At 46.2% G+C, this 52,718-nt stretch overlaps 3 protein-coding genes across 4 annotated transcripts; 1 reads left to right on the top strand and 2 right to left on the bottom strand.

The window, feature by feature from the left end:
• The first annotated feature begins 15,752 nt into the window (after positions 1 to 15,752).
• Positions 15,753 to 26,571, top strand: MKS1 (MKS transition zone complex subunit 1). 2 transcript variants are annotated; one of them, XM_039885740.1, is made up of 18 exons: positions 15,753 to 15,899; positions 16,303 to 16,412; positions 17,471 to 17,541; positions 17,985 to 18,140; positions 19,253 to 19,350; positions 19,542 to 19,670; positions 19,942 to 20,046; positions 20,679 to 20,787; positions 21,338 to 21,394; positions 22,384 to 22,426; positions 22,683 to 22,745; positions 23,562 to 23,632; positions 23,988 to 24,057; positions 24,162 to 24,269; positions 24,947 to 25,080; positions 25,594 to 25,676; positions 25,762 to 25,859; positions 25,969 to 26,571. In XM_039885740.1, exons 1-18 carry the CDS (start codon positions 15,820 to 15,822, stop codon positions 26,058 to 26,060), a joined length of 1,677 nt encoding a protein of 558 aa, XP_039741674.1. In that variant the 5' UTR covers positions 15,753 to 15,819; the 3' UTR covers positions 26,061 to 26,571. The 2 variants fall into 2 exon arrangements, with proteins under 2 accessions (XP_039741674.1, XP_039741675.1); XM_039885741.1 differs by having other exon boundaries at positions 15,801 to 15,902.
• Positions 26,572 to 26,614: 43 nt separating this feature from the next.
• EPX (eosinophil peroxidase) lies at positions 26,615 to 37,839 on the bottom strand. Its single transcript, XM_039885742.1, has 13 exons — positions 37,441 to 37,839; positions 37,264 to 37,357; positions 36,843 to 37,018; positions 36,524 to 36,641; positions 36,266 to 36,395; positions 35,219 to 35,425; positions 33,674 to 33,992; positions 32,016 to 32,176; positions 31,374 to 31,629; positions 30,733 to 30,903; positions 28,342 to 28,579; positions 27,584 to 27,796; positions 26,615 to 27,278 (listed from the first exon to the last, which is right to left on the bottom strand). The coding sequence occupies exons 1-12, from the start codon at positions 37,562 to 37,564 to the stop codon at positions 27,595 to 27,597; spliced, it is 2,196 nt and encodes a 731-aa protein (XP_039741676.1). The 5' UTR covers positions 37,565 to 37,839; the 3' UTR covers positions 26,615 to 27,278; positions 27,584 to 27,594.
• A 10,660-nt stretch (positions 37,840 to 48,499) lies between these two features.
• LOC120621135 (olfactory receptor 4D2) lies at positions 48,500 to 49,444 on the bottom strand. Its single transcript, XM_039886500.1, has one exon. The coding sequence runs from the start codon at positions 49,442 to 49,444 to the stop codon at positions 48,500 to 48,502; it is 945 nt and encodes a 314-aa protein (XP_039742434.1).
• Between the last annotated feature and the right edge of the window lie 3,274 nt (positions 49,445 to 52,718).

Raw genomic sequence — 52,718 nt, 5'->3', positions numbered from 1 at the left:
TCTGTCACTGTATGGCTCTAGGCAAGTCACTTCACCTTCTGGTGACTCCTATTCTCTTGCTGCCAAATTGATGGTTGGTTTAGATGATTTCTCAGATTCTATGACTTCATGCCTTCTATAGCATGGTCCATTCAAGAAACACCAATATCTGGGAACTTACTGATTTAAAGCCCAAGCATAATGGTATATACCACCCCTACCAACTTTGAAATTTCATGTTCATTAGATCCATTATGAAAGGAAACAGGAAGATTCAGAGAAAACAAAATTTCACTAAAGTGTATTGTATAGACAGACAATTTAAACATCAGCCTCTTTATGAAATTATACTTCAAGTTGAAAATTCTCTGAGGGAATGTCAGAAAGTCATCAACCAAAAAACCAAACCCTTGGGTTTACCTTCCAAGAAGCGATATCCTTTTTCTCCAGCTGATGGAATGTAGTTAAAAGCTGCTTCTCTTGTGATAAATCCAGGCAAATGAGCTGGGTGTTTCAGAAGAAGGCAGCTGGCCGAGAAGGGTAAGTGAAGGACTTTGGGCTCTTCTTGCTTTTTTTTGAAAGATATTTCTACTTCTTGGCCAAGCCTTGTTTGTCTTTGTCTGACCAAAATTCCCTGAATTTTGGAGCATGCTTCTCAAGGCTCTCCCTTCTGGGTTTCATGTTTTATGGGTTAATGATGGATCTTGACCTCGTTGCTTCTGAATGATTTTGAGGTGAACTTCCTTCTGGAAGACCTATGAGATAACATTGCTTTCCTATGTGCACTGTACAGTGAGTTACTAGAGTCAGGGTAACAGCAAAATGCAGATCTGACAGTCTCTGGATCTTGATCATGTTATGACAACATGTGGTGTGTCCCAGGTTTAACTTTTGTGAAGTGGGCAGGAATGAGACAGTGTCAGCTCCACATCAGTATGGTCTTTCTTTTGTTCTTGGCACAAAGTATATCTGGAAGCAGTCACACCGGACATGTAACTTTCCTTTATCTGTGTTTTTGGAGCTTTGCTGACATGTTTTTATGTCAGTTTAGTTAAACTTATTCAACACGGTTAGATGTCTCCTTATTAGGAAATGGCAAACTGGCCTAAGAAATGAAGACTGGGAGACAGACAGTCCAGTAGACAGCTAAAAAAGCCAACAGCTTCTCACATATCAGCACAGAGATTCTAAGATATTTTAGTAATAGCAGCAGCAGCAGCAGCAGCAGCAAGTACTCAATGAAGATAAAGTCCATCACTGGTTTGTAAGAAACACCTGTGGTTCAGAATTTTCCTAGCAAAATGTCTGGTGCTTGGAGCAACAAGGACATCAGAAGCAGATGTGGACTTGCACATAAGGACACATTGCAGGGAGGGCGCACACGCCCAACCGATTCTGAGACTTCTTGCTCTAGGGACTAGAAAAGGATACTTTAGAGGATAAGAAAAAGATACTTGAGAAGAAATAGCTGAGAACACGGTGGTGGCTTTGGTGGTGGCTTTGAGGCTGAATCTGGGAGTTGACTGTAGCTTGTATTTACTAACCCGATAGTAACTATTAATAAATTACAAAGCCAGCATTGTAGGGAAACTTAATAAATAGCTATGGAGACAGGGGTCGGGGATGCTAGCATGGCCAATCCTCCTCTCTCTTATCCATGTAAGTTAAACATTTCCAGACTCCGACTCTTCTTCCGAACCATCTCCACAACACACTGGCACATGGCAGTACACACACACACACACACACACACACACACACACACACACACACTTTCCAGAAACTCACAATTTATAACTGAGGCAGACCTTGTACATGGTTAGTTCCCTTCTACCTGCTTCTAGAAGTACAATTCTGCGTGTTGCATGCAAAACCTCTGGCTGATCAAAGGGACACTCATAGTCAGTGACAAAGTGACCACTCTGTATGACATGATTGTAGCTCTCACCCTGGGTCATAGCTTCCCAGCCATCCCCGCCATTTCAGGAGCCATCTTCCTTGGAAGCCTAGCCAGCCCCTTCCTCGGCTGCCTGTAGTCACCTATCTCCCATGGTTGTGGCTGTCATTCATAGCTGGACGGGTTAGTTTTTATTTTCCTGGCTTAAATGCATTTCCTCTTGTTGGTTTCCTAGAACACCAAACAAATAAACTTCTTGTCCTCACCATGGCTCCATATGCCAATATTTACCCTCTCTGAGATTCATCCATTCATTCTACCCAGATAAGTGAGGAAACAAGGTGCTCTGGCATAAGCCATCCAGGCCTCCAGATGGGTGTGGAGATGACAGAATTTCTCTGAATGATGTCCCTGTGCAGTTACAGGACCTTGGGAAGGATGGGAACATTGCCGGGCAATACCCTTCAAAGTGAGGAGGGATTTGTGGAAGAGAAAATTTTCTGGGATCCTCAGCAGATAGAAGGAGGCTTTGCTGTCTTCTCTAAGTATTTTGTAAGGGGGAAGGAGTCATTGGATGTTTGGTGGTTTCTGAGATTGTCATAACATCCGGTTTCTGAGCAGCAAACCTAGTGTCAATGAGTTTTTCCAATCGGCCACAGAATGCTGAGAACTGGAAGGTGGGTCTTGCTCAGCGCCTCCCTAGGAACCACCCTGATAAAATGAGCAGAGGAATTCCCAAGAACTATCCCTGCCTTCTCTTCATTAATTAAAAATCTTTTTTGGGGGTGGGGGGGCAAGGCCACTCTCCCGTTTTCCATCAGTGCCCCGTCTCTCCTTCCTTTCTTTTCTCTTCTCCTTAGATATTCACTGAGCACCTAGTATTAAGTGCTTCTTGTTTTCCCATTTTTCTACTCCCAATCCTCTTTCTTCCCAATTAGCTTATAAATGATGAATTTTGATAAGTTTGCTTCAAATGAAAAAAGGTGTCATATCTGTTGCCTGCCTTGGCAAGGTAATGTAGGGATAGGGCTGAGAAAGGTGACAGATCTCAGAGACCAGCCAAGGTAATTTGATCTGAAATAAAACCAGAGATGGTCAGGGTCGAGAGAGGGAGCTATGTCAATTATCGTATAATTCACAAATAAACTCGGGAGTTTAAATGAAAGTCAATCTCGAATTATTATTGCTATTATGTGAGGAGTCTGATGAGGTATGCTTTGTGGTAAATCCAAGGAGAAAATATTATTCCAAGAAAATGTTCCCTGTTGCTCAAGCGAGCACTGAGTGCACATGTACACACACAGATAAAGCACTAAGCAACAAGTTGGAAATGCAAGGAGCACTAGATTAAGACTCAGCAAGCCAGGTTATAGTCTTAGCTTGCTACTCACTGGCCATGCGACTTTGAGGAAGTCACTCTTCATTTGCAGGCCTCAGTTTCCTTATCTGTAAAGATAAGTGGGTCCACTAAATAATTGTGGGCTTCCCTTAGGCTCTGATGTTTAGGATTTTATTGCGAATCATCAGATCTAGAAGGTCCTAGGACCAGTCTGCTTCTGCCCCATTGTACATTCTTGTATAAGTCACATGTCTTCTTGTTTTCCTTATACACAAGGGAAATCAGAATCCTACTTTATTCACTTTAAGGACAGCTGAGATGGGGTTTTCTTTACTTTCAAGGACAACTGAAATTAAAAAATGAAAGGAATCTGGTTAAGAAAGAGGGAGAAAAATTCTACCGGGAATCCGATCGTTCTCTCGTTCTTTCAGTCAATCACGTTGGAACGAGGAAGTCGTCCTCGGTGCTTGTACTCTTCTTCTTTCTCTTCCTCTTCCTTCCTCCCATCTCACATGTTGGTCACCAATTCCTACCCATCTGTCCTTCATATATCTTGTGTCTCTGTCACTTCCTTGTCTTGCCCTAAATCATCTCAGTTTTGCTCCAATGCAACAGCCTTTTCGCTGGTCTCCCCGCCACCACCTCCCTCCACCCCATTCCTCCTTTACACTAAAGTTTTCACCATCGAGGTTCCTACTACTCACAGGACAAAATCTCAAGTTTTAGCCAAGGCGCTATCCTGCCTGCCCTCTGATGTCTGGCAGTCCATCGCACATCACTCCTCTACCCAAGCTCTCCATTCCAGCCACTAACCTACTCTTTTTTCCCAACATGATACATACGTTACTGCTTCTGCGCCTTTCTCTGTGCCATCCTCCATGCCTGGCTCATTCTCTCTCTTACTGTCCAAGTCCAGTGTTTAGCTCAAGCCCTAGCTTCTCCATGAAGCCCTTTCTATCTGTCAAGCCCCAGAGAGCGTTGCACATTGGTTATTTTCTCCTCCTTTTCTGTTTATTATCTCTCTCTCTCTCTCTTTTAAACATATTTGTTTGTTTGTTTATTTAACATTTTATTTATTTTCCTCCCACTCCCTCCTCCCCGCTCCCCTCTGGTATGTTTATTATCTCTTTATACATCTTTTCTGATGCCCAAATGAGACCCTAAACTCAAGAGCTCTAAATCATATGGGGCAGTTGATAATATTTGTTTTGATGATAAAGATGATGACACTGGTGTAAAATTTACCTTGGCTTAACTTAGTCATTCAAATGTTCAAACCGACAGTTCTTGACTGTCAGTTCTAAAGCTGTTTCTGAATACCATTTCCTAGGCTGATTAAAATACTGTGTTTAAAGTGTAGCTAGAAGATAGAATTTCTGGATTATTCTCTTCTCTCTTCTATTTCCCCCAGCTTGGAGGATCAGTGCCCATCCTAAGCTGACACAAACACAGAGAGCCAAGAGATCATGAGGAACATGTGGATATTGGTCCCGTTACAGCTGGAGAAATCGCAGCTTGAGCCCCTTTTTGAACCTCAAGGTGGAACTTCAACACCTATGTCCCAGATGGCTGAAGAATTTTCAGAAGCAACAGAACCCATGTGCCCCAGTCTTGTGCTGAATGGAGGCTGGAGTCTTAAATGGACTTCCTTGAGAAGGCACCCCGCTTCCCTGCTAACTAGCCCACCACTAATGGGTGGTGGCCACTGGGTGCCAGTGTGTGTGCCCTCTGGGACTTATTGTAAATGCCTGAGTTCTCACTACTTCCTCCAGGGGCTCCTCTAAGATGATTGGGGAGCGGGGTGCAAGAATAATATGCTCTGGAAGATAGTGATGGAGGCTGGAATAGGGCGAGGTATACTTTGTGGTGATAGAATCCCTTTTACTCGGGTGGGAACCTGGGGAGGGCAAGTTGGTTATTCGTCTGTCACTCTTCTCACAGCGTTAAGAAGAGGTCAGAAGCCAAGAGGGGGGAGTGAAAAAATCCTTACAGTCCTACTGTTTTGTTATTTTCCTAAGAAATACAGGCTTTTCAAGATGCTGTAGATCGCTGTAGAATGTCCTTCCACTGCAAACAACAGGGAACTGGCAATGCCGTTTAAATACTGCCTTTGGCGTACCTTTAACGAAAGAGGTATATGACCAGGTACCCCTGGAGGAAACTGAGATTTTACAATTTCTGTAATAGCTCACACTTTTTAAAATAAAATTTTTATTTCAGAAGAGTCTTAGGTTTACAGTATTGTTGGAAAGAGTATACCCACATATATTGGAAAGAGTTGCTGAATACTCACACCCAGTTTCCACTTCTGCATTCTACTCCAGAACTTTCTGTATTTGTTTTTATATAAAAATTTTAAATTTACTTAACTTCCGGCTAAAATGGACACCCCAAGGAATGTGAGCCACGTTTAGCCTGTGCCATGTTCTCTAGGCTACTCCTACGTCCCCCAGTAGGTGTCCAGCCAGCTTGGGCAGCTTTTCTTTGAGAGTGAGCTTGGAACAGGGTCAGAAGATCTCACTGGGTCCCGACAACCTTGCTCAGAGGCTGTATAACCCCAGACAGTCGCTCAGTCTCCTCTGGCAGATGGGAACAGTAGCACCAGCCTATATGGCAGGCTGCCCGGGGCCACTCGAGGTCATGCATGCAGATAAAGAGAGCATGGTTCACGTGTAAGAGATGATTATCTGGATGAGTTCTTATTCATGAGAGGTGAGCAGCTGCTTCAGCATGAACTTGTTCTTGAGACATTGCGTTTTGTGCTCTCTCAGTCTCATCTAAATCTCTAGTTAGAATCCTGAGGGGGTCAGAAGCAGAAACTAAGAAAGAAATCTGCTTAAATCCCATGTCCTCACTTTCTGGTTTGTTTCATAGACTGGAAGTGGGAGGATGAAGGGGGATAAATGGAAAGTGTTTTGTTTTGTTTCGTTTTTTCATTTTTGGCTTCTGCTGCTGGCCTTTTTTGTTTGTCTTGGTGACTGTGAGACCTGTCCCTCCTCCTTTAAAAGCTGCTTGCTGTCCGATGAGGAGAAAGAAAGAAGTAATGGGGAACACGGGGACCACAATATCCCCACAAGGAACCAGCTCTAGTTTTTCTATTTGGGGATGTGAATGTGAAAAAACATCATTACCAGCCTAAGGACAGCAGCTGGCCCAGACAGGATTTTTTCTTTTGAACTTAGCAACTCAGGCTAGCTGCTGCCACCTCTCAGAAGTCCCCGTGGGTCCAGCTACTACACGGATGGTGATGTCTGTCTCCAAGAATACAGCCTAGCAGGGTTTCCTAGCCTTACTTCTTAAAACCAGCCTGCACTGCTGAGAGTATCCCAGGTTTTCTCTTTTCCCTTCTGGCTGCAGACTTTAGGAGATTCACTTTAATCTAAGTACCCGGGCCCACTTGGTCAATGACCTCACTGTAGCTTCCCTGTCTGAACCCTGGAATTTCCCCTGAATCCTAGCCCAGAGCCCAGGGCACTGCTACTCCCGAATATTTAATTCAGTTAAGTACAATTCAAATAATTATACATTGAGCCATTGTTTTGAGTTACCCCAGGATACAAAGATAAATCAAGCCTAGTTCTTCCTCTTAGGAAGCTCACTTCCTCTTAGTAAGTGGGGCAGAAAGACATAAAAAAAGATACTTGTTCATTTATTGAGCAAGTGCCTACCATGTACTGGGCACTTAAGTTCTGAGGTGTCTCGAGACTCAAGACAGACATGATTTCTGAGTTGACAGTAATTTTTTTAAAAATCACACTTTTAATTGTATAACTATAAACTATAAGAATGCTAAGAAATGGGGTACATATGATCTGTGGGCATAAAGCAAGGGACTAACATGGTCAAGATGGAGGAGGCTGCCCTGAGCAAGCAGTGTTTGAGGTGAGTATGAAGGGGAGTGAGCCCAAGTACGGGAGTAGAAGAGGGAAGGAAGAATATCAGGCAGAAGGGACTCACTGTGCCTATGCTAATAGAGAACACTCTGTGTGTTGGGAGGACCCTGGAGGGGCACCTGACCCAGATTGATGAGAGTGTGGTCAAGATGCCCAGGTACAGGCTACCTATTTTCTTCCCCCCGGCCTGCAGGGCATATTTTACAGGTCTTCCTTAATACTTGCTCTTTTTCCATCTGTAGCCCATGATGGTCTTCAATGGATTTTACATCTTACCAATTCAATAGGCCCTTCTCCTAACCCCTGCCTCCCTCTCCAGCCCCAAGTTCTAGGATCAGGCTTTTGCCCATCTCCATTAATCTTTTCACTTGTGGCTATGTCACAAGAGAGGATACTGATGATGGGCGGATAGGAAAACAGGAATTGCCCAAGCCAGTCTGTGATTCTGCCCTCCTGGAACTTATAAAATCTATAATAATAAAAATCTACAGCTTCATATCAGGGATATGCAATTCTTGGCTCACAGATGCATCTGGAGCAAGAGAGCATGACTCTAACAAACTCAATTTGGATCATTCCTATTTGTGGGATAATTTCAGTTGTGTCACACAATCTTAGATTTCTTTGTCTTTTGAAAAATTCTCCAAGAAACCTAACGTGTAAGTTCCTCTTTTTAACATAATTAAGTTATATCACCATGGGTTGATAAAGCTCACGAACTCTCATTAATTGAGTTATTTTGAGAGTACAATGAAGTCTGCTCTGCAAAAGGATGGAAAATGCCAATTTCACAAGAAAAGGAGTGAGTGTACACCTACAACTTCTAAATAATAGGGAAGTGTTTGACCTTGTGGTATTTACAATGTAATTATAGTGGGAGAATCATGGCCAGCCTGGCTTTGCTCCATCCTGATTTATATTTCTCATTTTCTTGAGAAAAGGAAGCTTAGAATTTGAAATACATTTAAGAAGCCTCTGGTTGGTAGTTCCCAAATTCTGCCTAAATCGGTAGAGAGTTTGTTTAAAGTAAAGGTGTCCAGGCCTTGTTCCTCATCTACAGAATTTGAATCCTTGGCACAGGGGGTGAAGCTAAGATATAGGCAGATTTGGAAACTACTAACTAACTAAACTTTCTACTCATTGTAGGATTTCCTGTGACATCCTTTCTACCCCGAGTGTGGTCCAAGGACCTGAAGCTGTTTAGAAATACAGAATCCCAGGCCCCACCCCAGACCTACCAAATCAGAATCTGCATTTTCACGAGATCCCCAGGAAATACTTATTCACATTAGAGTTGGAGAAGCACTGTTGTACCTCATCCTTGATGGATGGTCACCAAGTCACTGCCCTACACTCCTAGGTTGGGGAGCTCATTACTTTACATGGCAACCTACTTTTTTGCTGGATGGCTCTAATTATTGAGCAACTCTTTCTTATAGTGAGTTCACTTACCCATTCATGTGTATTTCCTATAAATATGGACACACTCTAAACAGTTGACCAAGATAGACAAAGTGACGTTATCATGTTTCAGCTATTTTTTTACTCTAGTGCAAAGGCAGCGAGAACCTCTCTTAACAGAGATGTGTTTTCTTCTTTCTCTGTTTTGACACCGGCCAGTGTGAGGCTAAGCATGTCTCTTCCTTGTAGAACCTTACCAAGGACTATGCGAAGTTTCTAACGCAGTGCAACATCCTGAATTTTCCTCGCCATCCAGCCTGCATGGCACTTGTCTTGCTAGCCAATGTGTGGGTCCCTGGATCACCAGCACTGGCATTACCTGGGAGCTTTTCAGATATGCAAAATTTCAGTTCCCATCCTAGACACACTGAATTGGGATCCTCACTCGAACAAGATTTCCAGGTAATTTTTTGCACATTAAACCTCAAAAGGCAGATCAACCAACTATTTCACAATTACTTAACGAGGATTGCTAACTTTCTCGCTCAGGGTCAAGCCCTGTTTCTTTGGTTTAGCCAATTCCACCAAGTTTAAGTTCCGTTAATTCCAGCAGTCCTACTTACTGGCACCAAATTCTGCATTTTTTAGCATGTATTTACTGGGCCTAGGTCACCGAAAACCCAATTCAAATTGGCTTAACTTAATAGGGAAATTTTCAAGTTGGATGCTGGACACACAGTGGTCATTATACTCTTTTTTTCCATACTGTTGTTGGAATTTTTTTTTCAATCGTAGTACACTCCAGTCAACATAAAATTTACCATCTTAATCATTTTTAAGTGCACAGTTCGGTATTAAGTATATTTACATTGCTGTACCACCCATCTCAATTCCATATTTTTGATCATCAGAAACATTTTTTTTTGAAAAAGGAAAACTCTAACCAGAAGTCCAGAGAATTAAGTCAGGGTTGACTTAATTCAGTGGTTCTGGCTTTTTTTACCCTGTAGTTCTCCTGGCTTTGCCTTTTCTAAGCTTCGACTCCATCTTTCCTTTGGAGGAAAGATTGCACACAACCACATTTAGAGGAAGGCAGAGAATCTCATAGAAAAGAAAGAATAGCTTTCTCAGAAATTCTGGCAAGACTTTTCTCACATCTCACTAGATGGAACTGAATCATGTGCTCATTCATTAACTGGCAAAGAGGTTTTAAGCCTCATCAGATTATTGTCTTAGAAAGGTCGCTTCATTTTCGGTGTGGAGAAGAACTGAATAGGGACAAGACTGGAGAAAGAAAGGTCAGGTGGGAACCTGTTGAAATCATCTAGGCAAGAACTCAGGGGACCCTGGAACAACCCGGTGGTCCTGGAGACAGAGAGCCGGGAGAAGATTCCATAGACGTTTATGTGGTAGATTAACCTGACTGAGATCTTAACTCTATTTTCTTCTTTTGAAAGAATAAAAATAGTTTTCCTTCAACCCTCCCTCGAGAGAGCAATTAAAGCTTTGTGTCCTGGAGGGCTGGATTTTCCTTGCCTCCTGGGAAATTAATAAGCCTTTGTTTTAAACAAACAAGCAAATAAAGAATAAACCAACCAACGAACCACCACCACCACCAATAACAACAACATAACTGACAAACAAACCTAGCTCACAAAGTTTGGAAAGACGCATTGAGATACTAGGAGTGGAGAAGAGGGAAAATAGAGAGAACAGTTGGATTCCTGAATCCTGAGGAGATGGAGGGATTGCCAGTTACCCTGGAGATGCAGGGCCAAGAAGCAGGGAACTTTTGCTCCCATGAAGCATTCCTATATGGGGTAGGACCTCTGACAGGACAGCACATGACTATTTGGGACTGATCCTTAAAGCTGTGGCCTCAGGGAACTATGTTAGTCATAAGGAAGATGGACATAATGAGGAGACAGCAAGCAGTTGGCTCAGCTGCAAGCTTGGGCCATGACATTCCTAGCAATGACCATGATGGACTGGAGGTCCTTTTCCAGGGCACAGGGAAAGGACTCTGCTCTGAGTCCAGCGAGTGGGAAGGGCTGCCAATATTGACTAGCACTGAACATCTCATTAGCTTTGTTGAGTGGAAGCTTGGAGCCATATTTAATTTAATAATATATGTGAATAATTACAATAATATTGAGAATAAAAACAATGTATACCGATGTCCCACCTACCCAGCTTTGTGTTGGCTGTTTCCTCTACTTGAAATGCTCATTCTCTCGCTATCCACATGGCTTTGCTGTATCACCATCTTCAGGTATTGGCTTAAATATCAGTCTCAGTGAGGGTTTTCCTGATTTCCCTTTTAAAAAAATTTCAAACTCTTCTCTTCTGATGATTCTTATCATACTTCCTTGTTTATTTTTCTTCAAGGATCGGACCATCTACTGTACCCTATTTTGCATTTTTATTTATTTATTGTCTAGCTATCTCCCCCAGCCATAATTAAACTCCATGAGTTCAGAGACTGTATATAGACACACGGACCACCAGAAATCACACTCTTTATTCAACCAGCCGGGCCTGCCAGGGGTACACAGACCCCAAATCAAGCAGCCTCAAAATGTAGAGGTACAGGGTTTTTAAGCTCTAAACCCCTATTCTTCATCCTGTTTGAACACACAAGTCTATTTTTCTTCTTTTTACTAACTGTCAACCCATAGGTAGGTTGTGCAAGCGGGGGTACAGAAGCAGAAAGTTTATTGTTAGAGCATTATGTTCCCATGGGTGATAGCCAAGCAGTAATTTTTCATACCTATGTGGATATGTCTTCTATGTGGATAGAAGACCAGCAATAAATGTTCATTGAACAAATAAATGAAGTGAATTGATTAATGAATTACAGAGCAAACTCATAACTACCTCCTTTTAGGGGCTTAGACAGGATTGCTGAGAATCTTTACTCAAAGTAATCTGCATTACCACCTAATTTCAATCCCAATAGCTGTAGCCAAATGATTCTTTTGAGACAATAGCCAAGAACTTGACTCAAAATTATTGTTGTAGATATGAATATAGACTTTCAAAAGGTCATTGCTGGCTTGGGAAAATTCAGTGGACTTTAAGGAGACCAAACTTGAAACTATCTTACAGTTGGCAGAAAGTCCTGGCACTTTTTAGAATTTACTGAAGAGATTAATTTCTTTGTACTTCCGGGATAATACCAAGAAAGGGAGGAACACAGAAGTTGAACTTTAAAGTCCCTTCATTTCTAGAAATTGAAATGTCCGCTTGGAAGGGGAGGAGCTATAGAAGCCAAAGTCATCAGAGTCTTACTATTTAGAACACTCTTATTGCTCCAGGTCTTGACATGTCACTGAAGATGTGGGCTAACCTATTGGGACACATTGTAGGGAAAATAGGGCTTCCCAAGATAAAAGCAATTAATTATCAGAAAGCGAGTATGTTTCTTGGGAAAAGGCAATTGAGATTTGGCTTTGACATACAAATGAACTGCTTCAGAGGTCGAGCTTCTGGGTACTGCTGACCTATTTTATTCTCCTACTGGCTGATAATGTCAGTTCAGTAATACCCATGTGGTCCCACCTGTTCTACTTGTTGGCACACTGCCTGGAAGGAGCTGGAAAAAGGTAAAGATGCTCACTCTCCTGGGGCCCTGAGTAAGCTATCTGGGGTTTAGCCCATACTGGTTTCCTGGGATTGCCTTTCTTAGACTTACCTGTAGCAGATGCTGTTCGTGCCCTGCCCAGGTTCTCTTGACCAACTGCTGAGCATATTGACTATTAACAGCTCATACCAGCACTCATCTCAGGGTTGCCCTTGGCTGATGGATGTTCCCTAGTCCAGAAATGCCTGAGAGATTCTGCTTCTTTCAGGGAATCGATCAATTCTCCAATGAACCCTCATTGCTTTGTATTAGAGAATGGTATTTAGAAACCACAGTCTGGGCGCTGGGAGTCTTCATTTCTGTTGGGGAGTGATCACTTCTAGACTGTCTCAGTGGACAGAACTAGGAACTATATGTGTGAGTACCAACTCATGCATATATACATATGTAACTATATTCATTTCTGACCCTGTCTTTATAAGTACATATTTTTAAATATCCATGAGATTTTACTGCTTACTCCAACTGTGATCTAGTACCACAGGATCCACTCTTGCCTTCACCCATTTCTTTATATGTAACTTCTTTCTCAGACAGTGGAAAAATATGGCTCATGTTATCAACAATATGTTTACTTATTTTTCAAACCTTAGTATACATCTAAGTAGTTTTGGAATTGCTAGCCTATACTCCTCTGAGAAATAAACTTACCAACTTTATCGTGCAACTTTATTTAGAGTACAGCATTGTGGATAATTCTTTTTATCTTTAGCCTTCAGTTTCAGTCAAAAAACTGTTTTCCAAAGTTACCTAGGGTGGCTCCTTTTTTTCTTACTCCCCTCACTGTGCTTATGTGAGTCATTTGTAACACAGATTCCTTTGTCACTGTCTATATTTCATTTAAGGTACCTCTCACAACCTAGTAAATTGTTTACAATTTATATACAGGAAAATTCACTCATCGTGATGCACAATTCTGTAGGTTTTAAGAAGTGCAATGAGTTGTGTACCACCACCACAGTTCCATCTAAAACATTTCCATTATCCCCCAAATTATCTTGCACTGACCCTTTATAGTCAGCCCCTCTTCCCAAACCCAATTCCCAGCAATTACTTTCTGTGTTCCAGCTCTATAGTTTTTCTTTTTTTCTAGAAAGTCATATGAAAAAAACCACACAAGTTATAGCCTTTTGTGTCCAGCTTCTTTCACTTAGCATAATGATTTTTGAGATTCACTCATGTAGGTTTATGTGTCAGTAGTTACTTTGTTTTTATTGTGAAGTAGCATTCCATTGTATAGATATTATACAATTTGTTTAAACATTTATATGTTGGTAGACATCTGGGCTGTTTCCTATTTTTACTATTGTAAAGTTGCAATGCACATTCACATTAAGTCTTCGTGTGGATATATGTTGTCATTGCTTTGGAGTAAATAATTAGGAGTGGGATTGCTGAATCATGTGGTAGGTAAATGTTTCGCTTGGTAAGAAAGATCCTATAGTGATGTTCTTCCTCTTCCCCTTCTGCTTTCCTAAAGTCTTGTAGTTAGGAGAACCCAAGTAAGTGATAAAGTGACAACAGAGGAGGAGAAGGGAGAGTAGTAGGCTGTTCTGATGTGGGCCAAATGGGGCTGGTTTAGAAAAGAAAAAAATTGGGGGAAGGATTGGGATGAGTAGATATAATGAAGCAGCACAGTTCAAAGGAGAGCCCATAGGTTTGAGTCAGAACTTCTGGAATGTAAATCCAGGCTCTATGCTTCCTAGTCATAAGGCTATGAGAAATTTAATTAATATCTTGGTTTATAAATATTTGAAATGGAGGCAATAATAGTTACCCTTCATGATTATTTGTGCAAGTGTTTTCTAAACGAAAAAATTTCTCCAAATGATGGTGTTATTTTAGGGAGAACACAGTACATGTCAGCTCTGAACCATCTTGGTTAGGGATGAGTGTGGAAGGGTTGCTGGTAATGATACAATGGATTTTGCTCTTATGATATGTAATCTTAACTTTTGACTTTTAACAAGGTGTCAGTATATAAATGTAGTGGGAATCAGGTCATTCAGGGTACAAACTCCTTGCAGAATCTGATAAAAGTCATAAATTTTTTCCACAAAATGCTTCTCATAAAATTCTAGGAAAGAGTTCATAGAACACTTAAATACCACTCATGGATTCCAGTTTTAAAAATACTGATTTATAGATACCAATAAACAAAGAGAAACATAAAAATCTAGTTAACCTGTATAAAAATAATTCAATTATGGTTACTTATACCCGTAAATTTTATTTCCATACTATGTGGTATAGTACCCTATTTTGCTTACAATGATATCAAATTGACTTTGCTATAAGTTTGATATAGTTATAAAACCAAACTGTTGATGCAATCTCCACCTTTATTGTTTGTTGTTCATGTGACACAGTGTTGTCTATTCACTACGTCAAAAAGAAAAATTAGAAAGACCATTTCTTAAGAGCTAGTATTCTGCCTCCATGGTTTCATTTTGTGAAATAATTATTTCCCAGGTTGTAAATTGTGTGCTCTTGAGGAATAAACTGGTAGGTGAGAGAATTCGAGATAGAATGGAAGGTTTTCTGGCCTCAAATCTGGGCTAGAATCCCAGCTCTTTACACCATTTCCTAGGGTTCTGCTTTAGCAAGCTCTTTAAACCCTGGCCTTCACTAACTTCATCAATTAAATGGGAATAACAATACTTACTTAGTGGGCTTTTAGGAGGATTAAGGACAATACAAACAAAGCATTCAACTGTATTGGATTCTAAACAATGGTTCTACTATTATGGTGAGTTCTTTGTGTGACACAGCAGCAGCTATGTTGCCCAGGTTTCTAATGCCGTATAATCATATTGGCATAAGAATCCCAATGTCCGGGACAACTGCTTACTCTGGGGGAGTAGCAAATGTCAAAGGCTAATAACAATTGACACTTCCTTGGGGATGCCAGGGAGCCAGATTCCAGGTTATGATGTGACCTGCCTTTGATGCCCAATGAACTATGACTTCTGAATGGCACTTTGTTGGCTTTCAGGAGGCCAGTGCAGTATCCAAGGCCTTAAAAATCTGGAACTAACACGCAGAGGGAAAACCAGTTTAATAACATCTTTCCCTTCCTTATTGCTAGCTTCCTTGTTTTTTCTTTCTCTGGCTTAACGAATATCAACACAAGAAATAAAATTTCTGACACTTTTTTTTTTTTTCCGTCCAAGAATATATTTTCTTGTTTGAGTAAGTGCCATCACCTTCCCTGACTCCTTTAGGAAGAATGGAAACATTCTGTGAGTCACGTCCACCGATTTTCAGGCTAAATTTTTCGAGCATTCAGTAGAAGGCAGTGTGGTGTGGAAAAAGTAGTGGTCAGGATTCACGGCACCCGGGTCTAGTCCCCATAACCATGTCTGAATCCGTATGAAAGAGGCCAGTGGCTCTGCCTTAGTCTCCTCATTTGTAAAGTGCATCAAGTCGGCCTTGGGTGCGAGTGCGTTCTCTCGCACATGTAGAAAGCGATGATTTCGCAGGACCCCAGCCAAAGTCGGAGCCGAGCCTCGGCGGGGCCTGCACGGGACTGGCTTCTGGGCGCCGCGCTGGTAATTGAGGATTGCGCGCGCAGCGCCTCCACCGCCTGCGGTACCCAGCGTCTCCGTTGCCGGGGGAACTGGGGGCGGTGCGCTTTCCGGCGCTGTCGCGGCGCGTTGCAGCTGTCATGGCGGAGACCGTCTGGAACACTGACAGCGGGGAGGCTGTGTATCGCTCCCGGGACCCCGTGCGCAACTTGCGCCTCCGGTAGTCGCATCGCCCCGGAGCCCCATGCTTTTATGCTCTCAGATAATTCGAGCCTGAATTCCGCTGTGTTCGGCTGCCCCGACTTCGCTTACAACCCTGATCACTGCCTCCACGGTCTCTCTGCGTCTCCCCTCACTACTCGGAACCCTCTTCACTCGCAGCTTCCAGACCCACCCAAGCCTTTCAAGTCCCTGCCCCTCCCAAATTCCTCGGAGCCCTGGATCCCCAGTACACTTTCTCATCTTCACTCTTCCCTTAGGACCCCGCGCCCTACTCACTTCCCCTCAGTTGCCTGCAACCTTGGTAGCCCCACCCTCTTATGTATTTTGTTTCCCCCATCTTTGCTCCGTGTTGCTCTCGTGTGTCTTGTAACAAGTATTTTGGGATTCTCTTTTCCTTACAGAGTCCACCTGCAAAGAATCACATCAAGCAACTTCCTCCAATACCAGCCTGCTGCCCAGCGTGGGAAGGACCTCATAGACTTGGCCACTTTTAGTCCTCACCCAGCTGCCAGTGGGTGTATGGTGGTGATGTGACCTCATGAGGATCTGAGAGTCGTCTAGGGTGGTAGTGACCTCTTAAGACAGGGTAGACCCAGGGCTGTAGTCTGAGAAAAGGCATAGAGAGGTTGGGTTCCTTGCCTAAGGGCACATGGCTGGTAAATGTTGAAGCCAGGATTTGATCCTAGGCAATTTTAACTACTATATTATGTTGTGTATGAAAATTGAATGACATGATTCCTGCCATCAAGATATATTATATAATAAATTTGCCTGGCAACCTAAATTCCTTTTTTTTCCCTTCTAAATTCCATTTATGACATTTTTTTTTCTAAGAGAAAATATGCTCCAAATTCTAAGCATACGTATAAATACTTTTTAAAACAATTTTAAAATTGGAGTACACTTGAAAAATGTGCACATTAGCAGTTTTTCTTATCTGGGAAGGCAGAAGAGTGAGACAGAGAGGACAGTGTACTTGTGTTAGGCCTCTAGTCTCTGCTTTTGTTGTTACTGTTAAAAAATATTCCTGGGCGAGAGTGTGGGTTGGTGGCTTGTGAAGCATATATTTCTGAAAAAGGCATACTCAGCTAGGAGTGTACTAGATTTGGTTCTTTATAGAATCATTTATTTGCCTTTCTTCTTCTCTCCTGATACTTGGTCTCCTAGGGTTACAGTGTTTGTGATTCTAGATATATGGCTTCAGGAATAGTAAGGATAAAAATGCCAGAGTTTCCTTAGCAAATGTAGACAACTGGGATTGAGGAAGAGCTATTTAGCCAAATCCAAATTTCAGCTTCTGCCACTGAATTAGATTAAATAATTCCTGGAAGGTATCATGTTCTTTTATTCAAATTAGAGTAGTGATTAAGATTCCTTAGATCTTAATCCTGGCTTCTGTATATACATAGCCTCTCCAGTCTTTGTCTAGAGTGAATGCTTAACAAATCACTGAACTGCAACTGGTTTTGTGGCAAATATATGAGCAGGGACTTTGGTTATTACTAACCACAGAGCTAGAAGTGGTGCTGGTTTGGCTCAAACATTTGACTCACTTTGTTGTCTTTGGAGGTGGACACCGCCCAGATGAAGATGAAGAGGAGGAGGTCTTGATTGGGTGGCAGGAGAAGCTCTTTAGCCAGGTGAGCCATTGCCACTTGTCTACTCAGTCTACCTCTACCTGGTCCACCTTCACTGGGATGGTGGCAGGGAAAGATTCTTGATACATATAGTCAAACTGATTTCCAGAAAGCTTCTAACAGTTTATAGTTTCCCCTGTTGTGTTTACAGGGGCAGTGTAACATAGTGACTGCTACTACTACCCAGTTTTATGATCTTGGGCGAAGCACTTTTCACTTCTGGGCCACATGCCATCTGTAACAACAGAGTTGGATTAGACCATCACTCTGGTTCCTTTTAGCTCTAACATTCTTTGGATTCCCTGCCCTCTATTAGTTTAGATAAATGAGTTGGCTATGAAGATGTGTCCAATTGTATCAGCTCTATAGGACTGCTTTAATTGAACAGTTATAGAATCTAAAGTTTGACATATTCTCAATAGATCTCTGTTTCCTTGTGACCTCAGTTTGAAGTAGATCTGTACCAAAATGAAGCAGCCTGTCAGAGCCCTTTGGATCATCAGTACCGTCTAGAGATCCTGAAGCTGGAGGATTCGGGTGGCAGGAAGAATCGCCGAATCTTTACCTACACTGACTCTGATAGATATACCAATTTGGAGGAGGTATTGCTCTTTCCAAGGTCCCATAGTTTCCTTCTCCTTTGCCTCCCTGAGCTTTCTGGCCTCCCTGGATTCCGTGTGTTAAATCAGGAGCCTGTGAAGGGGAGACAGAGAGCCTGTCTAGGAACTGCCTTGTGCTGCTGGCAGCCAAGCTGGAGTAGAGTAGGCACAGTCTGCAGGTGGTGTAGCAGCTGCTCCCTTCTCCACCTGCTGGAGGGCCTGGAGTTGCTAGCAGGGTCTCTAGATAGGCTTACAGACTACAAACTGGGAGAAGCAGCCACTCGGCTTGCCTTCCTCCATACATCTTGAGGTAAGACAGGGGAGTGTAATCTAGAACCATCTAGGTAAAATTCACCAGGGGCATCAGCTAAAACTCTGGAGCATATGTGGGTTTGAAGAGGAGTTCAGTACATCCATAGAGAATGGCTCATGTCCTTGGTTTGCCTCAATTATGTCAACATACCTTGGTGGACTTGTTTAACATTTTCTTCAGTCATTGCCTGACATGTTCTATCTTTTCAGTGCGATTTTAAACTCCTTGATGGAGAGTAGAGCCTATATTTTCTGATTTTTGTCTAAAACCTTGTAGATCTCCACAAGGAGCAGGTGTTAAATGAATATTTTTGAAAGACTGATGTTTTTATTAGGAAAGCTGTGGGTTGGTAGCATATAAAATTTGGATTGTCTGTTTTGGAAAAGTAAATAAAATTACATTTAATGCTCAGTTCCCATGTGAGAATTTTCCGCAGAATACTTGTCTCCCATTTGGCAACTTCCAACTACCTAGTTAACGTCAACATGTACCAGGCAAACTCACCCAAGTTGTTTTTGGTATCTGCTCAGAGATTGCAGACTCATTTTAATATTAGCATAAATAAAATCATTTGTGAAGGTTAATATGCTGCTAAAATCTTAGGGGAAACCAAAGATGGTAGAAATCTTCTTTGGGTTGTTTGTGCCACTGCTCCCCTCCATTAGCATGTACAATTGTGAGATGCCTGCACCTTTTAGATTCAGGTCCCGGATGAGGTTTCAGGAGGAAGACTTCCCTTCAGGTACTTGGTCCTGTGTGGCCCTGACCAGCTGGGTTACACAGGATTGCTCTCTTTTCCCAGCACTGTCAGAGAATGACCACTGCAACCAGGGAGGTACCATCATTCTTGGTTGAGCGAATGGCAAATGTCAGGCGGCGACGTCAGGACAGGCGAGGGATGTGAGTGCAAGTGTGTGTGGGGGCTGAGGGATGGCCTTTGTGGTCCTTCCATGCCAGAGTGCTCGGCATGCCCACCGACTCGAGCTTCCCATTCTACAGTAGGCCCCCACCTGGCCGTGCTCTCCTGTGTTCCTCCTTCAGGCTTTTCAGGGGGGTTCCAGGGAAGTGACCCTTCCTGTGTTATTTCTCAGGGAGGGTGGCATCCTCAAGTCACGAATTGTCACCTGGGAACCCTCAGAAGAGTTTGTCAAGAACAACCATGTCATCAACACCCCTCTTCAGACAATGCACATCATGGCAGACCTGGGCCCCTATGGAAAGTGAGTGAAACATCTCACTGCCTTGCTCAGATCCTCATCATATCTCCTCTCACTAACCATCACTCACCTGTTATAGTCATCCAGGGGTATATGGGAGGGAAGGACTTTTTCTTCTTTTTGTTCTTCATAGTTGTTCTCAAGGAAAGTATTTTACCATGATAATTTTCACTATAGGCTTTGTCCTTTCCCCTACCATGGGCTGAATACCCCTTCCTCTTACTCTGGAGGTGGGACCAGTGATCCTGAACCTTGTTGATTTTCTGGTTTCTAGGCTTGGCTATAAGAAGTATGAACATGTCCTCTGTACTCTGAAGGTGGACAGCAATGGAGTGATCACAGTAAAACCTGACTTTACTGGCCTCAAAGGACCCTACAGGTGAGAGCAAGAAAGGACTTCACTTCTTGCCCCTAGTTGAGGAGGTGCTCTGAAAGCCCTTCATCTAACTTTTAAATTCCCAGGCAGTGATTCATGTTCTATTCTGGTTCATAGACCCCTAGGATACTGGGGATTCTATTCTCAGAAAATGTGTAACTACACCAATTTGAAAGTGATAGCTTCAGCAGTATAGTTAAGTGAAAATAATTCTCTGTGCTGCTGAATGTAGGGGCTAACCAGAATAGGGTGAGATAAACTCAGCCAGGTCTTTTCCTCTGGCCAGCTGTCCCTCACTTCTACGTCCTAGAATCACAGAACTATAAATTAGAGATTACCTAGACCCACCTGTCCATTCCTCACTCAGTTGAGCGAACTTGGTGCCAGGGATGTCGTGCTTTAGGGTTTCACTGTGACTTTATTGGCCTCGAACCTATACTCTCTGAGTCTAGTCTGGTGCCCTTTATGCTTTACCATTGTGTTTCCCTCTCCTGGTTGGTCAGCATTCTGACCACCGTCATCATCATATACTCTAAGTGAGGTGTTTGGCCAGGGATGGCTCATCCCTGAGCTGGATCTGGAGGGTGCCATTTCTTGTTATCAGAGTTGGTCCTTTTGTGGCTTTGACCTTACAGAATTGAGACTGAGGAGGAGAAGCAGGAGCTGTGGAAGTATACGATCGACAATGTGTCCTCCCTTGCACAGCCAGAGGAGGAGGAGCGGGAACAGCGTGTGTTCAAGGATGTAAGAGCTAGTTCATTCTAAGTGCTGAAGGGGTGAGCTCAGCACCTGGGAGCTGAAACCGTGCCCAAGGGTGATGTCGGCAGTTGCAAGGTCTGCTCTTAATGGCTCTCTCCTGACTTAGGCAGCACTGCTGACATATCAGACTCAAGTTTTTGATCACATTAGAACATCATCATCATGACCATTTATTTGAACACTTACCATGCTCTGTGCTAGGTACTTCAGGTACTTTATTTCATTTAGTCTGTAAACAACGCTTTGAGGTGAATACTTTTATTATTACAATTATAAATGTGGAAACAGAGACTGAGAAGCTAAGCAGTCTGCCCAAGGGCATGTAGCTTGTATGTGTGAGAGCCAGGATTTGGTCCCAGACCAGTGGACTCCACAGCCTCCGTGCTTCACTTTAAAATGTCAGTGACTGGGATGCTTAAGTGTCCAGTTCTCTGTGGCATTTCCCATTATTGCTCCTTTTCTCCCTCCCATTCAGAACTAAACCCTGATCTGGCTTGGGTCACATGTTGAGTTTTGGTTTGGTTTCCTTCCTCAGCTCTATGGCCGGCACAAGGAATATCTCAGCAGCCTGGTGGGCACTGACTTTGAGATGGTAAGTACTGGGCTTCCTGCAGCACTGCCAGCTGGGTCCAGCCAGTGCATTCTGACTGTGGCTGAGTAACAGTGCCTCTCAGAACTCCCCAAGACAGACTCTTCAGTGTCAAAGGAAGTAAAAAAGGGCACTTAGAGGATAGTCCTTGCCAATGTTTTTAAAATGCTGCATATTGATATAGGTTAATGCATAGAAAAAGGCCTGAAAGGCTTGGGTGCTATGGGTGGCTTTTTCTGGGGAGAAGGTGGGATTGAGAGATGGCAGATGAATCCTGGGTGGTGAGAGATATGTCAGGGATATTTACTTTCTATTCTTTAAAACTTAGGTAGTTTTGAATTTTTAGTAGTGGTAATGCATTCATGTATTACTTTATAATTAATTTTAAAAGTAAATATAAAGATGACAAATGTTTTCCTCACTCTTCATGTGGGTAGTTTTTCTGAGGACCTCATAGAGAGGGAATAGGTGTTGTTTCTGTTTGTCAGATAGTTTGGTTCTTTAAAAACAAAACAAAACTCCAGGAGTTCCATTTCTAGATCTGGAAACAAGGATAGAATTATCCACCGGTCTCCCTCTCTCTTTCTAAAAAATTAACTTTAATTATTTTTATATTGCATTAGCAGTAGATGTTCAGCATTAAAAAGTTAGATAAGATGGGACTCACAAACAACTAAAACAGTAGACTCCCTAGTGTCTTGACCCTGGCCATCTAAAGGGAACAGGGCTCTCCGGGCTCCCACTGTACGCCAAAGGGCCGCTGTTGTGGCTTTCTAAATTTTCCATATTGAGTTGTCCTCCCCACCATTTACATTATGTACTTTTTTACAGATTTTAGAAATGAAGGAAACAGATCTGTGAAGTGGAAGGGTGGGGAGGAAATGTGATAGTGATGGATCTGACATCCAATATCAGGTCTTCTGGGGATTTGCAGACAGGCAGAAGTGCCGATTCCCTCCAGGCCTCCTGATCTTTCCCGCTTCTCTCTTTAGACTGCCCCAGGTGCCCTTCGGCTCTTTGTAAATGGAGAGATAGGTAAGTGTCTTGCCGGACAGAGATCTCTTGATGCTTGGGCAAGTGTTGTGTTAGAGCTGTGAAGTGATCCACCCAGCCCCAGTGGAGGCCTTGGGTTGTCTGCAGTACTTGGAAAACTCAGTCATGAGTCTTTCTTAGAAAAAGAGAGTTCCTGGTACTCAAGGGACTTTCTTCCAGAACTGTATAGACCCTTCAGGACTGGGTGGCTGCCAAGGGTGATGAGAAAATAAGCCGAAATAATATCCTGTTTTCTTAGTTTCAGCTCAAGGCTATGAGTACGACAATCTCTACGTCCACTTCTTTGTGGAATTACCAACTAGTAAGTAATATTCGTAAGTCTCTCCTTTTATAACCATTCTTACGGTTATAGAGGGGGTAGGAAGCCTGACCCAAAGCCTCTATAACTCTTCTAGAGGCATTGGGTCAGGCTTCCTACCCTACTCCTGCCCTAAAACTGTTACTGTTCTTTTCAAGGTCATAAATCACTTCCAAGATGTCCAATCCTATAGTGACTTCTTTGCTTTCACCTTCCTTGCCCTCTCAGAAGCATTTGAAACAGTTCACTTTTCCTCACTGAAACTCTTCTCTTGGCTTCTGGCTCCGTGCTCCTCTTTTCTCTCTCGTTGGTGGGTCATCAACCTTCATGGCTAATTTCCTATCTTCTGTTGATTTTAAACTGTTAGAATATCCAAGGCTGGGCCTTTTCAGGACCATTTCCTTAGTCTGAAACCCTTTCTGTCATATCTTTGCACGACTGGTTCTTTTGGTTTAGGTCTCAGCCTAAGGGTCACCTCTGAGATGTCTTCCCTCACTACTCAATCTAAATGAACTTCCACATCACCAGTTTCTTTACCCCGTTGTGTTTTCAGTATAGCATTTTTCATTGATAGTCTCTTATTGGTTGGTCAGTCTCCCTCTCACTAGAATGTTAGGTCCATGAGAGACAGGGATCTTTTCTACCTGGTCACCGAGATACCCAGTGACTGGTCATAGCACATAGTAGACACTCAGTAAATGTTAAATGAATAATTGATTGTGTGAATGAGTGAATGAATGGATGAAGGAACTTCATCTTTTTCTCAACTGCTTGCCCTCCTGCCAGGCAAACTTATTATATATGGTCTTTGGTTTTCAGACTGGTCAAGCCCAGCTTTCCAACAGCTCTCAGGAATAACACAGACCTGTGCCACCAAGTCTGTGGGAATGGTATGGACAAACGAGAGGGGTGCCTGGAAGGGAACAAGACTCTGATTCTGGGGTGGCATCTGAAGATTTATCAGGCCTACAGCCACGCCCTCTGGGGAGATTCCAGAGTTGGGTTTGACCTTTACCTGTGGGCTCTTCAGAGCTGCCCCGTCCTGGAATCCTCTCGCTCCTTCTCTGAGAACAGGAGCGAGGTGGGGTGTCCCTTCACCTCTCAGCCTCTAATTTCCTACCTGGGGTGACAGTTTTTCCTTTTCCCTTGGGAAGGTAGCCTTGTCGTTGGCCACAGGGAGAACAAATTCCACGTGAGGCCTTGCCCACACCATGACACCGTGTATAAAATGACACTCTTTTTTAGGACAGGGTGGCTTACTTCTCCTATCCATTCACATTTGAGGCCTCCTTTCTACACAAGGATGAATCAGCTGGTGAGTAGCTCAGTGCTTGCTCCTAGGCCTTGTGTCTCCTTAGGCTGTGCGTCTTCTTGGCGAAGGCCTCCCGTGATGTGGCTGCTTCTCTCACTTGCTCCCAGATGCTCTCCCGGAGTGGCCTGTGCTCTACTGTGAGGTTCTCTCACTGGACTTCTGGCAGAGGTACCGTGTGGAAGGCTACGCGGCTCTGGTGCTGCCCGCCACCCCAGGTGACCTTTTGTCCCTGTCCTTCATGTGGCTCACATGCCCTAGCTCCTAGGAACAAGACCAGCACTTCCAAAAGATTCGGCATCTTCCAGTGAGAAGTAGGGATAATTAGGAATTAGAAGCCGTTCACTTGCAAGATTCCTTGCTCCTTCTGAAGAATGTCCCCCCTCCATTAGTGACGACTGAGTGAAACTGCAGCTAACTCTGTGAAGCTAAGCGGCCTGAGTGTTTGTGGCATCTGCTCCCTGCTCCTCTGGTTGACTCGCAGCCTTGAGGGAGAAGCTGCATGGCAAAGTGGATCAACGTTCATTTTGAAACAGTAGCCGTTGTCCTTTATTGTATGCCAGGCATTATGCTAAGTGCTTCTCATTTAATTCTCCCAACTACTCTGTGAGGTGTCAGTGTTGTTGTTATTTCCATTTTGCTAGATGAGAATGATGCTCAGGGAGGTTAAGAAACTTGTCCTGGGTACACAGGTAACAATGGGCAGAGCTGAGATTTGAATTTGATTGATTTCCAAATCGGTGTCCTAAACCACCATGATGATAATATTCACCAGAGGTCAGACCGTCACCAGCCCAGTGTCGTAGTTGTGGCTAGGCCTGTGTCATTGCTGGGGAGTCAGTGAGGGACCACATGCCCTTTCTGGCCCTACCCTCATTTTTCTCTTCTTGCACAGGCTCACACACCCTGACAGTCTCCACATGGAGACCCATGGAACTTGGCACGGTGGCTGAGCTGAGGAGGTTTTTCATTGGTGGTTCTCTAGAACTGGAGGACCTCTCCTACCTGCGGATACCAGGAAACTTCAAGGTGATTTTTGTCTCTGAGGAGACTTCGTTCTGGGAATTTATGTTCCTGTCTCATCTGTAGAAAGTGGGATCTGGGTTAAGGTCCCTTAATTTTTTATTGGTTCATTATTAGCCCCTTCCTTCCTGTGGCTTAAACTAGAAGTCATGGCCACATTTTAAATCAGGTACAAATATCTATACTGCTATCGTAGGAGACATCTGGAAAATAGCGTACTTTGCGGGTTCCCCTGGTCCCTGTCAGAATAACCAGCCCCTCATTCCAGCCCATCACTGAAGCCTCGGTAACCAGAGGTAGGAGGATCAATAGGAAGCTTATTCTCAATGAAGTTGGAATGTTCCCTGCTTTACAGTTGGGATCCCTGTGTGAGCCTTGAGGTGATGGAGTCTAGGTGCTAGAATGAGGTTTCTCCAACGGAACTGTTCTCCCTAAGAATGGGGATAAGAATGGGAGTGAGCATGGTGCCTGGGGTCTAGAGCCTGCAGACCCCTGATGCTGTCTAATGGTATGCCACAGGGAGAGCGTCTGAGCCGCTTTGGGCTCCGCACAGAGACCACAGGTAGTATCACCTTCCGCTTGCACTGCCTGCAGCAGTCCAGGTGAGTGACCCTGGCCCTCTGCCTTGGGGCTCCTTATCCTGAGGGCTGGAGAGCAGCCTTGGCCATGTGGCACGCTCCCCTGCAGGGCCTTCATGGAGTCAAGTTCTCTCCGGAAAAAGATGCGGAGTGTGTTGGACCGTCTGGAAGGATTTAGCCAGCAGAGTTCCATTCACAATGTGCTGGGTAGGTTCCCCTGTCCCCCCGCACCCCCTAGCTGGCCACCCAAGGTCAGCGTGGGCTGTGTTGCCCCCTACACTGTGGCAGCTGACTGCTGTATTTGCTTCTATCACAGAGGCCTTCCACCGAGCCCGGCGCCGCATGCAGGAGGCCCGAGAAAGCCTTCCTCAGGACCTCGTGAGTCCCTCGGGAACGATGGTCTCCTAGCTTGCTGTGACCCTGGCCTTCCACGCAAGAGGACAAGACAAGTGATAGCTAGAGCCAGTGCTCTCTCACCTCTTCATCTTTCTTATTAGAGACCCGCTGCGAAGACCCCTGAGCCGGCCCCTCTGCCTAGTCTTCAGCAGGGTCTTCTCCCTGCCATGCGGCAATAAAGCCACAGAGACCCTGTGGCCTCCATATTCATATTTCAGCTACCGCAAGTGGACATCACACCAAGATGGATTATTTTGTTTTGAGACCAGTTTGGGATAACCCCATGGTTAGTTCTGTCCTCTATCTCAGCAGTGGGCTGCAGGTGCCTCCTTCTCCACAACGTCTCTACAAGTGGAGGCTCCAGAAAGAAGGAAAATGAGATAGATCTTTAATTCCCAGCCCAGGAGTCTCAGCCTCGTCTCTCCAGGGTAGGGTCGTCCTACTGTTTGGGGCTTGTTGCATCCGAGGTACAGTTACTTCTGGAATAAATGAAGGCTGAAGGCAGTGCCCAGTCCTTTCTGCTGGCTGGGTGGTATCTTTTATTGTATTTTTTGTACATAAAGCTTTTTATACTGACTGATGTTCTCTGCTCTGCTTTTTATACTGACTGATGTCAGCTGTTTCTCTGCTCAGGTTGCTGGCAAGGGTGAAATATTCTTTTTAAAGTCAGGGCCCCTCCCACCGCTTCCCTTCCCTTTTTCTGCGTTTTCCTACTCTAGAGTATTTCTTTTGATTTTCTTAACTCAGTCCCCGGGAGAGGCTTAGAGATGAGTGCCAGATGTGTCTTAGCAGCACTTCTCTTAAACATCTGGAGCAAAGCATGACACTGAGGTCACACCCTCCCCAGCCCCACACAGAAACCAGCTCCTGTCCTCAGCAGTGCTTCATTGGCAGAAGTAGATCATGCTGTCCTGCTTGCAGGCTCCCGAGGAGGATTATGGGGTAGCTTAGTCTGGGACTATGTGGTTGGGGATAGGCTGGGAAATAGAAGAAAGTGGCTGGAAACTCTCCAGGTGACTTCTTGCATTGGCCTCAAGACCTTCTTGCTTGGCTCCCAAGGCAGGTAGGGTCATTGCTGCTGGGTGCCCTAGTTATTACTCCCAGCCAAAGAACCAGCTCTGAGCTGTGGTCAGCAAAACCATCAGCAGGATAATGTTGCTCAGGGGGAGAGGGTAGCCTTGTCTTCACCAGATTCCTTTGCCTCCAAGGTCAGAGACTTGGGATGGACTCCTATAGAAGCAGCAGAAGTGGGCAAGTGAGGAACTTGCTGGGCATCCAGAAATAACACTATTTCAGGGTGCTGATGACTAAGCTAAGGCTAGCTGGATCCTTCTTAATCACCCCCAAAGTCCTAGCCCCTGTGATTATCAGCCCAGAAGTTAGCATGCTGGCAAGCCACTAGGAAAGGGTACCGTCTCTAGTGATAAGTTCTGTTGTCCCTGCTTAGAGGCCTAAGAGGACTCAACTGTCCCGTTTGGGGAAGGGTGTGAGGGCCTGACTCGGCCCGGCACCCTTGTAGGAGAGCCTCCCCTTACCTGCATAAGCCTCATTTGCCTCGCCAGGCTGACAGGTCCAACCTGGGAATGCAGCTGCAGTTCACAAAGCCCTGGGGGTAGGTGTTGGCCATGAAGATGTCCCTCGAAACAGTGGTGATACCGGTATTGTCACACACAATTCGAGACAAGGAAATCCGTTTCAGGGCCCTGCGCTGTCGCTTGGTGAAAACACCCCATTTCTGCCACCAGAACCTACCGACAGTCAAGAAATAAGGGCGAAGGTTGGGGAGGAATTAACATATAATGAGCACTTACGTGCCAAGTACTTTACATACGTTATTTCATTCAATTGTCATGAAATTCCTGCAAAATAGGTATCATTCCCACTTTATAAGTGAAGAAACCAACTCAGTGGTCAAGTAAATTGCCCAGTATTAAATGCACAGTAATTTAAGTGGCCAGGGATAAATATGAATGAAGGTAAGTGCAAATTCAAACAAGGAGTCAGGTCTCAAACGCTTTCTGCCCGTTTCCTGGGATCTGCTAGCCTGGAGCAGTGAGCCTGACAAGTCTCCAGGGTTAAAGATGCTTCTAGCTCAGGCAGTATCAACCTTCCTGGGTCAGTGGTCTTTCTCCCTTTGACCAAGCTCTCCAGGAGCCTCCTGGTCTCAGATCCTGTGAACTTGGAAGAAATAAAGCTTAAAAATAAAAGCACTTTTCCCCGTTTTTGAGTCTTGAAATGTTAGTGCTTTTCTACCCTCCTCTGGGGCTCATCTCTTTAGGGTCGGGTCACTTACCTGTCCCCATTTCGGGCTCTTGTGAACTGGTTCTCAAAAAGACAAGCCAGAAGAGGCCCCACTCGGGCCCCTGGCAAAAGAGGCTCTGCAATGGCCCCAATCCAGATGTCAATGTTGTCCGGTGTCCCATACAGCTTCAGGAACTTCCTTGCTAAACCCGTGTTTTTCAGCACTTGGCTGAGCTCTGCCAGATTCCGAGGCTGGGAGAGCCCACAGAAGCGCCGCCAAGCATTGTACCCTGAGGGGAAGAGGGCAGAGGCAGTTTCAGGCTTACCCCTGCTGTCTTCCTGCTAGCTTCTGCTTCTCTCCATAATTTCTCCTGAGACAGCTCTGTGGTCAGGCAATATTGGGCAGAACAAGAGCCCGGCTGGCAGAAGAGGCCCCGTACCTTCCAAAGATCAAACCACTGCTTTCTAATTTTCCATGTGAGCAGACAACCATGCCTTGTGTGCACCAAACAGAGAAGTTTGTCCCAGTGTAAAAAGCTGTTGTAACCCAACACTCAGAACCAAAATGATATTATTGGGCTCATATGCATTAATTAGGCACAAATAAGTTAGTACCCAGAACATAAGAGATCCTCAATCGGGTTTGTAGAATGAACGAATGAAGAAAGGAGTGAACAAATCAAATAAAAAGCATGGATGAAGTTCACTCAGAGAAGGACCACATGCTGTATGAGTCCATTATACGAAAAATCCAGAACAGGCAAATATGTAGAGACAGAAAGTGGATTGGTTATCAGGGGCTGGGGTGGGCAGGGAGATTGACTGTTATTACGAGGTTTCTTGTGTGAGTGATAAAAATGTTCTGATACTAGATACGGTGAATGATGCATAGTTCTATTTTAAAGTCATTGAATTATATACTTCATATGAGTGATTTCTATATGTTAATTATATCTCAATAAAGCTGAGATTTTTCACCTACTCAGAAACTTCCAAAAGACCAGCCGTGCTGATTTCTTCGCTGCCAGGATCCCACACCAGGGTCAGGCCACATGACGTGGTGGGACTATGAGTATAGGAGATGGCTTTGCCATAACCTGAGGAAACAGCTCAACATCGTCCGTTGAACTACAACTCACAAACATCATCTCCCAGCTGAACAAAGAAAAACCTTATTGTGTTTAACCATTACTAAGCGCTATTGTATGACTATTCTCAGGATCCTCACCCCTTTGTAACCCCCATTTTATCAATGGATATTTGTTGAGCTTAAGCAACCATGACTTATCCAAGGTTACTCTACTATTAAGTGGAGTTCAAGCCAGGTCTTCCAATTCCAAATTTTGTGTTGGACTTGGGAAGGGATTAGAGTGTAAGAGCTAGTATCAGGAAAATATTTCTGAAATGGCTTGCAGGGAACAGGTATTGGGGGGAGCAGAAACTCAACTGTGTGGCAATTTGGGTGGCTAGCAAACTCACTTCTCCAGTAGGGGGCACCCACAGCTCTGATCTGTCAAGAGCACCCAAGTGTAAGGAAGGATAGAAACTAAGGTTCTCAAGTGCCTGTTATATGCCTGCCAAGTGCTGTGGTAAGTAGTAGAAATTCCCTCCACTCTGCTATAACACAGCTAAAAATTAGCTGAGGCCGACGGAGCTTCGGGTTATATTTAGACAGGAAAGTAGAAAGTGGGGAGAGGGAGAGAGGAGCAAGGCAGCAGCCAAAGCCTTCCCCTAGCATCGTGGATTGAACAAGGGGAAGAAAGACATTCTGAACTTGACTCATATTTTACTACTTCCTAGTTATATGGCTTTGGGCAAATTACTGGCTGTCTCTGAGCTTATTTCCTCATCTATAAAAATGGCTGTAGTAGCTGCTTCTCAAGGTCATTGGGAAGACTAAATGAGTTAATATCCATGAAAGTTCCTAGCAAAGTGCCTAATTTTTCTTTTTTCCTGGGATAATGCTTTCTGTGTCCTCACCAAATAGCCAAAGCAGGCTTAATTTTACGCTCCCTGTTCCCTGCCTCTTCACTTAGAGCCAGGAGCCATTTTCTCTACCCCTGGAACTTTAGCCTTCCTCCTTGGAACTTGCCAAGGTGGTGGGAATGGAGTTCTTCCCTGCATTTTGAATCCGCTGTTTCTCTGTATTTGGAAAATCCCGATGGGATTTTCAGTTCCCATACCCAAGTCCTGGTCCTGCTGTGAATCTAAAGCTAGAGCTAGAGCAACAGATGGAACAGATGTGGCAAAACAGCAGAAAGGTGTCCCAGAATGCTCTATTGCATCAGCTTTGGCCTTGCATGCCTCCGAACCACAGTATATCCAGTAGACAGTCCCAGTGAGAAATCAGGCACCAAGTGTCTTCTCCGAAGCACCCTCCCCCACCCCACCAGCAGCCCTGGTCCAAGCGAAGCCTGAGAGGAGAGGTGGGCGGCCCCCTTACCTGGGAGGCCGTGGTCTCGGCTGCGTTGCATGTTGAGAGCTGACAGGTCCAGCCCGATCCTTCTCACTTGCTGAAACAGCTTGTCCCGAAGCTCATCCACTAGCATGGAATCCTGACTGTTCAGCTTGGCAGGGGTGGCCATGAGGCCTCGGAGAATGGGGTCGATGCCACCTGGTGGTAGAGAATGTGAGCAGCACAGATTGGATCAGCCAGCCACTGGGAAGCCCCTTGAGTCATCACAGGATGCCAAGGTAGCTCAGAGCTGGATAAGCCAGTTGCTTATATCCTATAATGTTTGTACCAGGAAAACAGAGGCCTGGGTGGACATGAAAGGAGCTGGAACTGGCAAGAAAAGGGATCACCCCTACTTCTGAAAGGAGTATAGGGCAAGCTTCCTTTAGGCCCACAAGCCGCCTGTCTGACATGAGTGTCCTCCCCTTTTAGAAATCCTCTAATCCCAGAGAGGATGGGAGGCCTGTGACTGAGGGGCTTGGTGACACCTGCCTTATTTTCACTGTCCTGGGGAGAGGATTAGCAGTGGCCCGAGCAGCAGCCTGGCCTCCCAGTAGTAGGCTTGGCCCACCTGGGGTAAGGTGTGCTCCCCACCCCCACTCCCACTGGCCTCTGGAAAACCTGGTCACCTTCATGCACAATTCTCCAGCTGGCAAAGAAGACGGAGCTAAGCGGAACACGTGAGTTAGATGCTGAAGCCCGGTACCGGCTGTCCAAGCGGAACATGAAGGGCTGGAGCATGGTGTGGCCAAAGCGGAAGGCCAGGGTGAAGACATTGGCCACACGAGGGTCCACATCGGATCTATACCCCCGGTAGGGACCCAGTGTTCTCTTGGCCCGGGCCTTGCCCAGAACCAGGGGCAGAAAGTCTCGGTAGGTGATGATCTGGAAGAGAAGAGGTAGGAGAAAATTACCTTTGTGGCTGCCCACCCCACTCTTTTGCCTTTGGACAGACCTTTGGCTTTTGAAGGGCTGCTCAGATATATTAATTCTTGATTGTCCCGATGTCAAATGTGGCAACATTAATTTCCCATTGTCCAATGGAGATACTGAAACCCAGAGAGGATGAGTGACATGGACAGGGTCACACAGTGAGTTAGTGGCAGAATTGGGGGTTTAGGTCAGATCTCAGGTATACCCCCAATCACTTGGACCTGGCTGACTTGAGGCACATCCCTGAGGATGTGTTAAGGAGGGTGGAAGCCACTTCCTCAGACTGCTTCTCATGCCAGATTGTCTTCTAGGGAATGCTGGGACCCAGGACCCCCTACCTGGACCATGGCCCCCACAATCTTCCGAGCCTCCTGGTACAGCTTGTCTCCAGTCCACCTGGGATTCAGGCGTTTCAGCTCAGTAGCCAGCCGGTTGTGCTCTCGCATAAAGAGGGTATGCATGGCTGCCAGTTTGGGGGTTTCACTTGATCTGACGTCACCTTGAAAACCCCAAGGTCAGAGTCACCATAACCTTTCCCAGAGAAATGTCTTTCTGCTAGGGCAGACAGAACTCTGGGGACTAGAGAGAGGGAGGACTTTCTGACCTGGGCCAAACTCCTGGCCCTCACTGGACCTCCATCTCCGCAGCTGTGCTGTGAGGCTGCTCACTGACTGACACTCTGCTCCCCAGCGCGGGCCAGGAGAGGGAGGACAGTGGAGTTTTGGATCCCTAAGTGACTAGAACAGGTTGGGGTGAGGTAGGAAAGCACAGGGCAGCTGCCTAATAACTCTACAAGATGACCAGATCCACAGCTGGTGGAGGAAGCCGAATGACTCTAGGAACCTTGACTTTGGGACCGTGAGCCCATCTATCCCATGAACTGCATCCATCTACATGTTCTCTACCGAGGGCCGGACCTTTCCCCAGCTTTGGACTTGCTATCGTGCTGCTCATCCCACAGAGCCCAAGGGAAAGAGGGAGGGTCAGGCAGAGCCTCTTCCTATAGCCAGACTTTCTGTTAGAAGCTGGGAAGAAAAGTAAATTCCTGAAGGTGGATCTTACACACAGTCATTTGCTGGCTTTGAACTAAGCCCTTTTGTACAAGGTCTATTTAATCTCTTCAGTGGACTTCTCCCAAAGGTGCGTGCTACTCTTGCCAGGAATAAAGAGATATATAATCCTTAGAAAAGGGGTCTGGAGCCGACTCTGCAAAGAACGCAGTGGAGTAGGGAGGAAAGAGCATGGACCTGAACGCTACGCTGACATGAGTTCCCACCGTGGACTCCGCCATCGGAACTCTGTGCTCTGGAGCACATTAGCTATCTTCCCTGAGCCTCAGTTTCTCATCCGTAAAATGAGATTGATAGTGGCTTCCTGTCAGGGTTGCTGTAAGGATTAGAGATGGCACATTTAAATATTTTAAATAACCAGAAATGATGACCATTATCATTACAACCAGCACTTGGGGGCAAAGACCCGGAGGAGAGTTCAAGTTATGCATCTGGAAGGAGGTACCAGTACCAGTGGGGGTTGGGGGTGGGGGCGGGGATTAAAAACCTAAAGAGATTTAGCCCAGAGAAGAAAAACACTTAGGTGGAAGTAAAAGCTACTTTGGGGTAATGAAAGAGGCTACTGCTGTGTGAGAGACAGCTTCTCCCAAGTTCCAGAAGCATGAGGAACAACAATAAGTGGATGTGGGATTAAAATTAGGGGACCCTTCTCACAAGCGTTGTTGGAGATGAACAGGAGCGCTGCAGAGGCGCTGAGCCCCTTATCACTGAGAGTCAAGTGGTGACTGCTAGGCACACACTGGGCCAGCAAAGGGACTCCTAACACCTTACGGATTCTGTGACAACTGCACACAGACCTGTGCTATGGTGTGCCTAATACTGAGCTCTGAAGCCATGTATCCCCACAGCATCCCACCATAGCTTCTCAACCTGGAACCCAGAGACTGGCTGTATCATTGGAAGACATCACCTGTCCCCAGTCTGACCTGCCAGGAAGCAGCGGATGCGCGCAGAGCGGTTGGTGAGGATGCAGGGGTCGTCGTGCAGGTTGTCGAAGGGTAGCAGGGCCCGGCCGTTGTCTCTAAACTGTTGATTGACAGCCAGCAGTCCTAGGTAGTTGGTCTTATTGCGGAGCCTCAGGGAGAGGGAGACCTCACTGCCGTACACCATGCTGGCGTCCACGAAGGAGGTGAGCGCGTTGATCTGGTTTCGGACGTTTCTTCTGTTTTGGGGACATGAGGGCGCCGAGCGGGTGAAGGGGATGCAGTCACGCTGATTCCGAATTCGAGGGTCATTAAATGGAATCTGAGGTAGAAGAAGAGCCAGTGACACTAGGGCCCCTTAAGAGCAGGCCCACTCCTCTTGGTCATTCCACATCTGCCTGCTTCAAAAACTTGCTCAAAACTCCCCTCTTCCAGGAAGCCCTCCTTGATTCATCCAGACTCACACTGCTCACCAGGTCAGTGTGAATGTCCTTAGTACTTTGTCATGGAAGGTTAGAAATGGATGAAGCCTTAGATCCTTATTTTACAGGTGGGAAAACCGAGGCTCAGGGAGGAAAAATGACAACTAGTTAGTGAGAGAGAAAGGATTAGAATCTAGTTCTCCGGACATGAAGCCTGTGGCCCTTTCATTCCATTCCATTCCATTCCATTCCATTCCATTCAACAGATATTTCCTAAGCACTTTTCTGTGCTGGGTGCTTTGGAGACTATGAAGATGGACAAAACCCAGGACAGGTTGCAGGAAGCTGGCAATTCAGTTGAAAATAGACACACACATAAAGAACGTAACTTTAAATTGATGTGCCATTTGCTATGCTTGATCTAAAAGCCAAAAGGAAAGGTGTAATAGGAAGATATGGGAAGGCTCCCCAGAGGAGGTGCCCCTGAACCAGAGCTTGAAGAACGGGTGAGATTGTAACAGGAAGGAGCCAGCCAGGGGCCCTCATGTGCCACGCCTCCCACATGCCATACCCCATAGATGTGGTCTTACCTATTAAGGTTGAGTGAAGGTGTGAGGCTGTGCATGTATTAGTGTGTGCACATGTGTTCCCCTCCCCCCGCCCATCAGAGGCTCTGCTCCCTACAGTCTACCTTTCTTCCCTAGTGTTCCATACCATCCTTGCCTGAAGTATAGCACTCTGCTCACAACCTGATCCCAGGAATTGGTGAGAGCTGCAGGGCCCTGGGACCACCTCACGAAGGAGAGAAGGGTGAGAACCAAGAGACCCTCAAGGCTTCCAAAAACAGCAGCCCAGAGGCTTCCCCTTTTGGAATCAGACCCATGGATCAAGGCCCGCCTCAACTGCTTCTTCTTCAAAGGCAGCCTGCACTGAGCCTCCTGGCAGACCGCCCCACCCCCACCTCTCAAACGCACAAAGAACTGGAGTCTATGCCAGGTTGTGCTTCTTGTCTCTGATACTCCAGCCTCACAGACAGCTCCTTAAAGATATTTAAGTCTCCAGATCCCCAACCCCAGCTCTCTGCCTTGGGTAGAGGCCAGAGGCTTGGACGATTGGCTGAGGGTACCTTGATGGGGAAGCAGGGGGGCAGCTGGGCACAGGTCTTCTCACAGTCAACACCTGCAGTGAAGGCCACTCTGGCTGGAGTCTCGGGGGCAAAGTCCAAGTCGTGGTCAATGAACTGGCCCCACTGCATGAACATGAGGGCCCGGCCTGGGTCGGACACCAGCCTTTCTCTGGGAAACTGCACAATCTGGTTGGAGACGTCCCGGACCTGGTGGAAGATAGGTCAGCTCCCAGACCCCGCAAGGTGTGTGAGCCAACCCAGGACTCAGGGGCAGCAGGTCACCCCTGCTGGAGTTAACACAGGCTCTCCTCCTCTCCTGCCCTCCTCTCCCCTCCCCTACTTTGTCACACCTCCCCTGTGGCTGTCATTCTTAGAAGGATGGTCTCTGGCCTGGCCCCTGAAGATTCCAGGAGGAAAGAGAATGGAAGAGGCCAGGTTGACTCTGCTTGTACTTCCAGAGATGCTGTTATATCAAATCGATAAATCAATTTATAGACTAATGGATAACTGGATAATAGAACTAATAGATGCATGGACTAGTTGCTAGGTAATGAATGATAAATATAAAAAGAATGAATAGAGAACTGAAAGCATCAATGGAAGAAAAATTAATAAATAGATGTTGACAGTGGGTAGATGACAGATTGTTATATTGACATGAATAGAAAATTGATAAATTGATGCACATTAAATAGCTTAGATCAATAGATATAGCTAGATTAAGGTGGATAGCCCTTTATATTTAGCAAGATACTTTGAATCTAATTCTTTCAGAAAAAAACAATACTATAATGATTAACATTAATACATTATATCCTATATGGATAATTATAACAAGGACTTTATTTAATATTCCCACCAGCAATATGAGGCAGGTTTTACTGCCTTTTTACAATGAGGCAATTGAGACTCAGCTGTATTCCTTGCCCAAAGTCACCCAGTGGGAGAGCCTGGATTCCAGCCCTGTCTGGCTGACTCTAGGCTGTGCTTTCATTCTTTGAGTTTAGAAGAGATCAAGCATCCTCCAGACCCTCAGCCCCAACTCACAAGAGGGAGGAGGAAGCCATTGCGCCTCTTGTTAGGGGTCCAGCCGAAAGGGAGCGACAGCCCATCCTCATACTCGGCTGGCAGCCAGCGAGCTAGGGCTTGGTTGGAGGACCCCAGCCAGGGTCTCTTCCTGCAGTAGTGGGTGGGTTTGGGTCAGCAGAGTTCCAGGCCTGGAAACTACTAAGCATGTGGGGAGGGGTTGTTGAGGGAAAGGAGGCGCCTCCCCAACCCGGTTCAGGTGTAGCCCCTGGTACCCACTTGTTGTTGCATCTCCCGGTGATGGTGCGATACTTGTTACTGCATTTCTCCACCTGGTCCCGGTGAGCACAGCCGCTGGCTTTGGACAGTAGCCACAGCTGGGATTCTGTTAACATATCTGGGGGTGGGGGTGGGGGGCAGTGAGCCAGCTACATGGGTCCAGGAACCTAGCTCCTTCCTGAGCTGGTCTGTTTGTACCTCCCATCTCTTTATTCTCTCCCCTCCCAACACCCCAAGGCTGTGCACCCTGCCTCTCCCTCCTAGCTTCTTTCCCCTGCCAGGCCAGGGTAGCCCTGGGGCTCATTGGGGAGCACAGTACCAGTGACGTTGGAGGAGGTGGACCCCCGGAGTTGTAACTTCTCTTCCAGCAGCCCCAAGGCCACATGCATATAATCGGCAGCCTGAACGATTGTCCTGGTGGCCTCTACAGGCTGCTTGAAGTAGAACAGGAGGTCCATGGGGCTGGCCGAGCCACTGTGAAGGCGCTGCTTGATGCTGTCCAGAAGAGGAGAAGGGAGGGCTGGACAAAGGAAGCAGACCCACCCAGCAGAGCCCCATCCCAACCGGTGGACGGTTGGGACAGTATAAACAGAAGGATGGACGGAAGGGAGACTCTTTACCAACATGGCACTGCCTCCATGGTGCTCAGGGGCAGGATGATGGGTGAAATAACCTTGACTGGAGCCCATCCTCCCTCATGGACCCTCCCAGGACCATGCAGAGCCCAGACCCAGGCCCACCTCATCTGAGTCTGGTTGTAGGCGGTATCCACCAGCAGCTTGGCCTCTCTTATGCAGTTCCACAGGACCGAGGTCTCCACTGCTCTGGGGGAGGCTGCTCAGAAGGAAGGGGACTCAGGGTCCAGTGAAGCCACAGCCTCCCTGTACCCCCTCCATTGCCCTTCTTCTTGTTATTACCTGGAGCAGTGGCTTCACAGGGCTGGACCAGGGCGAGTGTGACCAGGACACCTGCCAGGGCCAGAAGCAGCCTCATCTCTACAATGAGATGCCCAGCCACAGCGGGGCAATGAGGGACACTCATATCCTACACACGGGTGGGGTCCCTCGTTTGCTTCTCACCCAGAGGACCCCAAGCTGACCTCTCCTCTTGCTCTTTCTAGATATAACTGGGAAGGGACTTTTATATCCCATCCCAGGGTGGGGGAAGGGAGCTCTGGGCCCCAGAAACCCAGCCTCTTGAGGTGGGGCTCTGAAACTTCCCTCTTGTTTTGGGGGGAGTCCCGAGACTGAAACACTCAACCCCACCCCACCCTTCGCCAGCCCGGGGATGTTCTCTCCTTCTGCCCACTCACCCCATTCCCACCCTCTTTGCTCTTGAGTTCACTGATGTGTTTCTCTCAGAGCCCAGGTTGCTCAGTGAATATCTGCTGGATGACTGAGGAACAGTGCGCCTCAGAAGGGGTCTGGGCCTACACCTGCCACTAACTAGTTGTGTGTCTCGAGCAAGTCATTCTCCCCTCCCCGGGCCTCAGTTTCCACATCCCTAAAATGGACTTGGGCCCGATGATTAGAAAGGCTCTTCTCCTTCTCCGAAAGGGCAGAAACCGGGTCTGCCGTACTGTTTGTCGAATGGATGAATGATGCAGGATTAACGATTCAGGTCCTCACTCTTACTCCCTATCCATAATAGCACTCTCTAAGATGTCAGGAGAGGATGAGGTGATGGCTGGGGCAGGGCCTGACAGTGAAAATTAAGTGAGCTACCTTACGGGACCATGTGGGAGACACTGTGAGATGTACAGCACCCAGCAGAGCAACGGTAGCAGGCCTCCGTGAAAGCTGAGGACCTGTCTGGGGTTTAGTGCTTCTCCAGACATTTCTTCAGTGCCTATCAGTAGTTTAGGTGTGTGCTGAGTAGTAGGTGTAAATGCTGGGACTGATCCGCAGTACTTCCTTGGAGGAGGCTTGCTGCAGTGGGCTCAGGGCCACCTGGGTTGGACCTGGCTCTGTCACTACCTGTGTGACCTCGGCTGAGCCTCCATTTCCATATCCTAATAGTAGAACATCCTAGCCAATCTTCCCCCAAGGGACATGCCCTCTCACATCTTCTTGCCTTTCCTCCTGCAGTTCCCTCCACTGGATGAGCCGTGCTCACCCTTTGCTCTGACCCCATCCTGGTCTGGCTGGAGACCCATGCTAATCTCTCCATGCTCAGCTCCAGAATCACCCCCACTGCATCCTGCAGTCTGCTTCAGGTGGACATATTCATCCCTTCCTCAGTGCAGACCTCATACCTGCTCCAGACTCCCGTGAGGGCTGTTTCAAGTATCTTTGTCTCCTGCTCTCTATTTCCCATGCCTTGCCTAAACCCAACCCCAACGCCCTCCACAGCCTCCTCCTCCCACACCAACGCCACCTGCCAGACGGTTGCTCTTGAAACTGCCCCTTTAGCAATCGCTTTCACAAGCTCCAGATATTATCTCCTTATCTTCAGCAGGGGCTCCTCTCCTTTGAGAGGGAAAGTCGCTGAGGAGGTGCTAGAAGCATCCTGACCCCCTGCATGACTTGGGTTAAATCACACCATGCCCTGGACCTCAGTTTCCAAACCTGTGAGATGAGTATAGTGAACCTCATAAAGAAGAGAGACTTAAAAAATAGCATGATCCTCGAACGTGCTTCACTTTCCAGTCCTCAGAAAGCCAGGTGATCATAGAAGTTTGGAAGCCACGGTAACCCAGGTTGCCTTCCTTCCAGGGTCCCCCCTAAAGAGAACTCAGAATGAGCTCTGCTCTCCTCCAGAGAGAACTCTAATTCTTCAACAACAGTGAGTTGTGCAAAGGTTTTGCCACAGCTGTGGGCTGGTGTGGGTGATTGGGAGAAGCTCAAGACTGAACCCTGGGCTCTACATCCTGCCCGCCATGTTGGCCAATCTCTGGGGGGCTTTGGCTCATCAGCTGTTCGAGGTGCTGATGAGAGGCAAGCAGGTAGGAAGGAACCACAGAGGGGCCCTGTCCAATCAGTCTATGAAGGGCAGGTGCTAGGGCGGACTGGAAAACAAGGGGACCAAATGAAATGCTAGGTCTACCACCTGGTCCCTTGCCCCATCGGCCTGCTTTCTGCTGCCCGCCCTGCCACAGGACCCTGCCCCTACCCTCCAGCCACTTTGACCTTCCACAGACAACACCCCTCCGCCCCCTCCCTGCCTACGCCCAGCCCTCTGCCTTGTCTGCTTCTAGGCATCTGCTAATTCTGCAGGAAGGCTCCTTCTGGGACTCATAGCACTCAGCACCCAAGACCTTGTTGAGAACAGTACAGAGAGTTGACTCAGAACTGGCCCAGGTCCCAGTTCCAGCACTATATCATCCACTTGGGCAAGCTCCTTACCCTCTGAGACTGCCTGCTCACTGTCAAACGGAGGTCACCACTACGTCTAACTTACAGAGTCATTATGGGAATAAATGTAAACTGTTACCATAGTGCCTGGAACACAGCGGATGCTCAGTAATGTCTGTGGATAAGTCTTACTGTTCTGCCCATTGTCACTTACTTATTGAGCTCACTCCAAGCTGTCCCCCAAGGTTGCAGGGTGGGGGACAGTGAGCACAAGGGCTTCACAGACCATCCAGGCCTGGGTGCCAGGAAGGAAGGAAGAATGGAGGGAGGAAGGGAAGGAAGCCCCCCAAGTCAGGACTGTCCAGACCCTGGTCTCTGAGCACTCCACCTCAAGTCGGAGTGGGTATGCCAGTTGTCAGTGCTGGGGCCACTGGAGACCGAATGGAGTGACTGATGGAGGGAGAAGCCTTCCAGGGGCTCCTAGGGTAGGCACCTGCCCCTCTCCAGCCGTGACCTTCACTATGGGGCAGGCCTGGACATGTGGGGTCCTTGCCAGGTCTCACAGTGTTCGGCTTTGACATCTGCTTTTTTCCTGCGGTCAGGGCCACACACACCCGGAGACCGGAAGAGAGGTGTGGGCCACAGGCCCCACGCGGGACTTTTCATGATGCCCACGGAAACCTCACTGGAGAGATTTTAGATTTTCCTTGGGACTAAGTGTTGCCCAGTGGCAATGTAGAGTAACTGATAACTGGGAGCAGATTATTTTTTGATGCCCGTCCTCTACCCAGCAAGATTATTTTCAGTAACACTCAGTAAATGAAACAAGTAATAATAATGGACAGAAAAGAAATGTGTGAAAGTTCTCTTATATTAAACTTTGTGTATATAATCGTACCAGTAAAGAAATAAAAATAAATTATTACAATATAAAAAGAAAAGAGTAACAGATCAAAACTCGTTAATTACATGAATGTTCCTTAAGTGAAGGGGAAAACTACCTACATGTTGGTGGTTTTAATAAAATATTTAATATATCATTACAGTGTCTGTGTTCTTGATTCTTTGGTTTTAAAATAAAAAATTTTAAAGAATAAATTTCAATGTTAAAGATATTTAAATTCAGTAAAATATTTGCGAATAGAGTGAAATTTGCACTTTACAAATATTATACTTGCCGGTTGCATTCTGTTTCACTGTTTTAAATTTTAAACACAAATCAGAACTCCAAATGGTCACACAAACTATCAGGTTCTGTCTCTCCATCTTCACAATTGCTGTGTTATCACTGTTTATATCAAACCAACTGTTTAAACCCGAAAAACATGCAGTGTTACAGGTGATGGAGACGAAACCAGCTCGGATGCGTGTGAACTCAGATGATCTGGAATTTACTCTCGAAGCAAATACATGTAGCTGATAGAGCCACTGTATAACTGGGAATTCTCCGAATTGAAAACCACATATTAAAGGATAAGTAATAAAAATGCGTTCATTTGAAGCTTGTAGGCTTCGTTGGACCATGGAGGTTGAAGTGTCATGAGGGGGAAAGCTCTCCGAAAGGGAAGTGGGCAAAAAATAAGATTCCAAGTCTGGGCCACATAGGAGGGAAAGATTTGTAACAAGACACATCAAAAAGACCACTCCGGGTAACAGGAGGAGATAAGGCTGCTTGGAAACTGGGAATAAGGTGCAAGAGGAAGGGTGCGGGGTGCCCTTGGGGATCAGGGTCCCGACTAGCCAACCCCTCATCTGCTCTCCCTCCCTCCCTAGTGGCCGTGGGAGTAGAAGGCCCTGGGGGACTTGGCACCTGGTCCCATGAGCATACTGTCCCCTCTGCTAACTCTTCTTGGCCCTCCATGCAGCTCCTCCTAAAGAAAGGAGCCCCCAGGCCTGCACGCTCTGATTCTCCAGAACCCGTCTCCTCTCTCTAATCCTCTGCCCTCTAAACCCACTGGCTTTCAGCTCCTGAAATGGGCCTACTCCCACCTGCTGTGGGTCTCAACCATGAAGGCCCTTCCCGCTTTGTGCTTAGTGACCCTCCTGGCCCCATCCACAGGGAGCCTTTCCTGTCCCAGCCCCACTGGCCCCAGCTCAAGAAGCTGAGTCTTCCTGGTCCTTCCTCTGACAGCTTCTTCATAGAACTGAACATCATTATAATTACAGGTGTATTTCTGTGGTTGGGTCTGATTAAGCTCCAGCTCCCTGCTGGCCTGTGAGTGCCATACAGAAAAGATCTGTGCCTGCTCCATTGCTCACTGTAACCTCAGCACCTAACACAGAAAATGGCATGAATGCATCTACTGTGACCATGCCTGTCACAGCTCTTGGGTCAGCGATTGGGTTTGTGCCTGTACATCTATTAGAAGTGCTTCCTCTGGTCAGGGGTGTTGTTCTCCCTGGGACAGGCCAGCCCCAGGTCAGCGGATGCCTTTGCTGTCTTGGACCTGCCAGGCCGAGGCCCATACCCTGGACCACAAGGGAGCCTTTCCTCCCTAGCACCCTTCAGCTACCATACCCAAGAGCCTTTTCCCGCCCTGCCCTGGCCATCTCAAAACCTCAACCTTCTGCAACCACTTTCACAAGAACCGTCCACCAGCCTTGGTGGAGCTGCTGGCCACAGGCCTGATTGGATCTCTTTATCTGCTCAGCTCCAACGGCCTCCATGGAGACAGCTGCAGTAGAGCAGGGCTCAGGGCCTGTGGGCCTGCTTTTGTTCCTAGGGGTTCCTGGGAAAGGGGTCCTTGACCCTATTCTAATGACAAGAACCCTGAAGTTTGCAGGGAGAAGGGGCTTGAGTCAAACTGCGGTGGCTCACACTCTGCCAGAGGCTGGGGCGGGCCAGGCGTGTGGGTGCAGATGCGCATGTGTGTACGTGTGTGTTCCAGAGCTGAAGACTCTCCTGAGAGAGGCAGCTCTGGTGGTTCTGTTTTTAGTGAGGCCAGAAGAGACTTGCTGTGGGGGCATTTGAGAGCTGTCCTGAGAGCCCAGCGCCACCCTGGCTGTGTGACCTTGAGCAAGGCTTTGACCTCTATAACCTGCTAATAAAGTCAGTAATGGGCAGAAATGTTCTGGAGGCAGGAGGGGCCGATGGTGAGCACTTGAGAGGTGAACAGGTCGAGGCTGAGGGGTCAGCTGAGGGCAAGCTGATCCTCCCTCATGCCTTGGCCTTGTGTGAGAATTGTACCTCACTTCTGCCATCAGACTGGGAATTCTCAGGGGCAGAAACTGGGGACAAGGGGGCTTGCAGACAAGGCAGACCCTGCTTTGAGTCAGTGACCTAAAGAGTTAAACAGCCACTTATGAGGTACCCATAGGCCTGGCAGTGCTGGTCCCAGCGAATGGACTGTGGCTGCTTGGGGTGATTTACTGCGCTTGCCATTTGCCAGCCTGTGCTCTGTGCTTAACTACGCTCACCTGAGTTCTCCATTGACCCTATGAGGCAGGTGCTGCCTCTTGGAACCTCAGTTTTATTGCTGAGGTAGAGAGAAAATCACGTGGGTCTCAACCTGGGTCTGACTCTACAAACTACCTGCTTCTCGCCCAGGCTCCCAAGGGCAAGGGTGTGACCTGATGGAGAGGCGCCTCCTCACACAGGTTGGGAAGGTGCCTTGGACCTGGTGGCCCCTGGGTGGGACTTGAGGAGGCTCTGACAGGCCACATGGGCTGTTCCAGTTATACTCTCCAGGCCCTCACCTGGGTGAGGCTGTAATGGTGACCACCCCAGGGAGGGGATGGAAGCCACTCCGGACAGAGAAAAGCACAAAAAGGGGCAGGGGCTGCGTACCAGAGGCTAAGAGCCAGGGCTGCACCCGCCCTCTGCCTTCCTGGCTTACACGCAGTCTTGCCATAAGAAAGGGCCCCCGCTGATCTGTTTTTGCATCCTGGCATCTCAATACATCTAGGAAAAAGTGAATGCCTGAAGACTGTAGGAATTTAGACACCCTCTTGAACGCAATAGCCTCTTGTATTTAGAATTTAGAGGGTTCGAAAATGCAAACAATGCAGGTTTCACCCACCCGTGGTGGTGATGAGCCTGGGAGTGGTGAGCTCATGGACCCAACCCCTTGGCAGTACAGAAGGTGGCTGGAGCCAGCACCTAATATCAAAGGCAGAAAGCCTGCTAGCCAAGGTTCTTTGCACTAGGAAAGAGCTACTCTCTCTTTCCACTCTTCCTGTCCTACCCCCACAGTGTAGTCTCCTGGTGAGGTCATGGGAACAGTGAAGCTCCTCTCTGCTCTCCACTGTCCCTAGAAGGCAATCAGTCAGCCAGGAATGTGCTACTGCTTGATGCTTCCTGTGGCCCTCAGAGCAGGCTGTCCTGGGTCTGCCATCATCCTGGGCTCTGAACAAAAATCGTCTTAACTCTCTTTGTGTCCATCTGGGCAGTGGTGATGCTTCTGAATGGAATCAGGGCTCATGGACTTGAATCCGGAATGGGGCGCAGGATTATTCCAGAAGAGATGAAGCCAGTTGCTCCCCCCAATGCCCCTTCCCCATGCCACCCAGTTCCTGAAGGCTTATTGGGTTGGTGGGTACACTGCAGAACCAGAAAGTCAGAGAAGATGTCTGTCTTCAAGGATTATTGTGGGGTTTACAATATTGTTTGTTTATTCTTTTAACAAATTTTTATGGAGAGCCTTCATGTCGCAGGGCCTGTCCTTGGCGCTAGGGTTCTGCTGGTAAGCAAAAACCAGACATCTAATGAAACAAACATTCCCCTGCAGGTCTGAGAAAGGAAAAAACCCCATGTAAATCCTTATATAAATGCAAAAAGCTACTCCTACACCTTCCAGTGTTAGGAGACCTGCCTAAGGTAATGTAGCTAGTTAGTGCTAGTTAGTGCTGGAACTTGAATTTGAATCCAGGTCTCCTTGCTCCAAGTCAGGCTCTTAACTCACTCCACCGGGTTTGAGCTCTTTAACCCATCCTTTGCCCAGCAGTCAATAAGACCTTTAAAAATATTCATTAAATCACACTACCACCCTGCATCTTCACCCAAACCCCCTGGAAACTTTCATTGCATTTAAAGTAAAATTCTAACTAATGATCTGGCTGCTATCTCCATCGGTGGTGATTTGAAAGTATACCCACAAATTCTTTGACACTCCTCATTCAAAAAATAGAGTCTAATTCCCCTCCCTTGAATACGGGCTGGAATTGGTGGCTCGCTTTTAATAGAATGTGCTAGAAGTGATATTATGCGACTTCTGAGGTTACATGGTAAAAAAGATACAACCTTCGTCTTGCTCTCTCTCAGGACACTTGTCCTTGGGACCCAGCTGCCATGTTGTGAGGAAGACCAGGCCACGTGGAAAGACCAGGCAACAGCCTTATCTAGGCGCCCAGTGGACACCAACAGCAACAGCCAGATGTGAGTAAATGAAGCTGCAGATAATTCTACCCCTTGCCTTTGAGCGTTTCAGCTGAGGCCCAAGACATCACGAAGTAGAGATAAGCTGTCCCTGCAGTGCCCTGTCAGAATTTCCGGCTCACTGAACCCATGAGAAATAATAAATATTTTATTATTTCTGTTTTAAGCTGCTAAGCTTTGGGTTTGTTCGTTATGCAGTGGTGGATAACTAACACAACATCTTAGACCTCACTCCTACCAAGATCCTCTTTGATCACCACACTCCAGTAACACTGTCCTCTTCCCTTTCGCCTCTGGCCACCAAGCCCATTCTTACCTCAGGACCTTTGCACTAGCTTTTTCTTTTGTATAGACTGCTTGCCCTTCACCCAGCTCTTTGTCTGACTGGCTCCTTCTTATTATTCAGGTCTCTCCTCAGATATCGCCTCCTCAGAGATTCCTTCCCTGACCGCATTTTATAATGCCGCCCACCCCACCGGTCACATCACTCCATGCCTTTCCTTCATCGATTTTAGGCGATGAAATTATCTTTTTATTTATTTATTTATTTATTTGTTTGTTTGTTTGTTTGTTTGTCCATTTGTTACTTGTCTGTCTCCTTACACGCCTTTCTTCTTCTCTGTAGCGTCTCCCATCTGGTGTTGGTGTGAGGAGGAAGAAAGGGGAAAGCAACATGTCCTGTCCTCATGGGAGTTCCCACAGGGAAGCAGCAGATCTCCAGGCCTTCACGGCTTCTCTGTCAAGTCACACTGTGGGGTGGGCCCCAGGGCCCGTGGCCCCATTTCCAGGTTCTTAGGAGGGTTGTAAGGGGCTCCCCAGGCCCAGTCCCTGTCATAGCGCACCCAGCTTCAACTCAACCTCCTCTTCCCCGCGTGGCCTGCACCTCAGTTGCTGCTATATTGACGCCTGTGCAGAACCAGAGACAGCATGAGGTCCTCCACTCTCCTCTTTCATCAGGTCGCTGGCCTTCTGCCCTCTCTGATTCTAATTCTCTCTCAGGAATTCCTATGAGGCCTTCTCTCCTCAGGGGCCTCTCTGGCATCACACAGACACACACACACACACACACACACACACACACACAGAGAACACCCAAGCTTATGAAGGGCAGGGAGGAATATTTTAATTTCGACATTGTTTAGAGTTGCCTGGGCATGACAATTATAAAAACTGACCTTTACTCAGTTTTATTGTTGTTTTTAAATTCTCCACAGGAAAAGAACCCCCTATATCCTGCACAGGCACCCTCTGCCCTGTTGCGCTATGCCCCTGCATTCATGAGGTGTAGGAGACATGAGTGTGGGTGGATGTCCAGGCAGGCATCGTTATTCTTGGGTGCCCCGGCTGCCAACTCTCCTGCTTTGAGCTCTCTCTTTCTCCTAGCTCCCTCGGCAACTGCTGATGGCTCCTACTGCATCAGCGCCTGTCACTGTTACATGTGTCCTCTCACGATGCCCTGCATTTTTAGGCTCCTGTCCTTTCTTCCCTTGGTTCAGCCAAAACAAAGTCAGAAAACTTCCCTAAGAACCTAAGATAAGGAGGACAAATTAGGAAAGAAAGTGTAAATTGTAGGCACTCAATAAATATTTGTTTCATAGATGAATAAGAACATGAATGTCTATACACAACTAACATCAAGTTCCTTGAATAGTGTCATTTAAGGAGTGCCCTGCTTGTTCTTTTCATGGCAGACATGTATGTGGGGCATCTGTCCAACTATATGTTTTTTCTCTGAGAACAACTCTCACCCACAATCCCTGGATGGCCACGCTTATATAACATGACCAGCATATCCCTCAGCCACACTAGCCACAAGGTCCAACCTCAGCCAATCAGATTATTTTCATAAGACTTTAAAATTTGAACCATGAGAGACTGACCTAGTCGACTGCGGAAGGCCGAATGGAAAAGTCAGATTTTGGAGCTGAGTTCCCATCTGAGCCGTGTAAAGATGGCTGAGCAGGCAGGGAGGGATGAAGGGAGGTAAGGAGGCACAGAGACTAGCTGTGTCAGCCCTGACAGGTTCTCATTCTCACAATACCCAATTCCATTTTACTTCAGAGAGACCTTTATTTCTTTAAAATAAATCCCCTCTTTTTATATAAACTTATTGGGGTCTCAGCCTCTTGCAACTCCAACAATAACCTATTTCTTCTCTTCGACTCTGCCTTAACAACCTGACCCCAAAGCCCACGTTGATAGTAGAGAAAAGATATGATGGGTGTGTGGCATGGAGGTCCAAGACGAAAAGAAGCAAGGCACGCTGGTGAATTGGGGGAAAAAGGCTCAGATGGATGTAAAGATTAAACTGGCAGAAATCAATGTAAGGAAGGAGACAGGGAAAGAGGAAGGGGGAAGATAGAGAAGATCTATCAATGTAGGGGGAAGAAAGAGATAGATAAAGAGTCGACAAACTGTTAAAGAGCACTTTCCATAAAGCACTACATCAGGCCCCAAATGCATATTTACAAATATTAATGAATGAATAAATGAATAAATGGATCTTCCCAGTCTTGTTTGTAAAAAGTATTGAGTCTGAAAATGGGTGTGAGTAGGTGGATAGCAATTAGTCAGAGTCCTGGAGACATAATCCTGAATTTATGCTCACTCTGTGTTCCGTTTCACCCTTGGGCATGTTGCATGGCTCCTCTGGAGGACAACCCCACCACCCCACGCCTCCCTCACTGAACTTGGGAATTTCTGCCCTGCTTTTAAAACACTACTCAACTGATGGGGAAAAATGTCAGGAATAATAATAACAATAATCCTCACATAAGTTTTATGGTTTACAAATTACTCTTACCCACTTTAATTTGACTCATAGCAAATCTGTGAGATTATTGGGACAGATATTGTTTTATGCCAGTTTGATGAAGAAGAATCCATGAGTCACCAGTTTGGTAAGTTATGGATCAAGGTCTCCTAATTTAGAGCTAAGTCTCCAAATTCTGAACAAAGAGCAAAGGGGGTATTGGGAAAAGAGGTCAAAATACAGAAAACAGAACTGCTTTTATGGGGAAATGCAGTAATCATAGAAGAAAACTGTCCACCAAGAAAGTGGAAAGGAGGGTGTGGCTTTCTGAATGTTTCCATGAGAATATATCTAATTGTCATAGGAGTATTCAAATTACATGTCATGAACAAAAAAAAAGAGATATTTCCTTTTTCCTAAAAATCTAAGTTTTTTAGTTTTAAAACTCATTCACTTCTTTGATGACCCTCACAACATAACCATAGCCTATAAAGAGAGTAGATACAGTAGCTCTCTCTCCACTCTACAAATGGAAAACCAAGACAAAGAGAAGTGACCTATCCACTGTCCTCTCTTTTACAAACCAGCCAGCGCCTCCCTAATCTCTTCACTGCTGCCTGCATCTCCTGGTTCCTCAGGGTGTAGATCATGGGGTTGAGCATAGGGGTCATGACTGTGTGGCTGATGGACACAGCCTTGTCCATGGAGAAGGTGGTGAAGGGCCGGGCATAGAGGTAAATGCTTGGAATGAAGACCATAGACACCACAATGACATGGGTGGTGCAGGTGGAAGCTGCCTTCCTCCTTGCCTGCCCCGAGTGGGACCTCAGCATCATCAGGATGACCGAGTAAGAGATCAGGAGCAGAAGGAACCAGATGATGTCCAGCAGCCCACTGTTGCAGATCATGAGGAGCTCTAAGGTGGAGGTGTCAGTGCAGGCAAGTCTCAGCACTTGTGGGACATCGCAGTAGAAGTTATCCAGGATGTTGGGCCCACAGAAGGGCAGTGGGAGCATCAGAGCCAGCTGGGCAATGGAATGGATGAAGCCTCCCACCCAGCCAGCCATCACTAGCCCCACACAGAGCTGAGTGTTCATGATGGTGACATAGTGGAGGGGCCGGGAGATGGCAACGATGCGGTCATAGGCCATCACTGAGAGGAAGAAGACCATGGCACCTCCCAGAAAGTGGAAGAAGAAGATCTGGGCCATGCAGCCCCGGTAGGAGATGGTCTTCTTCTCAGAGACGAAATCCACCAGCATCTTTGGGGCAGTGACTGAGGAGAAACAGAGGTCTATGACAGCAAGGTTTCGGAGCAGAAAGTACATGGGGGTGTGGAGTCGGGAGTCGGAGGTCACTGTGACCACGATGAGGAGGTTTCCCACAACAGTGATGGTGTAGACAAACAGGAACACTAGAAACAGGAAAAGCTGGAGCTCTTGAGTCTGTGAGAGCCCCAGGAAGACAAATTCTGATATCCATGTGAGGTTCCCTGGTTCCATGGCTTCTTCTCCATACACTTAAGGAAAACGAACCACGGACATAGAAGCATGAGTCACTTTTAGTGCTCACGGGCTAAACCGAGTCGTCCAGGTCCATGTGATGGTCATCCTCGTGTGCAGACTATAGCACCAGGGGAAATTAAATGGTCTTGTCTCTGGAGAGTTTACGTGTTGGTGCTGGAACATACGTTCACGAGATATCTTAAAGCTGTCCAGAGACACATGCAACCTGCCTTTCAAAAGTTCAATTAGTAGAGTAGTGGGAAGACACTCGGAGTCCAACAGACCTACAGTCAAATTTCAGGGCTTCTACTTCCTTGAGATTGGACCTTGAGTAAGTTACTTACTCTCTCTGAGTCTCAGTTTCCGCATCTGAAAGTTAGGAATAAAAATACTTTATAGAATTTACTGAGGGCTTAAGTGGAATGACACATAAAAAGTTCCTAGAACAGTGCCTGGAATAGTAAATGATAATCACTCTCCTCTGTGTCATCTTTACAATAAAGACATCCTCTCTTCTTCCTGTCTCTAATAAATTTTTCTATCAGTGAATTTTCAGGCAACATTTAACACATTATAATGCTAATGGACTTTTCATAGGTCTACATTTTTCCCTCACAGTTTAACCATAAGATCCTAGAGACTTGGGTCTTGGTTTTTCAATTTATTTGTACCCCTCAGTGCCCAAACTTGCACTTAGTCTGTACTTAATAAGTACCTGCTGTTGATGGCTGGGTGGGTGTGCAGGTCCACGCAGAGGAGCCTTTGGATACAGCTGGACAACCTGGGACATCCAGTTTCTCTCCCTCCCTTGTGTAGGTTGTCCTTTACAGGTGAGATGCCCCAGAGCGTATGCGGAGACAAGAGGGAGAGGGGTAAGGGAGTTCCGTTAGATTAAGAAATAGATAATACGTGTATTTTTTGAAGGAGACGCAGAACTCTTCTGAAAGGACGGCAATTTTAGAAGATGGCATTAAATCTAAAGGTAGAAGAGAAAGGAAAATGTTGAAGAAAAAGAAATGGAAGTAGGTGAAGAATGAAAGGAAGATTACCAGGAAGGGACGAGGGGGAATAGAATGAGCGAAGGAAGGGGAAATGGAAAGGTGGGAGGGGAAATGGGACCAAAGGTGAAGGAGATGAAGAGTAAGAGATAGAGGGTAACAGGGTGAGTGGTTAAGTGGTCTCCGTAGTACCACAGCTTTGTCTCGGTCTCCCTTTCTCTCTCACCTGGCCCACTGCAACTCCTTATCTTATCTTTCATTCTCTTATCTTTCATTTCCATTTGCTTTCATTCCAGTCCACCTTCTACACAGCTGTCCGTGAGTCCTTTCTAAATGTTGGACCGATCACGCTCCGCTCTCACTTAGAGTCTTGTAGTGATGCTCACTGTTGCTCCTTAGGAGCCAGCCACATCGAATACCCTGTAGATCAAGTCAAGGTGGAAATACACACTTACACATGTGCATGCAACTTCCGCTCAGCATGCCATCCAGGGCTATAAAACATAGGCTCCACCTGTCTTTCCAATCAGTGTCTCTTTCTCTTATGAACCACTGGCTCTTTAGTGGATTATAGTTTCCTAAACATGCCGCATATTTGTTTACGGCCATGTTCGTTTCCTAGAATTCTGTTCACTTCCTTCTCTACTTTAGAAAATACCCGCTCAATGTCACCCACTCTGTCACTCCTTTCACCAATTCTCCATTTCCTCATTTCTCAAGGTTTTTATAACATTTTAAAAATACCTGTTATATGTTTATCATCATTCGTTTGTTCCATCTTCTCCCCTCAACCAACCACATTGTAATTTCAATATCTTATTAGCTCTGGAACATGGAACAGCAACTCTGATAGAGCACACGTTCAAAAAATGTCAGATTAACGTATTAAGGAGGTAATTGATTATGTGGAGAATTTGAAAACGATTTAACTCATTCCCTCCTGGTTTCCTCTCGCATAAGGCCAGTTCTATGCTTGGTTACTGAAATCACTGGGATTCACATGTAACCTGAAACAGCTGTTTTAAAAGCACATTAGCCTAAATTACTTCCTGACGTCTTCCTCACACTTTAGACTTACTACTCCCAAGTCTATGTCACTTATTCATTCTCCCCACCCTCCAGCAGGTGTTTTCAAGAACCTAATTACTGCTAACCTATCTATCAACATGTGAGGACACCCTCCGTTTCTCACCTTCCTTCAGCCTGAATGGTAGAAGAGAGCTCAGTCTTACATCTTTCTGGGGGGTCCTCTCCAAGCAGCTTCACGGCTTCCTAGTCCCTGCCCACACCCTACTCACACTACTCTTGGGCATGACCTTGGAGAAGGGGGGATACCCTCAGGGAGAAACTACTGGGCTGGGCTCCAAAAGAGCTGAAATGATTCCCGCTGGGGGCTAGGGAACAATGGGAGTTGTTAAAAAGTTTCAAGTCCTTCAAAAACACTATTCGAGAAATCTGCCTTGAGCGGGGGAAAAAATACTACCAAGGACATTGAAATTGTAGAGATTCGTGAAATATAGAATTAGCAAGTCAAGATCAAAGGACAGAGTCTCTTCCAATGAAACACAATTTCTGGGATTTTGAAAGGACTCATTTCAAAGAACAGTGGTTCATGCCCTTAAGCATGCATTCGAATCACCTGGTGGGCATGTTTCAACTCCAAAACCCCACATGGAAATTTTGATTTCGTAGGTCTTAGGTGGGGCCTGAGAATTTGCATTTTTAATGAATTTTTGGGTGATGGTGATGCTGCTTCTCTGAGGCCACAGTTGGAGAACCATTGACTTCAAGTTTCACTGTCCTCTACACAATAGACAATTCTTTCACAGAGCATCATCGAGACAACTGCTTAGATATTTTACTTTAAAAAATGTTAATTGATCTTGACATGGGCAACATCTTAGGTAGGAAAACATTTGTATACTCCACTGGAAACTGAAACCCTGTAAACTCTCTTTTTGCCAATCAACCCTAAGGCTATTTCCCCATCCATATCCAATTCTACTGCACCATCTATAAAATTCTAGTACTCTTTATATATGAATTAATACTCAGCAAGATCCTTTCTTTCATACAAGGACTAGTACTGGAAGTACATACATTGATGAACTGGTCAGAACTGGAATTAACTGAATTATCGACATTATGCAGGAAAATAACATGCAAGTGTTTGTTATTCCACAACAGCAAGGAGGAGAAGAAATGGGAGAATTGAGAATTCAGGGAAGTAGCTCCTTTGCTTATTCATACTCCCCATCTTGTTTAAGAAAAGA

The sequence above is a fragment of the Pteropus medius genome, unplaced genomic scaffold (assembly GCF_902729225.1).
Source record: "Pteropus medius unplaced genomic scaffold, Ma_sr-lr_union100, whole genome shotgun sequence".
NCBI classification, from domain to species: domain Eukaryota; kingdom Metazoa; phylum Chordata; class Mammalia; order Chiroptera; family Pteropodidae; genus Pteropus; species Pteropus medius.
The sequence above is the reverse complement of the archived record's forward strand: the minus strand, read 5'-3'. Positions and strand labels throughout refer to the sequence as shown.

Bases quoted from the DNA above. Each gene is read 5' to 3' on its own strand.
- MKS1 (XM_039885740.1), top strand. From the start codon at position 15,820: ATGGCGGAGACCGTCTGGAACACTGACAGCGGGGAGGCTGTGTATCGC. The intron at 15,900-16,302 runs GTAGTCGCATCG...TTTTCCTTACAG, and splicing joins GTGCGCAACTTGCGCCTCCG to AGTCCACCTGCAAAGAATCA. The intron at 22,427-22,682 runs GTAAGTGTCTTG...CTGTTTTCTTAG, and splicing joins CTTTGTAAATGGAGAGATAG to TTTCAGCTCAAGGCTATGAG.
- EPX (XM_039885742.1), bottom strand. From the start codon at position 37,564: ATGAGTGTCCCTCATTGCCCCGCTGTGGCTGGGCATCTCATTGTAGAG. The intron at 37,358-37,440 runs GTAATAACAAGA...CCTTCTGAGCAG, and splicing joins CTGTGAAGCCACTGCTCCAG to CCTCCCCCAGAGCAGTGGAG. The intron at 33,993-35,218 runs GTACCCTCAGCC...CTTCTACCTCAG, and splicing joins CCCCCTGCTTCCCCATCAAG to ATTCCATTTAATGACCCTCG.
- LOC120621135 (XM_039886500.1), bottom strand. From the start codon at position 49,444: ATGGAACCAGGGAACCTCACATGGATATCAGAATTTGTCTTCCTGGGG.